Source organism: Spinacia oleracea, chromosome 6 (assembly GCF_020520425.1).
Source record: "Spinacia oleracea cultivar Varoflay chromosome 6, BTI_SOV_V1, whole genome shotgun sequence".
NCBI lineage: Eukaryota > Viridiplantae > Streptophyta > Magnoliopsida > Caryophyllales > Amaranthaceae > Spinacia > Spinacia oleracea.
This window is the reverse complement of record NC_079492.1, coordinates 56724282-56796370: the sequence shown is the minus strand read 5'-3', so window position 1 is coordinate 56796370 and position 72089 is coordinate 56724282. Positions and strand designations below refer to the sequence as shown.

Here is a 72089-nt window from a genome sequence, read left to right as displayed (position 1 = left end):
TCATGCGGAAAAACCTATATGCCAGGATTCAAATTAATCGCACATAACCAATTAATATAGTTTAGAATGCATACTCATTGTAGCGTGCCCTCCCTAGCTACGCCCGAACCGAACAAGAACAAGTCTTTAGGATTACAAGTGTTGTCCCTCCGTAGAAAGTCCACAGCACGTCCGGATCCGCCTTAAGATTGACTAACTAGAATCTCCCTCAAGGTACTAGAATTTTCGGCTATTATGGGGCAATTATTTGACTGAATTTTTGCTCTCAAAAAGTCACTTTGAATACTTGAATGTTGTTTATAATTTGTGAACCAGGGCCACATATTTACAGGGGTATGGAAAGGAAATTGGAATCCGACCAGGAAACTAATTAGCTTAATTAGAATTTTATTAAAACTCTTATTAACTAATTTATCCATTAGGATTAGGAATTTAATCTTTAAACGAATCCCATTAGATTTAGGATTTGTATCAGACACAAACACACGCAAAGCCCTTGCGGGTGCTCAGCCCACGCAAGCCTTGCTGCCCACGCGAGCCTCGCAGCCCACGCGAGCAGCTATGCTCGCAGCCCATTGCGCGCGCAACCATACTGGCAGCCTTGGCCTGCTGGGCCTGGCGTGGCCTTGGTTGTCTTGTGTGGCTTGCTGGCTTGCTGGACGCGGGCCTGGCCTCGTGTTGGGCCTTTGTCTAGCAAGTCTCGTCCGATGCTAATTCGTACGACGCGCTTCCGATTAATTTCCCGATTCCTGAATTCATTTCCGATACAAACAATATTTAACATTTCCGATTCCGGAATTAATTTCCGTTTCGAACAAATATTTAATATTTCCGTTTCCGGAATTATTTTCCGATTCCAATAATATTTCCGATTCCGACAATATTTCTGTTTCCGGCAATATTTCAGATTCCGGCAATATTTCCATTTCCGATAATATTTTCCGATACGTACCATGTTTCCGTTTCCGGTAACATCTACGACTTGGATAATATTTATATTTCCGATACGATCCATATTTCCGTTTCTGGCAATATCATCATTTCCGGAGTATTAATTGTTTGCCTTTGACGATCTCAGCTCCCACTAAAACCAAGATCCGTCCATTCCAAATATCCATAGATGGAGTATTTAATGTCATTAAATACTTGATCCGTTTACGTACTATTTGTGTAACCCTACGGGTTCTGTCAAGAGTAAGCTGTGGATTAATATCATTAATTCTACTTGAACTGAAGCGACCTCTAGCTAGGCATAAAGTTCACTTGATCTCACTGAATTATTAAATTGTTAATTAATACTGAACCGCATTTATTAGACTTAACATTAAATGCATAATTGGACCAAGGGCATGAAGGAAATAATGCCCTTGGTCCAAGTATGCATTCTATGTTAAGTCTAATAAATGCGGTTCAGTATTAATTAACAAGTTAATAATTCAATGAGATCAAGTGAGCTGAATGCCTAGCTAGAGGCCGCTTCAGTTCAAGTGGAATTAATGATATTAATCCACAGCTTACTCTTGACTGAACCCGTAGGGTCACACAAATAGTACGTAAACGGATCAAGTATTTAATGGCATTAAATACTCTATCTATGGATATTCGGAATCGACGGATCTTGGTTTCAGTGGGAGCTGAGATCGTCACAGGCAAGAAATGAATACTCCGGAAACGATGATATTACCGGAAACGGAAATATGGATCGTATCGGAAATATAAATATTATCCAAGTCGTAGATGTTGCCGGAAACGGAAACATGGTACGTATCGGAAAATATTATCGGAAATGGAAATATTACCAGAATCGGAAATATTGCCGGAAACGGAAATATTGTCAGAATCGGAAATATTACCGGAATCGGAAAATAATTCCGGAAACGGAAATATTAAATATTTGTTCGAAACGGAAATTAATTCCGGAATCGGAAATGTTAAATATTGTTCGTATCGGAAATGAATTCCGGAATCGGAAATTTAATCGGAAGCGTATCGTACGAATAAGCATCGGACGAGGCCTGCCGGACGAGGGCCCAGCACGAAGCCAGGCCATCGCCCAGCAAGCCAAGCGCGCCACACAAACAGCCACGCCAGGCCCAGTGCAAGGCCAGGCCCAGCAGGCCGTGGCAGCGCGCACAGCGCGCGTAGCGCGCGCGGGTGCTTGCGTGGGCTTGTGGCTCGCGCAGGCCTCGCTGCGTGGGCTGCTGCTCGCACGCACGCATGGGCGGCCCATCGTGGCTGCCGTGTGTGTGTGCGTAAGTGATTGTGTTCGTGCACGTTTCCTAAAACGTGCAGAGTTCGGTTAATGATTAAATTCCTAATTCTATTTGATAAATTAATTAAATTAGAGTTCTTGTAGGATTCTAGGTTTAACTAATTTGTATCTGAATAGGATTCCAATTCCCTTTCCATAACCCTATAAATATGTGGCCTGGGTTCACAATTTATAACGAGTTTTCAAAGTATTCAAAGTGAGTTTTTGAGAGAAAAATTCAGCCACATATCTTGCTCAAAAGTGCCGAAAATTCTAGTACCTTAAGGGCGATTCTAGTTGGTCAATCTTAAGGCGGATCCGGACGTGCTGTGGACTATCTACGGAGGGACGACACTTGGAGTCCTAAAGACTTGTTCTTGTTCGGTTCGGGCGCAGCTAGGGAGGGCACGCAACAAAGAGTATGCATCTAAATTATGCTATATGATTATGTGTAAATAATATGTAATCCTGGGTTAATGGTTGTTTCCGCATGATTTATGTAATATCATATGTATCATAACCTAACAGTGGTATCACGAACCCCTTATTATTTTCATAATCTAAATTGCATGAACATGGTTAAATATTACAAATTTGCAAGAATTAAAAGGGGTGATTAATTTTCGTAATTGTTAATTAATTGCAAATTGCGTTTATTTAATTATACGTACGTAGTTTTTCGGCAGTTTCTTCGTTACTCATCCAAATCGAGTGATTTTTGTGTCAATTCCGCATGTAAAAGGAATTCTAAAATTTTGACAAAAACAATATTTTTCTGCCGAACCCAGAATTCTCAAATTCGAACCCTAACTATGACTTTTCGAAGGTTTTAGTTTTTCGAATGCAAAATTTCGTAAATTTAAGATGTTAAATTAAATATTTGCGATTCTTGTTGATAAATCTTGAATTTTTGATTGACCTACTGCATATGTTTAACAAGTTTGAATGCCTAGTCTTGTTAATTATGCAATCTAATTTGTAATTATGATTAATTTGTTGAAAATTAGAATAATTTAGAATTAATTTGATTTTCATAATTAATTGTAATTTAATTAGAAACCTATGATTAAAAACCACCATAAAAATTGTAAATTTATGATAAATTTTAAATTTTTATGACCTAGACTTGAATCCATAACAATCGGAAATCAATTGGATAATAAATTTTTGATTTTTCGCCCTAAAATTATGAAATTAATAATATTTATTAATTTGTCATTAATTTTATAAATTTTAAATTTTTTATGCGATTCGTTCATATAACTTGCACGCACAAAGCAATGGACGCTTCGTGTTACCCTTAAGGGGTGTTGTATAATGCGGGCATGCGACGACAAGCAAGGGAGCTCGTCGCCCGTGCGGCACGAATGCAATGAGCAAGGGCGTAGTGCACGAGCACAAGGCAGCAGCCCTGCCTTGTGTTGTGGGCCACGAGCAATGGACGAATGGGCATGGGCGAAGGGCGAGCCAAGGCAGTCGCGTGTGGGCAGCAAGCGAGCTGCGCCACAACGCGCGCTGCCTCGCGCAAGAGCACGCAGCCTCGTGCGCAGCGAGCGCAAGCTCGCGTGCCACGAGCGCTGCGCCCAGCATTGCTCGCGCGCACAGCGAGCGATGTCGCGCGCCCAGCGAGCGATGTCGCGCGCCCAGCGAGCGATGTCGTGCGCACAGCGAGCGATGGCTCACGCGCACAGCGAGCGATGTCGCGCGCCCAGCGAGCGATGTCGCGCGCACAGCGAGCGATGGCTCGCGCGCACAGCGAGCGATGGCTCGCGCGCACAGCGAGCGGTGGAGCGCACACAGCGAGCGCTGGCGAGCGCGCATTGCGAGCGATGGCTCGCGTGCGACGAGCGCTGGCGCGCGCGCAGCAAGCACCACAGCGTGCGATGGCTTGCGATGGAGATGCAGCAGCTATGCGACGAGCGCATGGGCTGCGCGCACATGGCCAGCGATGGCTGTGTGCGAGCGGCCCATGGGCGTGCAATGCGTAGGGTGGTTGCGTTACGATTAGATCGTTTTGAATGTTTAATTTGAAAATTTCATTTCACGTAATTTTAATTAATTTTAAAATTAATAATTTAAATTATTTTCTTGGATTTTAATTTTGAATATTGTAATTATAATAAATGTTATTTATTCTAATTATTTTACTAAAATTAAAATCATGAATTAATTTAAATAACGACTGAAATTGAATTAAACCTTTTGGATTCAATTATAAATTTATATGAGCTTTAAATTTTAATTAAATTTGTATGTTTCCGGTTAGACTAGAAATACATTTTTATGTTTAAAATTAGTAAAGCATATGAATTTATTGGTTTAAGTGGGAGCGCTTTTTAGTCATAAACTCTTGATTAGGTCTACAAATCCTTAAGGTTAAAACAACTTGATTAGAATTAATAAGGACTGAATAATTGGTAGATTATTGGTGCCCTTGATTAATTGCTGCAAATGTTTACGTGATACATAATGTGTTTTACTAACCAGCTATGTGGGCCATTCATGATAATGAATGGGTGAATGGTATATATTGTATATGTACTGTTTTGCAGGTTATGAAGTGACTAGTATGGCCCAAATAGGATAGAAAATATGGTCTGCGTACCATTAATTTGAATGTAATTGGTCTAAAGTACCAAAGTTAATTTTCAATTCAAATATGGTCTGTGAACCATCAAATAGTTGTAATTAGTTATAGCTTATCCTATTTGAAGAAAATGGTGCCTCCCACGGAGATTTTCAAGACGGACTTTGAAGTTAAAGCTTCAAGATGAAGTCGGGCCATACTAGATCACATTTATCTTATGCATGTTTTAAGTTATTCATTGCTTTTAAATATGTCTTAAAATGCATAAGATCAAAAGCTTGATTATGTTGTATGATTAAGGATTTTAGTTCACTTAAAATCTAACCAACATAGTAAGAGCCTTCAGTTCCAAACTTAAAAATTGAGTTAAAAGGTGCCATGCCAAAATATACACTTGCTTGGATATCCTTTACATCAATCTAGTAATAGTTTTCGCTCAGCGAGGTGTTACTTATTGGTCCTAAAGGGGCAAGGTACACAAATAATTGTGAGTACATGTTAGTTTTGGTGAAACTCAACGATATAAGTAAGGAGTCCTTTTATGTCGTGGCAAAATCGATAGGTTTACCTAATAAGTTCTTAGACGTACCTATCAACCAAGAGTAGTTTTTAGACTATTAGCAAAAGGTTTTTGCTTACCTAAGATGTTTTAGAATTAAGTCGACAAACTGTGCTTAATTCTTCAATGATTTTAGGATCTTGGAATCATTTTATTCACACCTGCCGGAACAATAAAATCGAATAAAATGCTAATAACTTGTTTGAATTGCATGGTTGCTTTAATTTCAAGTTATTATTCATGATAAATGTTTAGACTTTGCATGCTTCAATGTATGTTTTAATTATTGTTTATAATTAAATATCTTGCACTGCAATAAATCCTTTTAGAAAGGTAACAGTAAATTTCCTCGATTGGTAGTGAATCCAAGAACGATTCACGGAAATGAGAGAAAATGAGCAATTTAAAATGTACGTTTCTTATATCGACTTTTATGGTTGTTTTCGAATATCAAAATCGAATGGCAAACCAATTGGTGCTTGTGAATTCAAAATACACTGTAGTTTTGAGATCATAAAGCATTGAGCTTAAACGCTCAGCTTTACCAATGGTTAACAACCTAATATCTTTGTCCATTTAATTCTCGAATGAGTCTAATCCCTAGACATTCGAATAGATCGATACTTAGAGAACTTTAGAAGCTTCTGGTAAGATCATCTAGTTGAAACTTAATATTCAACATAAATTAAATGTTAAGAACCTTGTTGGGGTGACATTGGACATGTCTAACAAAGTATAAAAGTCAACACTAAAGAATTCAATTCTTAAGACTATAAGAAAGGGTACAAGAAATAGGAAAACGAGGAACAAATGAAAGGAATTTACGATTCCGTTTCTACCTATAAGTTTATGTTTAAAGAGAAGTGACCTAGCAATCAAACTTCCTTGGTATCATATACCGCTTGAGGTTCTTACTTCGGTAATAACTCAAACAATGGAAGCTAGGATACACTAATGGCCTACAAGTGGGAAATGAAGCATGGCAATGCTACATTAATTGTAGGGTCATCTAAGTTTGTTTTAAGTCCTTTCAAAGGCTGGAACTTAATGGCTATTTTGTTCCATAATCAACATACCTAAATTTCTGTTTTCAAACACAGAAAGACTCACATTCAAGAAAAACAAAAACAATGTTTGTTTGTTTATTTGAATGAAATGGTCAATTACAGATTGAGTCAATATCCTTGATTAAAACAAACAACTCTTTAAAGAACTTTACTAGGTTCAAATCAACTTCTTGATTTGAGTTCCACTAATCTTTGGCATTGTTGCTTAGACCATATCAACAAGTTAACATTCAAAAGCTCTATTTTAATGGACTTTTGAAAGTTGGTTGATTTCTAGATCAACTTAAGAAAAGGTAGTCTTACTTGTTGAAAGTAACAAAGAATATGAACTATTGTTAGAACGCCTAGACGATAGAGTTCAAAGCTAAAGAAAGGTTTTATTACTTTATTATTTCACATGGATTTGAGTGAATATAGGTTTATGTGATATAAGTTAAATCTGTTTGGCTAGTTCAAAGATTCAGAAGTATAAAATCCACTTGGCAAGAAATCATAAAGATCTAGGTTAGATCATGTTGATGATTACTTGAGACCAAATATGATCATCAATGATTGTGTGTTGTAATTTCACAATCTAGGTCCATAAGATATGGAATATCTTAGTTGGAATAATCGAAGTCAATTAGTACTTGATTCGATCAATGATGAATCATAAAGACTTTTCCTATAATTTCTAAAACAAAATGCTCAACTACCACCAAACTAAACCAAATTCGTCAAAGCTATTGAAAAGTAATTTTAGAATAACTTTTCATAAAATATATCTAGAGTTGCAAAACTCAGTGGGAGCTTAGTGTTTGTCATTCGACAAACTAAGGCCCAAGTATAGATATATGTGTCATTATGATTTATTCAAATGAGACACAAGGGTATTGTTTCTACCACGAATTTTTGAGAACATAATGTTTGTTTGCTCGAAATAATGTCCTTTTGGAGATTCGTTTCCAAAATGACAAGTGGGAGAAAATAGACCTCGAAAGTCTTCGAGGCGAACAACAAACATAAACGGACATTCCGGAGGCTTTTCGAAGTGCTTCAGAAAATCCGAACTTATTCTTTAAGGACTTTAGAAGTGGCTTTAAAGAATAGACATCTCTTAGAAGACTTTACAAGTGCTTCAAGGAGAACAGAATATTCAAAGGACTTTCAAGTGGCTATTGATATTCTATTGTTTGATGTTCTATACCCTAGTAAGCATAGAGTTCAAGTCACTGGAACTATGAGATTCTTCTATTAGATAATGAAGAAACATGAAGTTCAGGTCATTGAAGCTATGCGATTCTTCCATTAGATAGTGAAGAATCCTACAAACTTGCAGTCAAACTATTATCATGTAGATTAATGAGTTTGTAACTTGTAAGAAAGCTATGACGAAACCTAGATTCCCTAAAATGGTTAGAGGCCATATATAGACTCAAATGTTTTAAATGGTTAGAAGCCATAAAACATACTCAATGTTTTGATGAAATGATTTGCAAGAATAGTTTCACACCTATTGGTTGCAAAGTTTGTTTTAAGGATAAAAACCATTAAACATGAAATTATGTTCACACACAAAGCTAGATTAGTTGCTAAAGGTTACAAGCAAATTCACGATGTGGATTGTGTTGAAACATCATGCAAAATCGTAATGCTTAAGTCTATAAATCAAGCAATGATTGCATATTGGTACATATGGCAATTGGATGACAAAACATATTCCTCAATCAAATGTTGGAATAAACTATGTACATGGCATGTCATAGGATTTGTGGATCCAAATAAATGCTTGAAAAGGAATGCTAACTTATGAAATCTAAGTACAGATTTAAGCAAGCAATTGGGAATTGGAACTGTATTTTAAGTGAAGCTAATAAGCATTTTAGTTTCATAAAATGTACATGATTCTTATAGATATATAAGAAGTTTAGTGGGAGTACATAAAACTTAATTGGTCCTATGTGTATCACACACATATCTCTCTATTGTGAAATAACATTCAAATGCTAAATACTTAGATTTGAGATTATTCATCAATGACGGACCAAGGCGAAACTTAGTTCATACTGGGTACTAAGATCTATTTACAAAGATCTTATAATATTGTTTTGGATTAAGTAATGGCATTTACTAAATCAAACACGAAAGTCTCCATTGGAGATATTCGACCCATGTGAATAAATCTAAGTAAAGGATGTTTGAACTATGTATAAGCATTTACTAAGTTAAACATCAAAGGATCTAAATAAGATTCTTAACCTATATTATATGTCAAAGAATTTAGCTGGATTCAGTATCTACTGAAATTGAATGAGCTAAAGTTACATGAATAGAATTCAATTGGGAATTATTCTGCAAAAGAATTTATCATGTATGATATAATATGAGGATCGCCAAAAATGTATCGTATGACTTTAGGCATGACGAACATATACCAATCTCTATTGATCTAAGTGAAGATCAACTAGATTGAGATCAAGAATACTTATGGTACTTGAAAAGGTACATAGGAATAGTTCTTGATTCAAGGAAATAAAGATATGCTAAATATTGATGCTACACGCATAAACACTGGCAAAGGATCAAGCAAGACCCTTTGGAGTTAACCATTGATAAGGACGAGCTATAGAGCATCGTGTTTTGAAATGGCAACATGGATTGGAGACCATGAGTTGTTGCGTGGGAAATTAAATATTAATTTCTATGTTCTAAAGATACAACTGGAAAGTCTTCCACATATCTATGAACTTCTTGGATAAGTAAATCCAAACAAAGCATCACTAGCAACCTAAACAGTTGAAGTAAAAGTAATTATTGCCTAAGAAGCAATAAAACAGGGTTGTTTAAAGTTCTTCACTGAACTTGGGTAGATCACCTATCTGCTGGCTTGATGGTTCTTCATTGAAAAATGCGTAGAACCACTCTTGAAGCAAGAAAAACGTCTGCTAACTTGATGGTTCTTCATTGAAAAATGAGTAAAACCACCATCGAAGTAAGAAAGACTAGATCACATAATAAACAAACTCGAAAAGATCTTATCATCATATCTCGAAGAACATTCGATGAAAAGGATATTAAGATTGGCAAATCATGATAACTAAACCTATGCAACAAGTGAGAAACAACACTTACATTGTAGCACTGGAAATCAAGCATAGCTTTGAAATTCCATGAACTGTTTTAGAAGATGGGTTTGAGGCCCATGGTTGTAAAACACTGGGGTTGAAACATTTATCATATATGAAAAGTATTTTCATATTCCATTTAATCTTGGTTTAGTATTAAATGATGAGTCCCTTCAAATTTGACGATATATTCAAGATAGACTGTCAGGACCAGTCCTGTGACTAAGAAATGTCTATCAAGTGAACTTGAATGTCAAAAGGTTGAAAATGGTCCCTAGTCGGAGTTTTCTATAAAATTAGACGCATAGAAAACGTTAGACGATTAGAATGCAAGATGACTAGTAGTTCTGTTTCTTGAACTATGTGGACATGGCAATGTCATAATCATTTGCATAGATACTTACTTTGGGAAGACTAGTATCGGACAAGACCTATGAAACTTTACTATAAGAGATGAAAATCTGTCATAAGTAAATTTCATTAAATTATTAGACACTAAATCCTCAATACCTGAGTGATTTGAGATTACTTGTTTGAGAACTGGTTGCTTTGACGTTGACCAACCGTCGCACCGTAAAAGGAGGCTATAAAGGCAACGCTCAGGTAATCACCTATCAAACGAAGTCTAATCTCAAGATTGCAAGATTGGGATTGTCCTCCCATAAATCGGGATGAGATGCTTAAAAGTTGTACAAGGCCACTCGGAGAGCTAGAAACTGTGAAATGCATGGCCGTGCTCGGATGAATCATAGGCTATGATTATCTGTTTATTTGATCAGTTGAACTCTAAAACCGAGAAACACCTCTGGACATAATAAGGATGACAACTCTTACCTTATGTTCAAGAGCAAGCATCGAGCGACAAAGGAATTAGGAAATGCACACTTGTCCCTAAGGACAAGTGGGAGACTGAAGGAAATAATGCCCTTGGTCCAAGTATGCATTCTATGTTAAGTCTAATAAATGCGGTTCAGTATTAATTAACAAGTGAATAATTCAGTGAGATCAAGTGAGCTGAATGCCTAGCTAGAGGCCGCTTCAGTTCAAGTGGAATTAATGATATTAATCCACAGCTTACTCTTGACTGAACCCGTAGGGTCACACAAATAGTACGTAAACGGATCAAGTATTTAATGGCATTAAATACTCTATCTATGGATATTCGGAATCGACGGATCTTGGTTTCAGTGGGAGCTGAGATCGTCACAGGCAAGAAATGAATACTCCGGAAACAATGATATTACCGGAAACGGAAATATGGATCGTATCGGAAATATAAATATTATCCAAGTCGTAGATGTTGCCGGAAACGGAAACATGGTACGTATCGGAAAATATTATCGGAAATGGAAATATTACCAGAATCGGAAATATTGCCGGAAACGGAAATATTGTCAGAATCGGAAATATTACCGGAATCGGAAAATAATTCCGGAAACGGAAATATTAAATATTTGTTCGAAACGGAAATTAATTCCGGAATCGGAAATGTTAAATATTGTTCGTATCGGAAATGAATTCCGGAATCTGAAATTTAATCGGAAGCGTATCGTACGAATAAGCATCGGACGAGGCCTGCCGGACGAGGGCCCAGCACGAAGCCAGGCCATCGCCCAGCAAGCCAAGCGCGCCACACAAACAGCCACGCCAGGCCCAGCGCAAGGCCAGGCCCAGCAGGCCGTGGCAGCGCGCACAGCGCGCGCAGCGCGCGCGGGTGCTTGCGTGGGCTTGTGGCTCGCGCAGGCCTCGCTTCGTGGGCTGCTGCTCGCACGCACGCATGGGCGGCCCATCGTGGCTGCCGTGTGTGTGTGCGTAAGTGTTTGTGTTCGTGCACGTTTCCTAAAACGTGCAGAGTTCGGTTAATGATTAAATTCCTAATTCTATTTGATAAATTAATTAAATTAGAGTTCTTGTAGGATTCTAGGTTTAACTAATTTGTATCTGAATAGGATTCCAATTCCCTTTCCATAACCCTATAAATATGTGGCCTGGGTTCACAATTTATAACGAGTTTTCAAAGTATTCAAAGTTAGTTTTTGAGAGAAAAATTCAGCCACATATCTTGCTCAAAAGTGCCGAAAATTCTAGTACCTTAAGGGCGATTCTAGTTGGTCAATCTTAAGGAGGATCCGGACGTGCTGTGGACTATCTACGGAGGGACGACACTTGGAGTCCTAAAGACTTGTTCTTGTTCAGTTCGGGCGCAGCTAGGGAGGGCACGCAACAAAGAGTATGCATCTAAATTATGCTATATGATTATGTGTAAATAATATGTAATCCTGGGTTAATGGTTGTTTCCGCATGATTTATGTAATATCATATGTATCATAACCTAACAGGGCATTATTTCCTTCAGTCTCCATTTCCTAATTCCTTTGTCACTCGATGCTTGCTCTTGAACATAATGTAAGAGTTGTCATCCTTATTATGTCCAGAGGTGTTTCTCGGTTTCAGAGTTCAACTGATCAAATAAACAGATAATCATAGCCTATGATTAATCTGAGCACGGCCATGCATTTTACAGTTTCTAGCTCTCCGAGTGGCCTTGTACAACTTTTCAGCATCTCATCCCGATTTATGGCAGGACAATCCCAATCTTGTGATCTTGAGATTAGACTTCGTTTAATAGGTGATTACCTGAGCGTTGCCTTTATAGCCTCCTTTTACGGTGCGACGGTTAACAATGTCAAAGTAAGAAGTTCTCAAACAAGTAATCTCAAATCACTCAGGTATTGAGGATTAGGTCTAATAATTTTAATGAAATTTACTTATGACAGATTTTTATCTCCTACAGTAAAGTTTCATAGGTCTGTCCGATACTAGTCTTCCCAAAGTAAGTATCTATGCAAATGATTACGACATTTCCATGCCAACATAGTTCAAGAAACAACATAGTTCAAGAAACAGAACTACTAGTGATCTTGCATTCTAGTCGTCTAACGTTTTCTATGCGTCCATCTTTATAGAAAACTCGGACCAGGGACCATTTTCAACTTTTGACATTCAAGTTCACTTGATAGACATTTCTTAGTCACAGGACTTGTCCTAACAGTCTATCTTGAATATATCGTCAAATTGAAGGGACTCACCAAGATTAAAATGGAATATGAAAATACATTTCATATATGATAAATGTTCAATCTCAATGTTTTACAACCATGGGCCTCAAACCCATCTTTAAAACAGTTCATGGAATTCAAAACCATGCTTGATTTCCAGTGCTACAACGTGAGTGTTGCTTCTCACTTGTTGCATAGGTTTAGTTATCATGCTTTGCCAATCTTAATATCCTTTTCATCGAATGTTCTTCGAGATATGATGATAAGATCTTTTGAGTATGTTTATTTTGTGATCTAGTCTTTCTTGCTACATTAATGGTTCTACGCATTTTGCAATAAAGAACCATTAAGTCAACATACATGTGATCTACCCAAGTTCAGTGAAGAACTCTTTAACATAAACAACCCTATTTTATTGCTTCTTGGGCAATAAGTACTTTTACTTCAACTGTATAGGTTGCTAGTGATGCTTTGGTTGGATTTACTAATCCAAGCAGTTCACAGATATGTGGAAGACTTTCCAGCTGTATCTTAGAACATAGAAATTAATATTTAATTTCCCACGCAATAACTCATGGTCTCCAATCTATGTTGCCATTTCGAAACACGATGCTCTATAGCTCGTCCTTGCCAATGGTTAACTCCAAAGGGATCTTGCTTGATCCTTTTCCAGTGTTTATGCGTGTAGCATCAATATTTAGCATATCATTATTTCATTGAATCAAGAACTATTCCTATTTATCTTTTCAAGTACCATAAGTATTCTTGATCTCAATCTAGTTGATCTTCACTTAGATCAATAGAGATTGGTATATGTTCGTCATTCCTAAAGTCATACGATACGTTTTTGGCGATCCTCATATTATATCATACATGATAAATTCTTTTGCAGAATAATTCCCAATTGAATTCTATTCATGTAACTTTACCTCATTCTAGTTTCAGTAGATACCAAATCCAGCTAAATTCTTTGGCATATAATATAGGTTAAGAATCTCACTTAGATCCTTTGATGTTTAACTTAGTAAATTCTTATACATAGTTATTCACATGGGTCGAATATCTCCAATGGAGTATTTCGTGTTTGATTTAGTAAATGTCATTACTTGATCCAAAACAATAATATAAGATCTTTGTATATAGATCTTAAAACCCAGTATGTACTAAGTTTCTCCTTGGTCCATCATTGATGAATAATTTCAAATCTAAGTCATTAGCATTTGAATGTTATTTCACAATAGAGAGATATGTGTGTGATACACATAGGACCAATTAAGTTTTACATACTCCCACTAAACTTCTTATATATCTATAAGAATCATGTACATTTTATGAAACTAAAACACTTATTAGTTTCACTAAAATACATTTCCAATTCCATATTGCTTGCTTAAATCTGTCCTTAGATTTCATAAGCTAGCTTTCCTTTTCAAGCATTTATTTGGATCCACAAATCCTATGACATACCATGTACATAGTTTATTCCAACATTTGATTGAGGAATATGTTTTGTCATCCAATTGACATGTGTACCAATATGCAATCATTGCCTGGTTTATAGACTTGAGCATTACGATTTTGCATGAGGTTTCAACACAATCCACGCCGTGAATTTGCTTGTAACCTTTAGCAACTAATCTAGCTTTGTGTGTGAACATAATTCCATGTTTGATGGTTTTTATCCTTAAAACCAATTTGCAACCAATAGGTGTTTAATCTATTCTTGCAAATCAACAAAATTTCAATTTTGTCATCAAAACATTAAGTATGTTTTTATGGCCTTTAACCATTTAAAACATTGAGTCTATATATAGCCTCTAACCATTTTAGGGAATCTGGGTTTCGTCATAGCTTTCTTACAAGTCACAAACTCATTAATCTACGTGATAATAGTTTGACTGCAAGTTGTAGGTTTCTTCACTATCTAATAGAAGAATTGCATAGCTTCAGTGACCTGAACTACATGTTTCTACACTATCTAATAGAAGAATCTCATAGTTTCAGTGACTTGAACTCTATGCCTACTTGGGTATAGAACATCAAACAATAGAATATCAATAGCCACTTGAAAGTCCTTTGAATATTCCGTTCTCCTTGAAGCACTTGTAAAGTCTTCTAAGAGATGTCTATTCTTTAAAGCCACTTCTAAAGTCCTTAAAAAATACGTGTTCGGATTTTCTAAAGAACTTCGAAAAGCCTCCGGAATGTCCGTTTATGTTTGTTGTTCGCCTCGAAGACTTTCGAGGTCTATTTTCTCCCACTTGTCATTTTGGAAACGAATCTCCAAAAGGACATCATTTCGAGCAAACAAACATTATGTTCTCAAAAATTCGTGGTAGAAATAGTACCCTTCTGTCTCATTTGAATAAATCACAATGAAACATATATCTATACTTGGGCTTTAGTTTGTCGAATAACGAACACTAAGCTCCCACTGAGTTTAGGAACTCTTTAGATATATTATGAAAAGATATTCTGAATTTACTTTTCAATAGTTTGACGAATTTGGTATAGTTTGGTGGTAGTTGAGCATTTTGTTTAGAAATTATAGGAAAATTCTTTATGATTCATCATTGATCGAATCAAGTACTAATTGACTTCGATCATTCCAACTTAGATATGCCATATCTTATGGAGCTAGATCGTGAATTTGCAACACACAATCATTGATGACCATTCTTGGTGTAAGTAATCAACAACATGATCTAACCTAGATCTTTATGATTTCTCGCCAAGTGGATTTTATACTTCTGAATCTTTGAACTAGCCAAACGGATTCAAACTTATATCACATTTGAGTAAATAAACCTATATTCACTCATCTCCATGTGAAATAATAAAGTCATAAAATCTTTCTTTAGCTTTGAACTCTATCGTCTAGGCGTTTTAAAAATAGTTCATATCTTTTGTTACTTTCAACAAGTAAGACTAACTCGTCTTGAATGATCTAGAAATCAATCAACTTTCAAAAGTCCATCAAAATAGAGCTTTAGAACGTTAACTTGTTGATATGGTCTAAGAAACAATGCCAAAGATGAGTGGAACTCAAATCAAGAGATTGATTTGAACCTAGTAAAGTTCTTATTGTTAAAGAGTTGTTTGTTTTAATCAAGCATATTGACTCAACCCGTAAATGACCATTTCATTCAAATAACAAACGAACATTGTTTTTGTCTTTCTCGAATGTGAGTTTTTCTGTGTTTGAAAACATAAATTTAGGTATGCTGATTATGGAACAAAATAACCATTACGTTCCAGCCTTTGAAAGGACTTAAAACAAACTAGATGACCCTACAACTAATGCAGCACTACCATGCTTCATTTCCCACTTGTAGGTCATTAGTGTATCCTAGCTTCCATTGTTTGAGTTATTACCGAAGTAAGAACCTCAAGCGGTATATGATACTAAGTAACTTTGATTTCTAGGTCACTTCTCTTTAAACATAAGCTTATAGGTAGAAACGAAATCGTAAAATTTCTTTCATTTGTTCCTTGTTTTCCTATTTCTTGTACCCTTTCTTATAGCCTTAAGAATTAACTTCTCTAGTGTTGACTTTTATGCTTTGTTAAACATGTCCAGTGTCACTCCAACAAGGTCCTAACCATTTTATTTATGTTGAATAAATTGTTCAACTAGATGATCTTACCAGAAGCTTCTAAAGTTCTCTAAGCATCGATCTATACGAATGTCTAGGGACTAGACTCATTCGAGAATTAAATGGATGAAAGATATTAGGTTGTTAACCATTGGTAAAGATGAGTGTTTAAACTCAATGATTTATGATCTCAAAACTACATTGTATTTTGAATGCACAAGCACCAATCGGTTTTCCATTCGACTTTGATACTCGAAAACAACCATAGAAGTCGATATAAGAAACGCACATTTAAATTGCTCATTTTCTCTCATTTCCGTGAATCGTTCTTGGATTCACTACCAGTCGAGGAAATTTACTGTTACCTTTCTAAAACGATTTACTGCAGTGCAAGATATTTAATTATAAACAATAATTAAAACATAATTTGAAGCATGCAGAGTCTAAACATTTATCATGAGTAATAACTTGAAAATTAAAGCAATCATGCAATTCAAGCAAGTCATTGGCATTTTATTCAAATTTATTGTTCCGGCAGGTGTGAATAAAATGATTCCAAGATCCTTAAATCATTGAAGAATTAAGCACATTATGTATTTAGATTCAATTCTAAAATATTTTAGGTAAGCAAAGCCTTTGCTAATAGTCTAGAAACTACTCTTGGTTGATAGGTACGTCTAAGAACTTATTAGGTAAACCTATCGCATTTGCCACGACATAAAAGGACTCCTTACGTATATCGTTGAGTTTCACCAAAACTAACATGTACTCACAATTATTTGTGTACCTTACCCCTTTAGAATCAATAAGTAACACCTCGCTATGGCGGAAAACTATTACTAAGATTGATGCAAAGGTTATCCAAGTAAGTGTTATTTTGGCATGGCACCTTTTAACTCAATTTTAAAGTTTGGAACTTAAGGATCTTACTATGTTGGTTAGATTTTAAGTGAACTAAATCCTTAATCATGCAACATAATCAAGCCACAATCTCATGCATAATTAAGACATATTTAAAGCAATAAATAACTTAAAACATGCATAAGATATAAATGTGATCTAGTATGGCCCGACTTCATCTTGAAGCTTCAACTTCAAAGTCCGTCTTGAAAATGGATTGGAAACTCCGTCTTGAATTTCACCATGGGAGGCGCCATTTTTCTTCAAATAGGATAAGCTATAATTAAACTAATTAAAACTATTTGATGCTACGCATACCATATTTTCTATCCTATTTGGGTCATACTAGTCACTTTCAATAACCTGCAAAACAGTACATATACAATATATACCATTCACCCATTCATTATCATGAATGGCACACATAGCTGGTTAGTAAAAACACATGTTATGCATCACATAAATATTTGCAGCAATTAATCAAGGGCACCAATAATCTATCAATTATTCAGTCCTTATTAATGCTAATCAGTTGTTTTAACCTGAAAGGATTGTAGACCTAATCAAGAGTTTATGACTAAAGGCTCCCACTTAAACCAATAACTTTATATGCTTTACTAATTTTAAACATAAAAATGTATTTCTAGTCTAACCGGAAACATACAAGTTTAATTAAAATTTAAAGCTCATATAAAATTATTATTGAATCCCCCCTTTTTTTTAATTTAATTTCAGTTGAATTAAAATGAATTTAAATTAATTCAAGGTTTTAATTTTAGTAAAATAAATAATATAAATTAAAATTTATAATAATTAGATTTGCAAAATTAAAATCCGAGAAAACAATTTAAATTACGAATTTTAAAATTAATTAAAATCGTTTCCGAACTGAAAATTCAAAATTAAAATTAAAACGCGTCAATCGTAACAAGACGAGGCACTTGGGCTTGCGCCCAAGCCCCATCGAGCCACGAGACTGCCTTGCCCCGCACGACTGATCGCTGCACAAGGCACGAGCAGCAACGCCACACGCACACGCAGCCATCGCAGGCCACGCTGCGCGCAGCCCCATTGCTCGTCGCGTCTGCTTGTTGCGCAAGGCAGCGCGCGCTGGGCGAGGGATCGCTCCCTGCTTGCGCGTTCTGTCTTGCTCGCTAGGCAAGCCAGCGCGCGCTGTGGCGCAGCCCCATCGCTGCCCACACGCGTCTCGCTCGCTCGCTTGTGCCTTGCCCCATCGCCCTCGCCCATCGCACAGCACACACGCCCAGGCGCTGGGCTTTGCGCGCGCGCCTTGCTTGTTGCTCGGTGCATTCGTACCGCACGGGCGACGAGCTCCCTTGCTCGTCGTCGCATGCCCGCACTATACAACACCCATTAAGGGTAACACGTAGCGTCCATTGCTTTGTGCGTGCAACATTTATGAGCGTTTTCATGAAATTTAAAATTTTTAATTCAAAATTAATGACAAATTAATAAATCATATTAATTTCATAATTTTAGGGCGAAAAATCGAAACTTTATTAATCAATTAATTTCCAATTATAATGGATTCAAATCTAGGTAATAAAAATTAAAAATTTATCATAAATTAACAATTTTTTATGGTGGTTTTTAATCATGGATACCTAATTAAATCGTCAATTAATTATGAAAATCAAATCAAATTCTAAGTTATCCGAATTTCAACAAATTAATTACAATTACAAATTAGGTTGTATAATTAACAAGCTTAGGCATTCAAATTGTTAAACATATACAGTAGGTCAATCAGAGATATTTAATTTAACATCTTAAAATTACAAACTTTTGCGTCCGAAAAACTAAAACCTCCGAAAAGTCATATTTAGGCTTCGAATTTGGGAATTCTGGGTTCGGCCGAATAATAATATTTTTGTCAAAATTTTAGAATGCCTTTTACATGCGGAATTCACTCAAAAATCACTCGATTTCGTTGAGTAACGAAGAAACTGCCGAAAAATTGCGTACATATAATTAAATAAACGCAATTTGCAATTAATTAACAATTACTAAAATTAATCACCCCTTTTAATTCCTTGCAAATATATAGAATTTAACCATGTTAACTATAATTGATTATGCAATTAATTAGAGGCTCGTGATACCACTGTTAGGTTATGATACATATGAACAACATAAATCATGCGGAAAAACCTATATGCCAGGATTCAAATTAATTGCACATAACCAATTAATATAGTTTAGAATGCATACTCTTTGTAGCGTGCCCTCCCTAGCTGTGCCCGAACTGAACAAGAACAAGTCTTTAGGACTCCAAGTGTCGTCCCTCCGTAGAAAGTCCACAGCACGTCCGGATCTGCCTTAAGATTGACTAACTAGAATCTCCCTCAAGGTACTAGAATTTTCGGCTATTATGGCGCAATTATTTGACAGAATTTGTGCTCTCAAAAAGTCACTTTGAATACTTGAATGTTGTATATAAATTGTGAACCAGGCCACATATTTATAGGGGTATGGAAAGGAAATTAGAATCCTACCAGGAAACTAATTAGCTTAATTAGAATTTTATTAAAACTCTTATTAACTAATTTATCCATTAGGATTAGGAATTGAATCTTTAAACGAATCCCATTAGATTTAGGATTTGTATCGACACAAACACACACACGAGCATGGCCCGCATGCGCGCAGGCCATGCCCGCGCACAGCCCTTGCGGGGGCTCAACCCACGCAAGCCTTGCGGCCCACGCGAGCCTCGCAGCCCACGCGAGCTCGCAGCCCACGCGAGCAGCTATGCTCGTAGCCCATTGCGCGCGCAGCCATGCTGGCAGCCTTGGCCTGCTGGGCCTGACCTTGCGTTGGGCCTGGCGTGGCCTTGGTTGTCTTGTATGGTGCGCTGGCTTGCTGGACGCGGGTCTGGCTTCGTGCTGGGCCTTCGTCTAGCAAGTCTCGTCCGATGCTAATTTGTACGACGCGCTTCAGATTAATTTCCCGATTCCATAATTCATTTCTGATACGAATAATATTTAACATTTCCGATTCCGGAATTAATTTCCGTTTCGAACAAATATTTAATATTTCCGTTTTCGGAATTATTTTACGATTCCCAACAATATTTCCATTTCCGGCAATATTTCAGATTCCGGCAATATTTCCATTTCCGATTATATTTTCTGATACGTACCATGTTTCCGTTTCCGGCAACATCCATGACTTGAATAATATTTATATTTCCGACGCGATCCATATTTCCGTTTCCGGCAATATCATCGTTTCCGGAGTATTCATTGTTTTCCTTTGACGATCTCAGCTCCCACTGAAACCAAGATCCGTCGATTCCGAATATCCATAGATGGAGTATTTAATCTCATTAAAAACTTGATCGGTTTACGTACTATCTGTGTGACCCTACGGGTTCAGTCAAGAGTAAGCTGTGGATTAATATCATTAATTCCACTTGAACTGAAGCGGCCTCTAGCTAGGCATACAGTTCACTTGATCTCACTGAATTATTAACTTGTTAATTAATACCGAACCGCATTTATTAGACTTAACATTAAATGCATACTTGGACCAAGGGCATTATTTACCAAATTTAACAACTTTTATGGTGGTTTTTAATCATGGATACCTAATTAAATTGTCAATTACTTATGAAAAACAAATCAAAATCTAAATTATTCGAATTTCAACAAATTAATTACAATTACAAATTAGGTTGTATAATTAACAAGCTTAGGCATTTAAATTTGTTAAACACATACAGTAGGTCAATAAAAAATTCAAGATTTACAAACAAGAATTGCAAATATTTAATTTAACATCTTAAAAATTACAAATTTTGCGTTCGAAAACTAAAACCTCCGAAAAGTCATAGTTAGGCTTTGAATTTGTGAATTCTGTCTTCGCAATCAAATCTTTGATTTTAGTCAAAATTTTAAAACGCCGTTTACATGCAAAATACACTATAAAATTATACGATTCCAACCATTATTGACTAAACTGCCGAAAATATTAATTACAAAAAATCGAAATTAATCACCCCTTTAATTTATTGCAAATTTATAAAATTTAACCATGTTAACTAATTATTATGGAATTAATTAGAGGCTCGTGATACCACTGTAAGGTTATGATACATATAAAGCATACATATTTCATGCGGAAAAACCATAAAGCCAGGAATCCAAATTAATTGCCATATAACAATTAGCATAATTTAGGATACATACTTATGTAGCGTGCCCTCCCTAGAATTGCATCTAAGGTATTATGTTTTATTCGAATAATTTATGGCAATATTAACGTTAGTTTTAATCCTTAAAACTTTGTGAATACTTGAAATTATGTGTTCATAAATAGTGAATGCCATCACATATTTATAGGGTAGGAATAATGAAATTAGAAGTCTACTAGGTTTCAAGTAATATAATTCTATTAGAATTAGACCTTAATTAAAACTAGTAACTTTAGGAAATTAATCTTTTAATCTAATCCTAATTACTTAAGGATTTGATGCATGCACGAAGATCAACACACACACGCGCACGGCCCACAAGGGGCGCAGACAATGCGCGCGCGCGGAGAAGCCCACGACTGCTCGCAGCCCACGACTTGCTCGCAGCCCACGACTTGCTCACAGCCCACGACTTGCTCGCAGCCCACGACTTGCTCGCAGCCCATGGGCGCGCCAGCTGCCATGCGCGCTGGGCCTGGCCTTGCGTTGGGCCTTGCGTGCCTTGGCTGCTGCTGCGTTGCCTTGCGCGCTGGGCTTGCTAGGTGTCGGCCTGGCTTCGTGCTGGGCCTTGCGTCTAGCAAGCTCGTCCGATATTTATTTCGTACGACGCGCTTCTGATTAGTTTTCCGATTCCGGAATTCATTTCCGATTCGAACAATATTTAATATTTCCGATTCCGGAATTAATTTCCGTTTCGAACAAATATTTAATATTTCCAATTCCAGAATTATTTTCCGATTCCTACAATATTTCTGATTCTGACAATATTTCCGATTCCTGCAATATTTCCATTTCCGATAATATTTTCAGATACGTACCATGTTTCCGTTTCCGGCAACACCTACGACTTGGATAATATTTATATTTCCGTTTCCGGGAATATCATCGTTTCCGGAGTATTCATAATTTGCCTTTTGACGATTTCAGCTCCCACTGGAACCGAGATCCGTCGATTCCGAATATCCATAAATGGAGTATTTAATTCCTTTAAATACTTGATCCGTTCACGTACTATTTATGTGACCCTACGGGTTCAGTCAAGAGTAAGCTGTGGATTAATATTATTAATTCCACTTGAAATGAAGCGGCCTCTAGCTAGGCATACAGTTCACTTGATCTCACTGAATTATTAACTTGTATAATTAATACTGAACCGCTTTTATTAGACTTAGCATTTAATGCATACTTGGACCAAGGGCATTATTTCCTTCACCAGTCTCTCTCAAGAAACCTAATAACATCCCTAATAGAATGCCTCTCCCCCCACCACATACATAATGATAGAAGCCTCCCATTTAACAACGATTTCATCTAAAACAAATTTTTCAAGAACAGCAACAAGGGAACCATCAGATATAGTAGGAGCAATGAATAAAAGAGGAGTACCTTTAGCAGTCATATTCTTAGGCTTAAAAACGTTCTTCCAAGAAGATTTAGGAGCCCCATTGATGTTATTTTGTTCCAGCTGTGGTCGCAACCTCTCTCCTTCATCCTCCCCAGTGACTCGCACATGCTTTGTTTCCAAGTTGCCCACATCCCCCTTTTCGACGAGGGTTTCCATACCATATCTCAAACTCAGCACAAAATTCACAGTTCTCGCCATTTCTCGCACCTTATCCAACGCAGACCTGCCCAGAACTCTAACACCTTGCAGATCCTCCAAAATTTCAGGAACCTTCAGGGGAGATACCTGGGTTTCCATGGATGGAGGGGGTGACTAGTTAATCGCAGTATGGTAGGCCTCAATATCTTTTTGGGTTTTAGGGGAAGGTGGTCCATTACTTGGATGCGACGGAAATGGAGAAATAACCACCGGCTTCACTCGCACTTCATCGACATTAATGGGTGTCACATTTCTCAACTGATGCTGGTTTTTCGGTCGTGATAACACAGTATAAAGGATGGAAGAGGCCTCCTCATTAACTTCATGAACTTCATGCTTCTAGTTCTTCTTCTTCCTCTTCATTGCAATGGTGGGTGCACAATAGCGAAAAGACCTTATCGTGCGCTATGCCACGACTAGAAAGAGCGAGAGAGAGAGAAAAAGCTACTTGTCAAGAACACCTTTATACATTATTAATCATTATCAAGGAATATATTTTATTAAAAAAAAAAAATTATCACTAAAACATACTCCCACCGTCCTGGAATACTCGCACTGTTTTGACTGGACACGTTGCCAATTTACAACTTTGATCACCAATATCTTTAACTGCATATTAAAAAAACTTATAAAATATCAATCTTTTGAAAATATATATTTAGATGAAGTCAACAATATATTATATACTAACATTTCTTTTCACATACTAGAAAAAAATAGGGTCAAATTGAATTATGTGAATAATGCAAAAAGTCAAAACGATGGGAGTAGAAAACTTTTACATATATTGGGGTAACTTTTAAGCGTTTTGAGTTACAATTGTTACTCTGATGTACAATATTTATTGTACCCCACTTGTAAACATGAATTTGTGTATTCGTATAGGTTATGTTAGGCGCATTTAAGTTGCATTATTATGCATTTATATAATTTTAGTTGCATTTGGGGACACATTAATTTGCATAAGTTATGTTTTTTTTTGGAAAATAAAGATTAATTTCATTTACCAACGAAAACATTAAAACTAAGCTCCAAAACAACAAAAACAAGTAAGCAATGATCCTGATCTAACAAGGACCAACAACCACATTACAAGCCTACACAAAAATCACTTGATTCTACCGGGAACATTAAAAAAATCATGTTAAGACTACTCTAACATGATCAACATGATTAGAAAATAACTTAGAACTCCTTTGGAGCCAAATACCATATACGTTTCCAAGAATGCCATGTTATGACTACAATCTGTCTTCTTAGTACTTCTTCTCTTTCTCACAGCCCATTGTACCTCCTCTTTCCAAGGTAAATTACTTCTCACTACACCATAATGCTGCAATATCATACTCCAAAGTTCGTGTAGTTATAGTTATGGTTCTCTATTACGCTTTGTTTATGATTTTCTAAATATTCCACGTGATTTTTTGGTCATTTGAATCTTTTAGAGTGTTTGTAGTTAATCCGAATAATAACAGGATGATTTAGGTTGAAGACCAAGGGTTTAATCATAGGAGTTAATAATTTACATCGAGTTATATCGTTTACATCAATATTACCATTCGATGCGGGGATGCAACTTGGGAATCTCATGATACGATGCAAGCATTACTCTGAGTTTTAACGAAAGTCAAAAGTCTAAGGGCCTAATGTCGAGTGTAAGCATCGTAGCATCCAAGAGCCCATGGTCGTAGCACATGCAAGAAAAATCCATCGAGAAGCCAATGCCCCTGATGGATTTCGCGCTCAAGACCAAGCGGTCATAATGAGGCCGCTGGCTTTAGCGCCCAAGCAATCTTGAAACATCATAGTATCACGCACTATCCATCGGATAGCCAATGCCCCCGCTTGATTTCGCGCCCAAGCTTCATAAATTTGCTACTTCATCTGTTGGTTACCTAGCGGGGCTGCTCAAAACTCCGTCCGCCCATCCACAAGCACCAGGCCTAGCTCCATTGCTTGCTCGTCCTAGTGATCATTCTCGTCTAGTCATCGTCTATCGTCCAATCAAATCGTAACTTATCTAATTTTTATTTTCTTATTTTCTTTTCTCTAATTCAAGAATAAAAATAATAATTAAAGGAAATTATTTCATTTCTCTTATTCATTTATTTTTTACTTTATGTTTTTTCTCTCCTCCATTGTTGAACTCTAGTGTTCCCTTTTTCCATTAATAAATTTAGAGGTATTCTATATAATATCTCTTGCTTTAATTTATTGTTATTCTTTTTGTTCCTTAGTTTAATTTGTCCTTTGATCCTGAATTTAATCTTTATTATTATTTCATGTTTGTTAATTTAGTTATGAGCTAGTACTCGTTTTCTAGGGCTAAATATTGGAAGAAATGTTTATACCATGATTGTTATGGATAAAAGTCCGTTAATATATAGATTATCGTTAAGTAATACCAATTGATTTGAGCTTAAATGTTTATTCCTGTAATTGACCAATATCGTGAATTGATTATCTAGCTAATAGGAATTAGAATTAAAAGATCATGTTCTTAGAGACTTGGTACAATTGGGATTCTAATTATGTTAGCGACCGTACTGCATATGTTGGATTGAAAGTGTTAAGACCCAACCGTAATATTAACATAAACTCAATTACTTCGCCTAGTTTATTCATTGTCGGTTTGATTTGTGTTCTGGTATTGGTATAAGCATGGTTGACCTAACGTATGTCTCTGACCTTTAATTAGTTGAGAAATCCTATATTCTACATTATTTATTTAGTTCATTAGTTACCAAAATTTATACTTTCTTTATTGAAACCGTTTATAATAATTGTGCAAAAACTAATAGAACTTATCTTCCTGTGAGATTGACCCATATTTGGTAAGTATCTGCTATCAACAGACGCATGCACTTGCGGTATCACTTTTTAATTCATCACCGGACCATGTCGTTAGAGAAGATCTAGGATCAGACACTAGTAGAAAAATAAAAAAAAAACCTCTTGCAGCTCCCTTGTTGCAGTGAGCATGTATAAATTTGTTTCAACAAAAAGTCAGTCAACACGGGTCAAACCCTTTAACGAGTTGTTGCAAAGAACAATTTTAATATTTGTTGCAATAACGTTTATCACGTTTATTGCAGGGGAGTTTGTTTGTACGCTGCAATATCATATTACCTGTTGCATGGTACTCCCTCCGTTCCTTAATGTTCTTCCCATTTGGAATCTCGATACTATTCACAATGAAAGAGAATCTTATGAATTATGTTCAATATATAAGAAAAAACATATTCATATGAGCTCTTGTTTGATTAGTCTCAATAAGTACTTTAACAATATGAAAATTTTATAATTTTTGATAGCACATAATAAGATATATTAATGATGTAGAATGTGCATTGGCAAGTGTGACAAAAGAAAATGGGAAGAACATTTAGGAACGGAGGTAGTACAAATATTTGATCGATGCTACAGGTCTGGATATGAATTTTTGTTTGATGCGACAACACTTCTATCACACTCGTTTTTGTTATCCTGGCCTGGCCGGACTTTGAATAATGTCATACTCCGAAAATTTTCTAAGCGTTCTCTATTGGTTCTTCTCCCCTTCTTCTTCCCTCAGCTCTCCTCTGCGTACCGGCCTGTTTTTTTGCATCTCCACACTCGCCGTAGCTGTAGCCGCGTTCGCGACCTGTAGGGGTTTACAGTTAAATACATAACATGATAGCGAAATAACCCCAAAGCCAGGAAGCATATGTAAAGTAAAGATTAAGCATAAATTACGTTTATAACGTGTTTTCCCCTTAAGTTCAATGAACACAAAAAAGAACAAGAACTCCAAATGTCGTTCCTCTACTTGGTTCACCAACACATTCAGATCGGTCTTTAGATTGATGGCTTAGAACTCCTTCAAGATATTTTGCTTTTGGAAAGAACACTATAATGGAGGCACGGAGAGAATTAAGGTTCTCTAGGTGCTTAGGTTAGAATAGAATATTAGATTAGTTGGAAAAACATATAGGAATAGGTTATTGAAATAACCTATTAAGCAAGCCAAGCCAACCAGCCAAGCAAGGAGCTCAACCGGCCAACAAAGCCCATGAATTATGCACAACGCGCAACAAGCAGTTGGACCGCGAGCCATCACTGCTGATGCTGCTGCTCTTCCTTGCGCGCGGCCAAGGAAGCCAAGGCCATGGGCCAGCGTTGTGTGCTTGCGCGCTGCGCCCATGGGCCTTGCGCCTCGCGCGCTCCGCTCGTGGGTTTCTTCGTGTTTGCCATTAAATTTTCCTTCGACAATTTATTTATTGTTTCGTACTTAACGATCCAATGTCGTAAGATACGATTTTTCATTCGCCTAGCTTACTAATATACGCAACACGATATACAATTTCACGATCCAATTTTAAATCGTATAATTATATTTTCCAAACTAATTTCCCGAAAACCTATTAAATAAATTTTCAATTCATTTAATCCGGTGATTTGTTACATGCCAATGGTGTGACCTTATAGGTTCAGTCAAGAGTAAGCTTTGAGCCTAATTAGGATTATAACTCACTAATCGGAAGCATTGCTCTAGCCAGCTATTCCGATCACTTGATGTCACTGAATTTAATGTTCGTAATTAATCTTAGCCTTTGGTATTAGACTAATGCACCTTGGGTGAAGGACATATTTTCTTTAGTCTCCCACTTTTCCTTTAGTCTCCCACTATTCCTTTAGACAAATGTGCATTCCAATTCCTTTGTCTCTTAGTGTTACATACTGAACATAAGGTAAGATCCAAGCCATCCTTATTAGGTCCAGAAGTGTTTCTCGAATTACTAAGTACAACTGTGAAAATTTTACAGAAGGTTAAGCCTTAACCATTCTGAGCACGACCATGTACTTTCACAATATCTAACTCTTTGAGAGGCATTGTACAACAACAACATTTTATGGGCCTCTAACCCAAAACCAAGCATTTAATGTTTTACGGATATAGGCCTTTCACCCAATACTTAAAACATTCATGGAACTCAAACTTGATTCCATTTCTGCATATGAGTGTTGTATCTCATTCGAGGCAGAGGTTTGGTTTATCAAACTTTCCTACTCTTAGTATCTTTTCTATCAAAAGCCTTTCGATGTAAGATAAAAAGATCTTTGAATATGTTTATAGAATGATCTAGTTTTTCATTGCTTTTAGAATGATTCTCATCTTTAAAACAGGAAACCATCCATATAGCAGACCTGTCTTCAACCTGAGTTCATTGAAGAACTCGAAATATAAACATTTCCCCTTTATTGATTACTAGGCAAAAATGAATTCATTTCAATAATCTATAACTTGCAAATGATGATACCCTTTTGGAATACTCAAACCAGCTCACAGAAATGTAGGAGATTCATATTTTGACTGAGAATTTAAAAACTAATCATTGATTCAGTTTCACATGCATCACATAGGGTTTTGAACCTATGTTACCACCTTTTAATCACGACGCCTAATTGCTCGTGTATGTTTGTGGTTTGCCTAACAACAAGATCCAACTTTTGTGTAGGCGATGCATGTAGCATCAAAACTGTTATTCATCTTCACTTCCTCTTACCAAGTGCCCATCCTACATTTCCAAACGTATTGGATGTTCTTTTTTTTTGGCAAATAGATAGAATTTTATTAACCAAATCAGAAAGAAAAAATTGTCAACCATACACCCTAACACCAGTGTCTCAAAGACACTACAACAAACTAAGAACAACTTACTTAGCTCTACCAAAAACACAAAACAGAACTCTATTTGCTACAACTGAAACAGGATCAAGTTGATTTCTAAAAAAATTAGCTTTTCTGTGGATCCAAATTGCATAAAAAGCTTCCACAAATGCAATTCTACACTTGCTATCCTTCTGTCTGCAACTTCTTCTTTTCTTTGCAACCAATCTCACTTCATCATGCCAAGGTAGAACACCTCTACTGATTCCAAGTTTCTGCAGGACAATGGTCCAAAGCTCCAAGGAATAGCTACACTGGAAGAAAAGGTGGCTTAGAGATTCATCCTGCAACTGACAAAGCACACAAGTACTATTCATGCTAATATTCCAACTGATGAGCCTGTCTTTAGTAGGCAGCCTATTTTGGATTGCAAGCGAAACAATAAAGGTTCTTTTAGGTCTAGCCTTACTATTGCACACAATTCTCCCCCACTTCACATGATTACCACCATCATGCAAGAATCTATACATTTTCTGGATTCTGAACTTTCCTGCAGCAACAAATTGATCAAAGCCACTATGCTGAGAGAACATATCCCTACCTTGCCAAATTTTCCTCAGTGACCAAGTAAGGAAATTTGGAATAGGCATGGTCCAGAAGTTGCTAGTTTTAATATAGTAAGCATGTATACACTTTACCCACAAACTGTCCTGCTTCAAAGAAAGTGCCCAACAGTGTTTCAGAACAACAGCTTTGTTCCAAATAGTAAGATCTTTCAGGCTCCAACCACCACTACTCTTAGGCAGACACAACTGATCCCAAGCAATAAGAGCCTTCTTTGAACCAGCATCAGAACCAATCCACAAAAAACACCTACAGATTCTCTGGATCTCTTTCATGACTTTTTTTGGTAAAACAAAAATCTGGCACCAGTAGAGTTGAATACCAAAAAGCACAGATTTGATCAGCTGCAGCCTTCCAGCATAAGAGAGCATCCTTGCTGACCAGCACTTAATTCTTGCCACAGTTTTTTCAATGAGAGGTTTACATTCAGTGCAGCTAAGCTTTCTTGTAGTGAGCGGCACACCCAGCTACTTAACAGGAAAGCTTCTTTTAGAAATCCCCAACTTATCCACAATAAGTTGATCCATATGATCAGAAACACCAGCTATAACGTATTGGATGTTCTTGGTATTGTTCTAATGATCTTTGATCTAGATCAAGAGAGATTGATATAAACTCGTCATAATCCAACACTTATGAGTTATCTTGGTGATCTATATATCACACAGTACATGATTGATTGTAATGCGAAAAGCATTCGCTATTTAAGTTCTATGCATGTAACTTTAGCTTATTAAGTTTCACAAGATACCAAATTTTGTTAAACATCTTGACTGCCATGTGATATAATGTGAAGGTTATTCTTCAAGTCCTTCATGTTTAACTTTAGTAATAACAACCTATCTTTACACTTAGTTATAACATTCATTACTTATATGTACTCATATGGGTTAGGAGTCTCTTTTGAGTCTCTCAATTGCGTTTAATTTAGTAATTACTTTTACAGAATCTAAACAACGCTTTAGTTATTATCCAATAGATCTTTAACCGAGTATGTTCTATGTTTCTCCATGGTTCTAATATTGACAAATACTTTCAAATCTATATATTTAGAATTTGAATGTCATTTTCAATAGAGAGACATGTATCTCATATGTACAACCAATAAACTTCACTTGGCTCCCACTAAACCCCTCCTGTACAAGATGTTCCATATTTTCATAAAGCTATGATTGCTCAATATCCTTGTTGAAAAATAGGGTTTAATTCCCAATAGCATGCTTTAATCTACGAAAAGATTTCTTAAGCTTGCTCTTTTATCTAACATCCAAAACTTTTACATTGTGTGACGTACAATATTCCTTTCTACAAGTCCAATTGAGGAAGGTGTTTCATTTTCCAGGTGACATATTACCATATGCAATGATTGCTAGATTCATCCAAAATAGTTCAAGCATTCCGACTTGGTGAAAACAATTTCAACATTATAAACACCGTGAAGTTGTTTATAATCTTTAACCACCAATCCACCTTTTCTTTTGTATGCGTATACATTATCATATTTTTATGTTTTGAAAACATATTTGCAACCAATGGGAGTGAACCCTTTATGAGAATGAACCAAATCATAGATTTTATTCTTAGGATGAAGATATTTCGGATTTTAATGGCCTCAAATCATTTTATATGGCCTCGAACAATACTTATGTTTTTAATGGCCTCAAACCATACTTGGAAATTTTTAATTCATCGTAGCTAACCTATAAGTCGTATGTTCTTAAAGAATTTCCAAAGTCTTCTTAGTCTTCATTCCTCAAGATATCTATGTATCTATCTTGGTTAAATTCTATTCCTTATACGATTTACCTAGGTATTGAATATCAAACTTTACTGTCTATAAAGACATTACTCAAGCCCTTTTAGTGTTAGGATTATCCTGAAGAACTTCCAAATTCTTCTTGAAGCTCTTCTAGAGACTTTTAATTGTGGAGCTCTTCCAAAGGCTCTTAAGTATCCTACGTTTATTTGTTGCTTCACTAGAAGTTCTTTGAGGTCACTTCGAGGTCATTTTTCTCCCACTTGCCTTTTTTGAAATATGATGGTTTCCTAAAAGACATTATCTACAACAAAAACCATATGTTCTCATATTTGTGGTAGAATAAATACCTTGTATTTCTATGAGTCGCTCATAAAGAAACATATACCTATTCTTGAGTGCGTTTGATGAAAACACTAACTCCTATTGGGTTTGACGACCCTATATATATATATATATACTGAAAAGATGTACTGAACCGAAGCTCAATCGTTATGACATCTTATCTCTAGCTTTGACAACTTTCTTTTAGTATGATAGTCACTTGAGAATATCATTAAAAAATTATATAGGAAAGTAGTCTAGATTATCATTAATCGAATAGATTTCGATTCCTCCATTTCGACATACCATATTCTTATGGATCTTTGATTTTTATAATGCCATATAAACAATCTTTATAATCATTCTTGGCTCATGCAAACATCACCTTGACCCAGTGTAATACCTCGTATTTTTCTGTATTTATAAATATATTTTATTATATTTATAAAGTATTTTTATGATTTTTAGAATTTAAATCGCATTTAAATATTATTTAAATGTATTTTTAATTAATTAGAATATTTATTATTTTAATTAATTACTAAACGTATTTATTATTTCATTGGGAATTTAATTGGGTTTCAAAAGTAAAATAATTTTAAATTAATCTAGCCCAATCCAATTCCAAGTTCAAGTCCAAACAAACTAAGCAAGCTCATCTTATGTTTAATAAAGCCCAAAAGGGAATCCTAAATCCTAGCCCATCTTTGAGTTTCCTAAGCCTATAAATATAAGTGCTCACCCTCAAAATCCCTCACTATTATTCATTAAACCTAAAAGTAAAACCCTAACCGTAAATTCCTCTTTCTTTCGTCGAACTTATGTTTGACCGTTTTTCTCCTACTTACGTTCGTTTTCAGAAAAAGGTTTCCGCTTCAAAGTTGTAGATCTTGAAAACGTCTTGAATTTTGCCTCAAGAATTAATCGATTCCGAGTTATATACTAGAAGTTATTAGCGTTTTAAAATCCTGCTGCAGTAATTTCTCTCTTCTCCTCCGTCCGCCCTTGTCTTCGGCCGCAAGCAAGCCACGAGCTTGGCTCGCCGCTGCCTTTGACGAGTGCTGCCTTGTGCCGCTTCCGACACGCAACAAAATTGTGTTGTGTGTGTGTTTTGTTGTTGTTGATCGTTCATACTCCGTATACTTTTAACCTTTTCCAAATTCCGTTTTTAAATTATTAAATGATATTATTGTTTTGGATTATTTAAATTGATTAGAACGGTTATGAACACCGTATTGGTTTATTGTCGTATTTAAATTAAGAAGATTGGTTTTGATGATTGAAATTATTATTTTCAGATTTAATGAGTTAATAAAGTGTCGATTTTTGAAGTCAAAACATGTTTTTATGATAAACTGTTATTAGGGTTTTAATTCTAATTGATTAAGCGATTGATTCACATATTTTAATGACAATTTAAATTATGGGAATCAACTTAAATTTTCAGATTGTTTATAAGCTTTAAAAAGTTAGTTTTTAATGGTTTTAAAGCTAAAAAGTCAATGTTTTTATGTTAGGACTTGAGTTGACTATTTGAGACTATTAAATTAACGATTAATGCTTGATTTCTAATTAAACTAAGAGTTTTAGAATCTTAAATAGTTGCTGGAAATTTAGTAAACATGGATAATAATTTAGTTCTCCTTTTGTGTTTATAGGAGTTGATTTCTAGTGAGTCGTGATTCGCACAGTGGCCCCCGTACTTAGGTATTCCTGGTACGTACAAGACTAGGGTGACCACCCATCCCTTGAGGATTTTGTGAAGTGTATTGAATGCGAATCATGTGAGCTTATATGTTGGAAATTCATGTTTGATGATTGGGAATGAATATATTATTATGGATTCATGTTTGATATTGAGAACGAACATGTTATTATTATTATGGAATCAAGTTTGATGTGTGAACAAGCATGTTATTATTATTATTGAATCTATGTGAACAAGCATGTTATGAATTGGATTATGCTTTATAGATATATTCTATTGAACTATCATGTTATGAACTTGTATAATCGTTTAATTGTGTCAAGCATGTTGTTCAAGTTGGTTTGCATGTATGAGTATTGCGCATGCAATTTGTTATTATTATTATTATTATTATTATTATGCTATAGTACAGGATGTCTAGAATAAATATTTAGCCAGTCGAATATTGCCAGTGAGCAATATATATTCTACCAAGGGGTAGAATATGTTAGAGAGTCTATGTGAATTGAATTAAGGACAATTTGTGCTAAGGGAACACCCCGCTTGTTAATAGGCAATGTCGGTTTATCTCAAACAGTGTTTTTGAGAAGGAATAATGGGAGTAATTTCACTTGAGTCTATGTTTGATCACAAGTCCTAAAGAATTAAAATAATGAAGAGTCATTGTTGAATTGTTTAATTGTTCAATTGTTTGTACGTTGTGTCTTGAGTAGAGTCTTTAGTCACCTTGAGCATAAATATATTAATTAACGTAAAGTGTAACCCAAAAGAGATTCAAAACTCTTGGAACGTATATACCTTGAGTATGAACAATGGGGGGAGTCTTGCCGGAAAACTTGTACTCGTAGAATGATATAAGACGTTGTTTCATTCTTCTTTTATGCCGTTGTGCATTGGAATTCCTGTCGGTATGGCCCGACTGTCGGTAGTAGCCCGACTTATTTTGGTGTATGGTTGGCTCCCATCACCCATTTCTTTCCTTTTGAGGATACTTTACTTACCCCTTCGAAGCTACTTTTTATTAAACTGTGAGTCAAGAGTCGTGTCAATTGTCGAGTCTTGTCTCCATGTTTACTTGTTTATTATATGGCTTTTGCATGTGGATTATTTAATTTGTCGAGTGAAACATGTTAGGATAGAATGTTATTCTAGCTTGTTCGTACTCAGCTTTTGCTGACTTCGTGCTTCATGTCTTCTGGTCATGGCCTTTGCCTTAATGACCCTATGATGATCCATCAATTGCATTTGCGCCGTTGGGGAGTAGATTTTTAATAAAGCAGGTTTGTAGGGATAACTTGCGGGAGAAGTTATCACGGGATTCGTGTTGAGAGTTTAATTGTTCCGTATTTTATAAACTCTATTTATAGTCATGACTACTGCTTATAGTTAATGGATTTTGAAATACTTTTACTTTGGTTTTGGGCCTCGATGGTTCCAGTTTGTTTTAATGACCATTAACTATTTAATTGGGTTTGAAAGTTAGTTAATTCCGCTGCGTAATTCTGGTAAATAGCCTTAACTGTTATCACGGTGGCGGTAATATCTTTGTAATTCTTGCGTTTGTAGTTGGAAAATATTTTATAAAAAGCAAGAAATTATTAGGGTGTTACAAAGTGGTATACTAGAGCTTAGTTTAATTCCTTGTTTGTAGTAAGTAATACTACAAAGTGGTAATCGGAGACTAAGGCTGCTTTGTAGTAATCTATACTACAAAGTGGTATTTGCGCAACTTTAGGATTTTTGAAAATTATTTTCCTAAAGTCAAAACGTTGTTTTTGAGTACTCAAAATTTTGAAAAGCCAAATACCAATTATTTCAAGAATTTGAAAGTCAATTTTTTTTTTTTTTTGGCAAGGCAAATAAGATATTTTATTGATCATCAAAACACAGTTTTTACAACCAGACTTGCCCAAACTAAGGCAAGCAAACTAAAAGGCTTAGCAAGCCTAAGTACAACTTAGAAAAACAGACTAAAACAAAGCCTGCTATCACAAACCACTGAACCACTCAACATCAGAAGCCTTGACTTTCTTCCCAATCAGCTGTTGAATTCGACCTTTGGTGTCCATCTTGACTCTCTTTACTGTCTGCAACACAGTAGGCACCATAGCATCCCAAACTGCGTAGTTCCTTGCCCTCCACAGGTGATAGATTAAGCCTGCATATGCAGCATAGATCACCTGTCTTCTGAACCTGCTTGTGCCTTGTCTTCTTAACCAGTTCAGTGTTCTGTGGAGATCACCCCCATGACCAGAAAGGCCTAACCATTGAAACACCATAGCCTTGCAACTAGCACTATAAGCACACCCAAAGTACATATGTGTAATTGTTTCCTCTGAGCAGCAGCAAACAGTACATTGACTGTCATTACCAATGCCAACCTTAACCAACCTAGCCCTTGTCTTCAATCTGTCTTGGCTAGCTAACCACATAGTGAACCTATGCCTTGGAACACTGTGTCTGTTCCAGACCTGCTTAGCCCAGTGGGCCTTGGTCTGAACCTCACTCAGGTTCTGATACATTCCTTTAATGGCATACTTGTTGGCAGTGAGCCAATCATGGGACTGTAATTTCCCATTGAACATGTTCTTAACTTTGCAAACAATTTTCACAGCCCAACTTGCAGTGATTGGGGCTGTGTACTGAACCCAATTCCTATCTTTCACATACATGGCATGTACCCACTTAACCCATAGATTGTCCTCTTTTTTAGAGATTGCCCAAGCTTGTTTGCCTATAGGTGCTTGGTTCCATAAAACCAGGTTTCTAAAACCAAGACCCCCCTCACTTTTGGTACAGCAAAGCTTTTCCCAAGCTACAGCACCTGGTCTGTTATCAGCATAAGACCCAAACCACAGATAAGCTCTGCATATTGCATTGATTTTCTTTAGAACTGCCCCTGGGAATAAAAAGATTTGAGACCAGTAAACTGACAGGCTAAAGTCGTATCACCTAATAAAAAATAACCTAAGTCCACTAGCTAGGTAGCAAGGGAAGTCAGGATCGAATCCACAAGAAAACAGGCGTTCTTTCTACTATCAATTAATTAATCTAGACTATTGTGAACAAGAGTTGGTTGATGATTTGTATGCTAAGACTACGAACGATAATTAAACGAGTATGAATCAAATATATTAAGGAATCTAGGGCATAGGTTCACCAACAAATAACAATCCAGGACAACGAACAATCACGATAATCAACAAGGTAATTAATTAGACTAGCATGCTCTCTCGAATCGATACTAATCATACACTTAGAATTAACGGGCTCTCGCTACGTATTAATCCTAATTCCACCTATTGACACAAGCCTAAACATCAAATTGCATCTCTCGAATCTTAATTTGATATTGCATAACTACCACAATTAAACCTGCGCAAATCTAATTGTATAGTGAAATAAACCAATCAATAGGAATCAATTACAATGCCAACAATCACAATTATTCAATATCCCTTCATATTAATCATGGATCCCCAAACCCTAGAAATTAAACTACTCAAGCATATTAACAATAAACAAACCAATTAGCATGATTGAAAACATAATTAAGGCAAAACAAAAGATTGAAATAAAGAACAATACCTAATTGAAGAACAATGGCAAATGAAAGCTTGAATTTTTGATTGAAAATAAACTAAGTGTTTAGAACAAATTAGAGAGAAAAACTAAGTGCTTAATACTAGCATATGAGATAATAAGAAGTTTTTCTAAATTAACTAAGGGCTATATTTATAGTTTTGCACAAAAAGCATTAAGAAAAACCGGAAAAACTAAGTAAACCGCGCGCACAAGTAGCCCAGGGTTGTCGTCGCCCGGTCGGGTGGCCAACCGCCCGACGGGCGACCAGCTCGAAATCCGCCCGACGGGCGCAGGGCTGCCTGGCGGGCGGAGGGAGAAACTTCTGAAACATCTGCACGCGCCCGGTCGGGCGCCACTCGCCCGTCGGACGGAGGGATAACTTGCTGCTGCTGCCTTTGATGGGCGCCCGATGGGCACCGGGCGAAGATCCGCCCGTCGGGCGCCTGCTGCCTGCTGCTCCTTTATGCTTGCTAGCCCGGTGGGCGAGGGGCAATCCACCGGGCGGAGGGCTAAGTGATCCGCCCTTCGTCCGCAACACCAAGTCTAACTTCCGGGGCTCGATCATGAACATCTAGGGCTCCCGTAAGTCGACAATAGTCGTCCCGAATCCCCTCGAGATCGTGTAGTGGCCTAAATCATCATGAAACAGGTCTAAAAAGACCAATTTCTCACTAAGTAGTCCTGAAACTCAAGGCACACTCAAATACACAGATTAGTACTAAAAACGGCTCCTAAGAGCTCATTTGACGCATAAAAGTACTAAGGGACGGGGGTGAAAACACTATATAAAACGCACATATCAAACCTCCCCAAGCTAGATCCTTGCTTGTCCCTAAGCAAGGAAATCATCGATGAACACAAGACCAACTTCACCCCAAATATTTCAAAAATGAAAACATAATCCAAGGTAAAATCCAACAAGTATGCATCAATGTCAACCAATCAAATCCATTCAACCGCTAATCCACCTTAACAATCGTCACGCAAAGCGAACCACAAATGCACAATGGAATTCAAGACTAGTGCTCACACACTCGTCACTCATTATGTGGCGGATAAAAGATGTACCCGTTCGCTCTCCTCCCAACATATAAGTGAACAATGCCCTCCCAAACTCACAACACTCGTGTGTCTAGAAAAACATATACTCAACCTAATAGTCGACTCGGAATGTGCCATGTCATAACTTGCATTGATAAACAACTAAGACTCTATGAACAAAGGTCGGAAGGTCTTCAAAGCTTGTAATGTTAGGCTTAGGTAAGGGTGCGGTAAATTTGGGTATAATGTGAGCTTTAAAGCCTTGGCTTTGGGGAGCATGAATCCTAAGTAACCATGATCAACCACAAGATGATGACCATAAACCTCCCACTCAACAAATGATGAAACAACAAACACCAACACCATACTTTCTTGCCTTTTTCACAATTAAAACCAATCACTCCTAGGAATAATGAACTTACGAAACTTGAGTGAAACAATACTTTGAAATTTTTGAGAGTAACAAATTTTTTCTTCTAATTTTTTTTTTCATTTTTTTTTCTTTTCAATCTCTTTTTTTTTTTTTCTCTTTTCTTTTAGAAACCTTCACATTTATTTTGTTCTTTCATCTCTTTCATTTTCAACTCATTTTCAACAACAACCACGATGAGACGAACTCCTTTTTCCACATTCAATATGCTCAAAAATACACCACACTACAACTCCATCACCTCACTACTATAAGGTCCCCCAAGCTAGGCTTGGAACTAGTAACCAACGGGGAATTCACGGGTTTGTAATGTGGTTAGTCACCGAATAAAGGGCACAAGCACAACATGGGTAGAAAAAGAGGGAACAAATGTATCTACATTCATCTGAAGGCTACCTAAATAGAAAAAATGCCTTCGTCCTCCACAATGTGCATGTATATGAGTCATAAAACACTACTAATAGTTGCAAATCAATACTCAAAATCAATGACACACCAGGAATCTATCACACATCCTAACCAAGTCAACTAGTCAAGCACCAAGTCCACAAATAGTTAGTCAGAGTTGACTCATGTTAAGGTATCATAACAATCGAATATCAAATCATGGCTGACACATCTACATTGCCCATCATCAAATACCAAGAATCAAAACAATTTTCGTTCAAGGGGCACAGGGAAGCATGATATTGTATTCAACGGAACGTATTTTTGTATTATTTTTTCTTTCAAAGCAATAAACTACCCTAGAAAGCAATAAACACACCAAAATAAACACACAACAATAAGTAAATGCTGAAATAAAAGGAAAACATACCTAATATGTACAGGTAATGTGAACCCCCCCCCCCCCCCAAACCAAATCAGACAATGTCCTCATTGGCTCAAGGGGTACCGAACCATCATCGTCATCAACAGCATCACTGATGGCCTTGGCCATCATCACCAGTTCCTCCTTAACTCATCCTTCGGTCTTAAGCTCACGACATTTGCAGCCTGTCTCTGGTTTGGTTTTCCCTTAGGGTTTTTCCACATCCCACTTCCATTTCATTGCCTCTCTCTAACTCATCACCTTGGCCACCTTGGCCACCATAGCCGCTACTGCCCGCTCCAAACCCCCAGTAGTGGGTAGGCGTGAAGGTGCCCATGGAACCGGGGGCTCTGTACCCCTCCGCGGGGTAAGTAAACCAGGAAGGGTGCTGATGATCTGGGGCAATGTAGCCTTGCTTGGCGTATTGATCGTAGAAAGGGAACATAGTCCTCTGGTGATCCGCGGCGAACTCATGGAAACCAAGCTCAAGCCTGCCCAGCCTCTCATGAATGGCCCCCAACTCCTCCGAAGACCCTTGCTCCTCCTGTGGAGCCGGACTACCTCTCTGTCCCGACCCCCTCTCTCTACGCCCTCCCCTCCGGAAATAGGTGCGAGGCGCGGCCTCGGGCTGGGGTTGTGGCTGGGGCTGGGGCTGGGCAAAGGGTGGTGCCTGCTCACCTACATATATATAATGGGACTGACCCCTAGTAAAACTGGTGAGCCCGGTAGTGTCCGGTAGAGTAAAGAGAGCGTTCCTCTGGAACATCCATGACATCTGACCGGGAAGAAGTTCCCCGTACTCAGAGTGCACCCTGTAAAGGCTCCCAAAATACTCTAAATCTAACAGATTATTACCCCGGACCGCAGCATGGTCCCTCTCAGCAAAGTTCGCCACCGCTATGGCAATGTGGGTGACCAATCCCCCTAAAGCAATATCGGTCGAGTAGCGGTGGGTGGCAGTGGTAAGCAACTGCATGGCCAAGTGATGGGCCAAATTCATCCTGTAACCTTCATTGTTATCCAACAAATACCCCCCGAGCACCTCCAACTCTGCGCTCCTCACATTCTCCTTTTGGTCCCTCCCAAAAATCGTAAAAGCCATAAACCTGAACCTAACAAAAGGGACGGGGTGTTGCACGCTAGAGGCGTGCAAATGTTGCATGCTACCAGGATTGAAATCCACAGTCAATTTCCCCCATACCTCATTATTGTTATGCCCCTCCCCGGGGAACCTATTATACTCCACATTCAAACCAAAAATAGCACCAAAATCTTTTATAGGCATATCATAATCATTATTCAACAATCGAAAAGAAACTCTAGTGACATCCTTGTATCCATTCTTTCTGACATTAAACGAGCTAAGGAATTCAAGAGTAAGATCCCTAAATGTCAACCTAACCATGGAAAACATATGTTCCATGCCCACCCCATGAAATAATCTCCTAACATCCCTCTCAATACCCATATCATGCAAAGTTTTCTGACAAATAAATCGAGTAGGGACTACCTTCCGTAGCTTGAGGTGTGCAAGGCGAGTTTGTTGCTCCTCACTAGTAAGAATCATGGTCGGGAAAGCCGCATCCGGTGCAAACTGAGGTGGTGGTGGTGGACGGCTTGTGGAAGCCTCCTCTTGTTTCCTTGTTGCTCCCGTGCAAGTCCTCTTTGGCCTTGAACCCATTGTTGAAGAATTTCTAGGTTTTGAGGTTTTGGTGAAAATTGGGGTTTTTGTGGGGAGTGAGGACGGGTGAAATTTGTTTGGTGGAGGTTGAAGAGGATGTGATGAGGATGATTTTGTATGTGGATTGATGAATTTGAGTGAGAAATGAGGGAGATATGGAAGTTTGAAGTTTTTAGGGTTTGAAGGTTAATGGGGTTTGTGAGAGAATGAGGAAGATGAGTGAAGGATGAAGTGAAGAGAAAAACAGAAGGGCCGTGTGTTTTTAGGCCCTTTTTCTCCCGTCGCCCGCCAAGCCAGCACACGCCCGACGGGCCTGCAGCTCGTAGGGCGCTCGACGGGCACAAGTCCGCCCGTCAGGCGAAGGGCGATGCTTGAGGAAATATCAGCGCGCGCCCGGTCGGGCGCTCGTCGCCCGTCGGGCGGTTGGCTAACCAGTTTTTTTTCCATGTATCCGACCGCCCGTCGGGCGCAGGTCTGACCGGCGGGCGGAGAGCGACATTTTCTTCATTTTCTCCGCGACCCCGGTCGGGCAGCCTTCGCCCGACGGGCCATAAACGACTTTTCTCCTTCCGAATTTTTCTATCTTTTTCGCACTTAGGAGCTAAACCTGTACATCATCAACCACCTAAGAGCCGTAAAAATACTCTCTCCTCACCTCTCTAAAGCAATGGATAAGCTACAAAACACACAAAAATTAAAACTAAACTATCGAAAGCAATGAAATACGGGTTGCCTCCCGCAAAGCGCTGGTTTATTTCTAGGTCCCGCTCGACCTTGTTACCTAGAATATGCAGTCTATGAGGCGGAGGGATTGAGGTGATGGACCTCAACCACCCCTATAGTAGCCCCATCATGGTACAACTTCAGACGTTGCCCGTTGACCTTGAATCGTTCACCATTATCATTCTCTACTTCAACAGACCCAAACTTGCTTACCATTGTCATGGTGAACGGCCCAGACCACCTAGACTTAAGTTTTCCAAGAAATAACTTAAGCCTAGAGTTAAAGAGTAGAACCTTGTCGCCCACCGCAAACTCTCTAAGAAAAATGTGATTGTCGTGCCACTTCTTGGTCTTTTCCTTATAAATCCGGGCACTATCATAAGCTTGTAGTCGGAATTCATCGAGCTCACCCAATTGAAGTAACCGCTTCTCACCGGCTAGCTTTGCATCCATGTTGAGCTGTTTGATTGCCCAATAAGCCTTATACTCCATTTCTACTGGTAAGTGACACGCCTTGCCATACACCAACCGATACGGGAAGGTACCAATAGGTGTCTTAAAGGCGATTCTGTATGCCCATAGAGTATCATCTAGCTTATCGCTCCAATCCTTCCTAGACTTCGCCACCACCTTCTCAAGGATAGATTTGATCTCCCGGTTGGAGACCTCAACTTGACCACTCGTCTGAGGGTGGTAGGCTAGCCCGGTGCGGTGATAAACCCCATACTTGCGCAGGAGCGCATCCAGATGCTTCTCATGGAAGTGTGACCCTCCATCACTAATCAAAGCGCGCAGAACCCCAAATCTAGGAAAAATGATCTTCTTCAACAGGGAAATGACTGTCTTAGCATCGTTAGTAGGTGAGGCAACGGCTTCCACCCACTTGGACACATAATCTATAGCAACAAGGATATACAAGTTACCCTTGGACGATGGGAATGGTCCCATGTAGTCGATTCCCCACACATCGAAAACCTCAACCTAAGGGATCCCGTTCTTTGGCATCTCATACCTCCTCGAAATAGTGCCGGCCCTCTGACACGCATCACAAGCCATAATAAAAGCCTGTGCATCCTTGAACATAGTAGGCCATTAAAAACCACATTGTGACAACTTAGCGTTAGTCTTTGTCGGTCCATGGTGACCACCATAAGGTGAAGAATGACACCTACTGATAATACCTTGGACTTCCCATTCCGGAACACAACGCTTGTACAACCCTTCAGCAGTCTCACGAAACAAATAAGGGTCATCCCAAAAATAGAACCGAACATCATGTAGGAATTTCTTCTTCTGTTGATATGTAAGATCGGCCGGAAGTATACCCCCTACAATGTAGTTAGCAAAATCTGCGAACCATGGTGACTGACTAGCAAGTGCAAGTAAGTGATCATCCGGAAATGAGTCATCGATCGGTGTAGGAACTTTACCATCATCATATCTCAATCTAGATAGGTGATCTGCAGCAACATTCTCAACCCCTTTTTTATCGCGAATCTCCAGATCAAACTCTTGTAGCAGTAGTATCCATCGAATAAGCCCAGGCTTGGCTTCCTTCTTTGAGAGCAGATACTTAAGAGTCGCATGGTCAGTATAGACTATCACCTTGGACCCAATCAGATAGGTGCGAAACTTGTCCAAGGCATAGACTATGGCTAGAAGCTCCTTCTTAGTAGTAGCATAATTAACTTGAGCTTCATCTAAGGTCTTACTTGTATAGTAGATGGCATGCAAAACCTTTTCCTTTCTCTGACCAAAAAATGCCCCAACTGCATAATCACTTGCATCACACATTATCTCGAACGAATGATGGGAGCCGAAATCAGTGCCTGTTTAATCCTTTCAAAGGCCTCGAGACAAGCATCAGTAAACACAAACGGGGCATCCTTGAGGAGGAGCTGGGTAAGTGGTTTAACAATTTTCGAAAAATCCTTGATAAAGCGGCGATAAAACCCCGCATGACCAAGAAAACTTCTAACACCCTTCGCATTAACTGGAGGGGGAAATTGTTCAATCACTTGGACCTTAGCTCGATCCACCTGAATGCCCTTATCAGATATCAAATGCCCTAAGACCACCCCTTCAGTAACCATAAAATGACACTTTTCCCAGTTTAAGACTAAATTACACTCTTCACATCTTTTCAGAACTTTAGTCAGATTTAGCAAGCAAGAATCAAAAGAAGTACCATAGAAACTAAAATCATCCATAAACACTTCCATGACAGACTCAATAAAATCAGAAAAGATACTCATCATGCAAAGTTGGAAAGTAGCGGGTGCATTACACAGACCAAAAGGCATCCTACGATATGCAAAGGTACCATAGGGACAGGTGAAGGTGGTCTTTTCCTGGTCGTCTGGATGTATGGGAATTTGAAAGAAACCAGAATAACCATCCAGATAACAGAAAAACTTGTGACAGGCTAGCCTTTCTAACATTTGATCAATGAAGGGAAGGGGAAAGTGGTCCTTTTTAGTGGCAACATTAAGACGCCTATAATCAATGCACATACGCCAACCTGTGACTACCCTCGTTGGTATCAACTCATTTTTTTTATTTCTCACCACAGTTGTCCCCCCTTTCTTAGGCACTACCTGAACAGGAAACACCCACTTAGAATCAGACACAGCATATACAATACCCGCATCAAGCAATTTCATGACTTCAGCTTTTACAACATCTTGCATGACAGGGTTTAGACGACGTTGGGGTTGAATGCATGGTTTATGATTTTCATCTAGATGTATCCTATGCATGCAAAAGTCAGGGTTGATACCCTTTAAATCATAAATACTGTATCCAATGGCCTTTTTGTGCTTTTTCAACACAATAAGAAGTTGGGATAACTGGTCTGCATCAAGTGCAGTACTGACGATCATAGGGCAAAGTTCTTCATCATCTAAAAACGCATATTTAAGGTTAGCAGGAAGAGGCTTAAGTTCGGGTTTCTTTACATCTTTAACAGGACAAACCGACCGAACTAACCTCTTCAATTTGGTGCTCTTCGGCTCAGATTCTCCACCATTAAGAGCCAACTCTAGAGCATCCACTTCAGCACTCCAAGAACTGCTATCACCTGCAGAAGATTCACAACAAAGCACTGCCTCCAAAGGATCTCTTTCGAGAACTTGGGAGACGTTATCACGAGTAATAAAATCAACTACATCAATACGATAGCATTGTTCTTCCTCTAGCATGGGACTTTTTAAGGCACTATTCAGATTAAAAGTCACCTTATCATCCCCAACAGACAAAGTCAATTTCCCACTTTTAACATCAATGACCGCCCCCGCCGTGTGAAGGAAGGGTCTACCTAAGATTATGGGAATTTGAGAATCCTCCTACATGTCTAGTACTACAAAGTCTACAAGTATATAGAATTTACCTACTCTAACAGGGACGTCCTCTAAAACACCTAAGGGGTATTTGACAGAACGGTCGGCCATTTGTAGAGTGATATTAGTAACCTTAAGCTCACCCATATTCAGTTTAGTACAGACTGACAAAGGCATGACAGACACACTAGCACCTAAAGCACATAAGGCTTGATCGATAAATACAGTGCCAATGTTACAAGGGATGGAAAAATTCCCGGGGTCTTTAAGTTTAGGTGGAGACTTGTTTTGCAAATAAGCACTAGATTCCTCAGTGAAAGCTACAGTCTCTACCTCACAAAAAGCATGTTTTCTGGTCAAAATATCTTTCATGAATTTAGCATAAGCAGGAACCTGTAAAATTAATTCAGTGAAAGGAACCGTTACCTGCAAATTTTTGACCACTTCCAAGAATCTGCCAAACTGCTTGTCTAGCTTATTCTTAAGTTGCCGGTTTGGGAAGGGGAGTGCAATAGGTGGTACTTGAATATCTGTACCCTTCTTAACCTCAGTTGGAGCCTCATTCTCATTGACTACCTTTTCAACTTCCTTACCATCCTCAACTATCTTTGGGATTTCCTCACTGACCAGACCACTAGCAGACACCCTATAATCAACCTTAACCGGCATAGAAGGACCATCATAATCCCTACCACTCCTCAACGTAATTGCATTAGCAGTCTCCCTATTTTCGGGCTGTGAAGGAAATTGGCCTAGTGGCCTCCCTGCAATAGTATTAGCTATCTGTGCCAACTGTATATCAATGATCTTGTTGTGAGCAGTAAGAGCATCGATCTTTGCATCCTTTTCACTTGGAGATTTTTGCATTTGTAGCATCATGTTTCTCATCTCTACTAGCATGGGGTCAGGCTGTGTGGCTTGAGGTTCTGGTGGTGGAGGTGATGTGTGTTGTCTAGGGAAACCAGGTGGTCCACTAGACTGTTGGTTGTAGTTGTTCCGTGGTTGGTAGGATTGTTGATGTGGGGGTTGGTATGGCTGTTGTGGTGGATGTTGGACTTGGTGAGGGTTCTGGATATTGTTGCTCCTATAGGATAGTAGAGGGTTGTTTTTGTAGCCCTCATTGTAAGAGTTGGAGAATGGGTTATTTTGTTTGTATGATTGAAATGCGTTACACTGTTCAACAAAGCTCCTACATTCCGGTGCATAATGACCAGACATTCCACAACTTTCACAAACAGTAGCAGGTTGGGTACTCATAGCAGCTACACTAGCAGGTTGGGCAGATTGAGCATTGGCTGCTTGCATATTATCAAACTTATAGTGTAAAGCAGTCAATTGGGCAGTTAATTGTTCAATAGAATTTAAATCATGCTTACCACCCCTATTAGATAAACCTCTAGGATTCCCAAACTGGGCATTGTGAATGGCTATCTCCTCAATCACCTCCACAGCTCTAGGCACCTCAAGTTGCATGAATCTCTCACTGGCAGCTGAATCCAACAAACATCTAGACTAATTGCCCAGACCATTATAAAACTGCTGAATCAAGAACCAATCTTCCAAACCATGGTGCGGGCACTCTCTTTGCAAATCCTTGAATCTCTCCCAGACCTCGAACAAACTCTCATCTGCTTGTTGTGAGATACCCAATATCTGACCCCTTAGACGAGCTGTTTTCTCAGGTGGAAAACATTTAACATAAAAACCAAGAGCCAAGGACTCCCAATTAGTGATTTTCAAAGCCGCCCGATTCAACCCATTAATCCACAATTTAGCTTTCCCACTCAAAAAGAACGGGAAAAGTATCTCCATAGTCTGTTCCGGAGTCAATCCCTTTTGCTTGATGGTGTAACAATATTGGATGAAGGACTGTATGTGAAGATTCGGAACTTCACCTGGTTCCCCATGTAGACACCTACTTTTGTCCCCATTCCCGCAAGGGAAAGGTTCGATGATGAAAGCATAAAAACTCCACTTGACAACGCATCTCCTATAAAATAAACGAATCTCGATTCCCCATTTCATTTCACCCGAAACCAGCTATTTATGGAAACCTGCTAAAAATAGTAACTGCCATAAAAAAAGTAGCTTCTAAAAGTGGTAAATCATAAAAGATAGAAACCTGTCAGAATTAGGTGTTGCATTCCAACATAAATCCTAAATGAGATAGAAAACCGCGAGAATCCTATTCCTAATAGGATTCGGAAATAAGAGTTACGTATTAATTAAAATCCTAACGAGCCTAGAGTTCGTAACGGGCCCAGACGCATTCCGTCACAAATTGATACGCGCTAAAAGACTCAAATGAATCTCAAACTCTACGGATTTTAGAATCCGAATCTGAATAAACAAAAACTGCCCAGACCCTATTTTCAACGCCTGGCTCTGGGCGCCCAAATCTTCGGCGCCCAGGCCTGGGCGCTGAAAATACCTGGGTACGTTTCTTTTCCTAATTTTTTGTGGATTAGAACTCTGCAATTCTATCTTTCCACGAACTCTTCCCTGTAAATAGACCCCTAGTTTCGACGTGAAACAACACACACAACAACACATAATATATTCTGAGTATTGACTCTAAACCCCTTAGCCTAAGCCTCTCGCTGCGAAACTGTTCACGCGTTCTGTCGCAATCGATCCATAAATCGAACAGAACATATCATGTCCCATAATCGAGATTCGTTAAATAAAAAGGAGAAATAGCAAAGTCAAAGTGGTTAGTTTTCTGAGAACCCTGACGCACCTCTCAAGGGTGCGTCGTAATGTGTCCCTTTTCGATGATTTAACCGCTTTCCTCGCCCTTTTTATGAACTGTTAAACTAACCTAATATGATTGTTCTATCACGCCTAATAAATATAATATTTTTGGGAAATCGGATTATCATGTTAGGTCCCTTAATGATATTTAAATCAGATAATCACGATCGAATTAGTATTATATGCTGCATATTGCTAAAATCAATTCAGATTAGTTTAATAGTTAACGCATGTCCCTTCAATTATTTATGCTGAGCTAGTAAGGATATCCTGCCTCTGGAGTTATCGACGAGCGAATTACTCCTCTCGGTAGTTACAGTCCCCCGAACCCTCAATCTCTACCTTGCGGGTGTATATTGAGAGATCCCCACACCAGGGATCACAAGGGAACCTACGGTCGTCGTGGTCAAACATAATTGCACTCCCTTTATGTCACGATAACCGGGTTTTGTCAGTTTTTCTCATTGTCGTTAAAAACTGAATGGCGACTCCTATATTACTAGTCAATTGGGTGTATACTCACAGGAAATCCAATTACACTTGATTGAATAAAAAGAATCGTCACACCCACGAGGGACAGGTCACGCATTAGCCTCGCGCTTTTTCGACCCCCTCACAGTGGCGACTCCACTGGGGATAGTGAAGGAATTACTCGTGCTTGTAGGTAATCAAAATAGCCGAAGGGTGAAACGATCCTACCCCGCGTTTATTTCCCCATCAAGTTGGGACGATCTGAAAATCAGCATATTAATGTGAACGGGCAGAACATCATAACGAATCTCGGCTCCCTCGGGAGTTGGGACTAAGGATACCTTTTTTCGCCAATAGGGGGGTGCATACGCCGCGCATGTTTCCCACTCGGTACTTGTGCAGGTAGTACACCTATCCCGAACCCAATCGCTCGCCCATTAGGTCCCTCTCGCCTGCATGCCCCCTTGGCTTGCACTTGCGGGTTGGCCTCTTGAGCGAAATTCGTCTGTTGAAGACACTACCTCGACCGGGGCATGTGTTGGATCTACGATAGAAGCGGTACCAAGCCAGGCGCAAATAAACTACCCATAGAAGTCTATCATAAACTACGTGGCATATTTAATTTTTAAATACATGTTTGTAATGTAGTTATGTGTAGCGAAATATGTGATTGTGTGACAAACTATCCTAGAAAACCAATGACCTTAAAAATTGCCCAAACATTCATAGACTAATTTGCCAAAGAGTTATACCGAAGCACGTGTTCCGGAAACCCGAATGATCGCCACAAAACAAGCGACGCTCGGGATGGCCTGTAACGAATCCCACAAACGCTGTCACGCGTAAAGGACGTTATTAGGCAAGCACGCAAATCGAAGTCGCATAAACAGAAAACAGAAAACGAGAACCAGCTAGGGACGCATTTTCAACGCCCCTGGCTGGGCGCCAATATTTCACACGCCCACTGCTGGGCGCTGAAGTTGCTGCTTGGCTTTCTGGTCAGGCGCAGCAGCCTCAGTGCCCAAGCAAAAAAAGAAAATACGTAGCAAAAAATATCCATAAAAAAAGGAATTGCTACGAGGGCGTAAGAAAAGCACTCGATTTCAAAAGAGACTCGCGAAAAATTAATAACTCCTTGCGTCGTTGATAGGCCTCCTACGACGGCAGTGCTCGATACTAAAAATCGAACATGCAAATAATCACGAATGTCACACGGGCAGAGATTTTCAAAAACATAAAGAGTTCAAAGTGCACTCATAACAGTCCAAATATGCTAGTCCGACTTAAGGGTAGTCATAGAATGCCTAAAAAACCGACTCACGAAAACAAACTAATGTGTCTCCTACTCCACAACAATAATGCAGGGCCCCTGAGTACTTGCCCGTGATAGCCATCAAGAAACACGATGGAAGAAGCATATCCCGAACATCTGTACCTAGAGATCGCACAAACCCAAGAGATGCATGCTGTGGGACACGACCCTTTACGTTCTCAAAGGCCACTCGCCTCAAAGAACCATGCTATGCCAAAACCGCTCTCCAATTCACATGCTTTCAGGCTATTGTTTGGGTTAGAAAAGAAAAGAGCGAAGAAAGAAACAGAAATTATGGCACTAGCTCTCCAAGATGAAGTGTTTGATCCTACTAAGTTGATCGCTCCATCACCCTCAAAAGATGACCAAATCCAACGAGGGTGGCGCAAGACTTTCAAATGGACTAATGCTCGTGGGATAAAGTTCAAGATATCTGCGGGAGAGGGTCCTATGTACGAAGAATTAGAGTCTGAATCCGAGTCTGACTCCGAGGCCGACCTAGCAAAATTGTAACCCCTCCCAAAAATAGTTTAGACCCGGAAATCTCTACTCCGGGAGATCTTTTTGATGTAATGCTTCATGACTTTAATAAGGTAAACAAAACTCTTGAGTATATGCCGCTTAAAAATCAGAGTAATAATGCAGAATGTCTCGCCACTAATGAGCACCAAAAAGAGCCGGAAGAAGAATATACCGAACTAATAAAAGCTGTAAATAAACAAGAACTCAAAACTCCTATAATTGAGGACACAAAATCGGTAAATATTGGAACAGAAGAAAATCCTAAAATTATTAAAATTGGCCTCACCTTAACTCCCACTGAAAAGGCCGATCTAATCTCCACTTTGCGGGAATTCGAGGGTGTCTTTGCTTGGTCCTACAAAGACATGCCGGGAATAGATCGAGAAATCGCTGAGCATAAAATTCCGCTGGATCCCAAAATGACGCCAGTAAAACAAAAGCTACGGCGGCTCAAACCAGAGATAGCCTTGAAAATAAAAGAAGAAGTCACTAAACAATTAGACGCCGACTTTATAAAAGTCTCCAACTACCCAGAATGGGTGGCCAATATTGTCCCCGTAGCTAAAAAAGATGGACGAGTGCGAATGTGCGTAGACTTTCGAGACCTCAATAAAGCCAGTCCTAAAGACGACTTCCCTCTACCTCACATTGACATACTAGTAGAAAACACCGCAGAACACGCGCTCCTCTCCTTTATGGACGGGTACGCCGGATATAGCCAAATACTAATGGCAAAAGAAGACATGGAAAAAACAACTTTCATTACCCCTTGGGGAACATATTGTTACACTGTAATGCCTTTTGGTTTGAAAAACGCGGGAGCCACCTATCAAAGAACAGCCACCACGTTACTCCATGACATGATACATAAAGAAATCGAGGTCTACGTGGACGACATGATCGTCAAATCTAAAGACCGGCGCGGTCACCTCCCGGCACTTAAAAAATTCTTCACTCGAATCTTGAAATATAACATGAGACTAAATCCACAAAAATGTGTGTTCGGGGTAACCTCGGGAAAATTGCTAGGATATGTTGTTAGTACGCGAGGATTCGAGATTGACCCATCTAAGATCAAAGCCATTACCGAAATGCCCCCACCAAAAACTCAAAAACATATAAGGGGCTTCCTAGGAAAGCTGCAATACATTAGTAGGTTCATTTCTAAGCTTACTATGACTTGTGAGCCAATATTCAAAAAATTAAGAAAAGAGGAAAAGGCCGAATGGGATGAACAATGCCAAACTGCCTTCGATAAAATCAAAGAATACCTAAGCAAGCCACCCGTCCTCTCCCCACCTTTGCCTGGAATCCCTTTGCGCCTATACCTAACCGTCACGGATACTGCAGCAGGAGCTATGCTCTCACAATGTGTACATGGATCCGAGCGAGCCATTTACTACTTGAGCAAGAAGTTCATACAGTATGAGACGAGATACACAGAACTTGAGAAAACCTGTCTCGCCCTCGTCTGGGCATCCAAAAAACTCAGGCATTACCTATTGGCCCACACTGTTCATATAGTGTCACAACTAGATCCCTTAAAATACGTGTTCGAAAAACCCGCCCTGAGTGGTCGCCTGTCTAGGTGGCTAGTCATGCTCTCAAAATTCGACCTAAAATTCATGCCGGAAAAAACAATCAAAGGAAGAGCGGTAGCCGAATTCCTGGCCGAACATGCCACGAATGAGGAAACCCCGAAAGCTTACCTCCTCCCCGACGAGGAACTTCTGATGATACAAGATGACTATTGGACACTATACTTCGATGGCGCGTCCAACCAAAAAGGATGCGGCGTCGGAGTTCTCCTAGTCAGTCCCGAAGGAGCCCATATACCAATTTCCGTCAAACTTGACTTCGAGGCCACAAACAATGCCGCCGAATACGAGGCCTGCATAGTTGGGCTAGAGGCCGCAGTTAGCCTCGGAGTCAAATACCTACAAGTCTTCGGGGATTCTTCCCTAATAATCAGCCATATATCCAAAAGATGGAAGGTCCGAAGCACTAGTCTCTCAAAATATCAAGCTCACTTGGACCAAATAGTTGAGCAATTTGAAAAATCGAGTATACGTACTTGCCAAGAGACGACAACCAATTCGCGGATGCACTAGCGAAGCTAGCTTCAATGCTCAACATCCCGAATGAATGGGACGGAATGACCCTTCGGGTCGAGCGAAGGAAAGAGACGGCTTATTGTTGTGCCATTGACTCCGAACCTGAAAACACCGAGGAAGAACCATGGTACACGGACATCCTTCGTTACAAAACAAGTGGGGAATTCCCCCCAAACACTTCCCCGCGAGTACAAAAGGCCCTGCGCCTCCTCGCTTCACAATATAGCATAATTCTGGGAGAACTGTACAAATACACGCCGAATAAATCAAGTTACTTTGTGTCCATCAAAACCAAGCCCAAAGACTAATGGAAGAATACCATAACGGCGTGTGCGGACCCCATATGAACGGAAAAATGCTATCCCGAAAAATATCCCGCTCAGGGTACTATTGGACCACTATGGAAACCGATTGCCATCACTTTGTAAAAACTTGCCCAAAATGCCAAATCTTCAGTAACCTTAACCATTTACCTCCGTCAGAACTATACACCTTCACTTCTCCATGGCCCTTTTCCACCTGGGGTATAGATATAATCGGCAAGGTAACACCAACAGGCGTAGGGGGACACGAGTACGTTTTAGTTGCAATTGATTACTTCACTAAATGGGTAGAGGCAGTCTCCTATGCAAAGTTAACAGCCAAACATGTCGCCCGATTCCTAGAAAAGAACATATTCTGTCGATACGGGGTTCCACATGAAATCATAAGTGGCCAAGGTTCCCACTTCAGGGCCGAAGTCCAAGACCTGCTCAAAAAATATCATGTCAAACACCATAAATCCTCTCCCTATAGGCCGCAAATGAACGGCGCGGTAGAGGAGGCCAACAAAAATATTAAAGTCATAATCGAAAAAATGGCCGAAAATTATAGGGATTGGCCCAACAAATTACACTTCGCATTATGGGGCTATCAAACCTCAATCCGCACCTCCATTGGAGTAACACCCTACTCCTTGGTATACGGAATGGAAGCAGTCCAACCGGTCGAGTTGGAGATTCCCTCCCTCCGGATCGTCCTAGAAAGCAAGCTCCCCGAAGCCGATTGGGTTCAAGCTAGGTACGACGAACTCGTCCATTTATACGAACGGAGGTTGAGAGCTCTACATCACGTGCAAGTGTATCAAAAGCGCATCGCAAGGCAATTCAACAAAAGAGTCAAACCTCGAAACATCAAAGAAGGCGATTTTGTATTAAAAGAAGTCCGCGCACCTACTACGGACCCTCGAGAAAAGTTCCGGCCTAACTAGACAGGACCATATTTTGTAAAGACCATCCTACCGGGCGGAGCAGTACAACTAGCCGACATAGATGGAGCGGAATTCGCTAACCTCACGAACTTAGACCAATTGAAAAAGTACTATATTTAATAAAATCCGGAGTTAAGGCATCTAATAAAACACATTAAAACTCATAAGCAAACATTCTGCGCATTACTCTAAACAAACGGCATAAAACTCGATAAAGTAGAAAAAGCGAAGGACAAAACTTCAACGCCCAGAACTGGGCGCTGTTATTTCTAACGCCCAGGCCTGGGCGCCGATATTTCCTTCGCCCTAAATCGGGCGTTGTTCTCTCTTGCAACCTACCCTCCCGCTTCTACAAAGTGTTCGTACTCCTTTTTCTAACCCTCAAAAGAACCACGAACACTTGGGGGGGAAGCAGACGAGTAATGAACACCCTTTCAAAAAAGTTTTTTCAAAAAGCTAGAACTACGCGCGACCTGATTCTGACAAGATACGTAGGCAATCCTTCTCAAGGATTCGGTCCAATTAAAAATTATAAAATAATAAAGTCATGCAACGCATCAAGAAGAAAAGATATCGCAAAGGGCACTCCACCCTAACCCATGCACGGGCAAGACCAAATAAAATGAAAAAGCCACAAGAGTTTCCAGGAACAAGCCCAACAAAAGAGTATGACACGAGTCGGCAAAAAAACAAAAATAGTGAACATGCATATGTAACACCCCAAGTAGTCGGTTAGTCTAAAAATATATGTGCACTCTTATATGAACTCATTGTTTTTACGAAAGTCTTTTCCTTTTAAAAATTCGTCGTAGGTTTAGGAAGCTAATATTGCTATAATATGTTAAAACAAAGCCCACGGAAGGCTCAAAACATTCTTGCACCAAAAATCGCAAAAAATATATATATACATGCGGAACACAAGAATGAATATGCATAAAACAGGAGGTAAGCCTAAGACTCGTCATCGGCTCCATGTCTCCAAGCCTCGCCGGTCCATCCACTCCACTCCCCGTGGTATGAGGGACCCCAGCCAGAGTCACCCCAAAAATGAGGTTGCGACTGCAACTCGAGGCTAGGCTCTCGGGCCACCAACACGGAACGCCGCCTACGCTCCGGCTCGGACCTCTCCCCGGAAGAACTCGCCCCCGCGTCAGAACGGCGATGCCGTAGGGGCGAGTGCTGTGCTCTCTCTCTCTCGCGACGACCATGTCCCCCGCCCGAGGGACCCGCGTCGTCGGCCCCAGCACGCCCAGTAGCCGTCTGCAAAAAGGGACAAAAAAGAGAGTGAATAACCGAAAGCCAAACCAAAGGTACAGATCAAAAGAAAAAAAAGAGAGGGCACATTACCCGAGTAGAGTGGGGGCTCCTGCAAGAAAGTGCAGACCTAGCTCGAACCAACGCGAACTTCAACCGGTTGATCACCCCCACCATCGCATTTGCCGTACGGGCCGGAACCTAAAACAAGACAGTCAGTAAAAAAAAAATTAATAAATAAATAAATAAATATAAAGAAGAGTACACAAATGAAAGGTGCATACCGCCTCTACCCCCTCAGGGAGCGGAGCATGGAAAACCCGATCTTCCGGGAAAGTCTCCACAATCTCGGATCCACTCTCTCCGGTATACGAGATCCGAGCATCGGGAAGCACCCATCCCCCCAACAAAGGGTCAGGACCCTCCTGCACAAAACACAGTAGGCATAAGCACATGGGCACGCACATGAAAACACTAAAATCAATACAAAAAAAGGAGGCAACTTACAGCGCCAGGCTCCGGGAGACGAAGAGAATCCTGGATAAACTGGTAATAGCTAGCTCCCTCTATCACCAACTCTGTCGCCGGTACACCGGTCCTCGAGTGGACCCTCCACGACTCGCCTATCGAGCGAGTAGACAGCATGGTCGCAGGTGGAGGCCTGGGCACCAAAAAAAACCCCGACCGTCTGCATACGTACCCGCTCTCCCCGGTACCAGACAGGGTCCCGGCGGCCAACGAACAAGACCCGCATCTGGCTCAGGGCATAACTCTCCCTGACCGAAGCATGGGTACCCCTAAAAGAGAGCCATGGGGTCCAAACTACCTGTTTTCGTACAAAACGCAGTCAGATCTCGCACATAAAAAGAATGACGAAATACGAGATAGAGGATAAGATTCTGTACATGCTCAGGGTTCCCGTCCCGGTTAAGATCCCACACGGTATCGGGCGGCGGACGCACTGTCAGCTTCTTCTTCCAACCCCAGCGGCGACCGGCAGGGAACTCCAAAGGCCTCTGCCCCTTTCGGGGAGCCAGTCAGGGTAAGTGCTCAAAGGCCCACAGCTGCAAAAGAAAAGGATAATAAAGCGTTAAAAAAAAGAGGCCGGATAAAAGCAAGAAAAACAAAAGAAAGTCTAGGCACATACCTCGATCAAACGCGGCACTCCCGCTAATGTAATCACAAAGTGACGTATGCTCGGGTCCGAGATGCGCACCGACAAACTCATCTGGCCGACAAGCGTCGCATACCCCAAATCGCCCCAGCGATAGTCACCCAGTGTAGACACGTCCTCCACCATGCCTATCCACCTCGGGTCAAAGGTGTCAGTCGGACCCGATAGAAAAGTGGAAGTGATAAAATGAAGGTAGACCAGCCGAGCCTGTCTCGAAGGCGACTCCTCTACCCCGTGCTCCAAAGCCCACATCAGGTCAGCGAAAGGTATCCCACGGGGCTGGTACGAAGGTAACCTACTACCCATCCACGAGCCCAGGAGCCTGGTACCCTCAGCAACAGTCGGCGATGGGCCGTCCGACCTCAGACGAACGGGGTTCCCTGTAAAGGTCAAACCCGTCAAAGCTGTGTAGTCCTCAGGAGTGATCGTCATCTCGCCCCAAGGAAAATGGAAGGTGTTGGTGGTATCCCACCACCACCTCATGAACGACCGCAGAAAGGACAGGGAGATGTTGAGCCGCAGTATCTCCCAGAAGGTCTCAACCACCGGAAACAGTGAGCTCGCCCTCACCAAGGCCTGGGCGTCCAAGCTCAGATAGCTGAAAATGGTCTCACTCGTCGCGGCGCCATAGCCGCGAACCGTAGTCTGTCTCCTCGCGTGAAGGCGGGAAGTCACATGGTGCTCTAGGTCGTAGTGTAGATCACGACCATCGTAAAGCTCAGGGCCCACCCATAGGCCAGGGACCCGGGCCAGTCGACTGACGCGTCATGCCACGCACCTCGTGGCCGCCAGGAGGGGGTAACGACTCGTCAGACATGCTGATCAACAATACAACAAGGCATTATACCTTTGACAAAATCGGCACTCATACCGATCCCTAAAAAAGAGTGCATTTCACTCATGAAATGGAGTCATACAATTTTTCTGTTCCCTAAAAAAAACATGATACTAAGTTCATACTTAGCAAAATTTCCTAAGTAAAAAAGTAACTCCAGCAAAATCAAAATTCTCCCATAATTTGTCATTCATGAATTATGAGGAACGCAAGCAATATACCAAGAACACCTACATTATAAGAAAATACTAGATTCGTAGGTATACTTGGGGGCTAGCACCAAAATGCCCAAATTCAACAAAAATCAACATACTTGCAAAAATTAACATGCACAAACTAATTAACATGTTATGTGGAACATTTCCAACTATCTAATTGAAGAAAAGGGGCACAAAATCAAAAACCCCCAAATCAATTTCATGCACAAAAATACTTGACAAAATACTGAAATTGACAAAAAAAGCTCGAAATTATTGAAAATCACTTACATTGGGAAGGTTAGGAAGTGATTTGGAGTAGAACTCGTGAAGAAAAGTGAAAGAAACGAGCAAAGATCAGTAGAGAGAAGTGGAGAGCTTGAGCAAAAATGGCGGAAATGGGAAAGGAAAGAGACGGTCCGCGAATTTAAAGACCAGTCCCCCTTTCGCATTTTCAACGCCCAGCTCTGGGCGTTAGAAATTCTCGCGCCCAGGCCTGGGCGCTGAAAATGCTTCCCAGACAGCGAATATTCGCTGTCGGGCACGCGTGCTCCCCTACTTTGTGTAAAGATATCCGTTATCTTATTTCTATCCCAAAAAAGAAAAAAAAACGGTATTTTGAAAAAATAATAAATAAATAAAAATAATAAAATAAAATATTGTTAAACAAAAAAATACACAATGTGGACCCACTTATAGGACACATCTAATCAGGAAAAATTACGACCCACCAACAGGTTGTAATCACAAAAGCCCTTCTACATAGGCAAAATAAGAAAATCAAAATTGGCTCGCCCACCCTCAGCGGGCGGGGTCTGCGTCACTAGCCGCGCAGGTCCTCAGTTTTCGAAAGAAATAAAAACTTCAAATTTAAAATAGGCTCGCCACCTTCAGTGGGCGGGGTCTACGGCGCAAACCACGTAGGTCCTTATTTTCAAAAAAACAAAACAAAATAAAATTTCAAAACAGATTCGTCCACTTCAGCGGACGGGGTGTCCACCCTCAGCGGACAAGGTTCGCCACCTTCAGCGGGCGTGGTCTACGTCACAAACCGCGTAGGTCCTTATTTTCAAAAAAAATTTAAACAGATTCGTCCACTTCAGCGGACGGGGTGTCCACCCTCAGCGGACAAGGTTCGCCACCTTCAGTGGGCGGGGTCTACGTCACAAACCGCGTAGGTCCTTATTTCAAAAAACATCAAACAGATTCGTCCACTTCTATCGGACGGGGGGTCCCCCTCAGAGGACAGGCTCGCCCACCTTCAGCGGGCGGGGTCTGCGTCACTAACAGCGCAGGTCCTTAGTCGCTGCAGCGATAACTTTTACTGGATTTTCCTTCGTTTTACTTCCTATAAAAACAAGGGTACTGGATTTTCCTTCGTTTCACTTCCTATAAAAACAAGGGTACTGGATTTTCCTTCGTTTTACTTCCTGTAAAAACAAGGGGGTTTTCTCGTTTAGCCAGCCCTGAAAATGAGAATCTTTAAAAACGTTTTACCTCGTGATTGGGCTTGGCCAGGCCCAATTACACTTTACAGCTTTAATTTCGAAAACATCTGTAGTTACTCCCAATGACAAAGTGAGGGAGTTTCTACGCATCTTTAGATCCTTCCAATGACAAAGTGAGGAAGTTTTTATACTATCAGTTGACAACTCCCAATGACACGTGAGAGATATGTCGACACTTCAAGTGATGACCCTTAAGTCAAATGTTATCACTCGGGGGCTCGTGAGACCCTCGCAAAACAGGTCACATACACCATGGCTTGTGCGACGCACTCCGTCTAATACTTTGACCATCGGCTTACTCCAAGACTCAGTCAAAGTGGGGGCTAACTGTATACACCTACTTTTGTCCCCATTCCCGCAAGGGAAAGGTTCGATGATGAAAGCATAAAAACTCCACTTGACAACGCATCTCCTATAAAATAAACGAATCTCGATTACCCATTTCATTTCACCCGAAACCTGCTATTTATGGAAACCTGCTAAAAATAGTAATTGCCGTAAAAAAAGTAGCTTCTAAAAGTGGCAAATCATAAAATATAGAAACCTGTCAGAATTAGGTGTTGCATTCCAAATTAGGTGTTGCATTCCAACATAAATCCTAAATGAGATAGAAAATCGCGAGAATCCTATTCCTAATAGGATTCGGAAATAAGAGTTACGTATTAATTAAAATCCTAACGAGCCTAGAGTTCGTAACGGGCCTAGACGCATTCCGTCACAAATTGATACGCGCTAAAAGACTCAAATTAATCTCAAACTCTACGGATTTTAGAATCCGAATCTGACTAAACAAAAACTGCCCAGACCCTATTTTCAACGCCTGGCTCTGGGCGCCGAAATCTTCGGCGCCCAGGCCTGGGCGCTGAAAATACCTGGGTACGTTTCTTTTCCTAATTCTTTGTGGATTAGAACTCTGCAATTCTATCTTTCCACGAACTCTTCCCTATAAATAGACCCCTAGTTTCGACGTGAAATAACACACACAACAACACATAATATATTCTGAGTATTGACTCTAAACCCCTTAGCCTAAGCCTCTCGCTGCGAAACTGTTCACGCGTTCTGTCGCAATCGATTCATAAATCGAACAGAACGTATCCTGTCCCATAATCGAGATTCGTTAAATAAAAAGGAGAAATAGCAAAGTCAAAGTGGTTAGTTTTCTGAGAACCCTGGCGCACCTCTCAAGGGTGCGTCATAATGTGTCCTTTTTCGATGATTTAACCGCTTTCCTCGCCCTTTTTATGAACTGTTAAACTAACCTAATATGATTGTTCTATCACGCCTAATAAATATAATATTTTTGGGAAATCGGATTATCATGTTAGGTCCCTTAATGATATTTAAATCAGATAATCACGATCGAATTAATATTATATGCTGCATATTGCTAAAATCAATTCAGATTAGTTTAATAGTTAACGCATGTCCCTTCAATTATTTATGCTGAGCTAGTAAGGATATCCTGCCTCTGGAGTTATCGACGAGAGAATTACTCCTCTCGGTAGTTACAGTCCCCCGAACCCTCAATCTCTACCTTGCGGGTGTATATTGAGAGATCCCCACACCAGGGATCACAAGGGAACCTACGGCCGTCGTGGTCAAACATAATTGCACTCCCTTTATGTCACGATAATCGGGTTTTGTCAGTTTTTCTCATTGTCGTTAAAAACTGAATGGCGACTCCTATATTACTAGTCAATTGGGTGTATACTCACATGAAATCCAATTACACTTGATTGAATAAAAAGAATCGTCACACCCACGAGGGACAGGTCACGCATTAGCCTCGCGCTTTTTCGACCCCCTCACACCCCACCGTACTGGCGTCTCTCAATCACGTTAACCAATGCAGGCTCAATCTTGAAGGTCTCAGCTGCAATAGAAGGCATGATTGCCTTTGGTAGCACGGACAGACTTGGCTTAGAATAGTGTGTAAGTCGTGGGGTAGGTGGCGGTAGTAGAGTTTCGTCACCCATCTCTATCTCTGAAACTGAATCTGTATCTGAAGGAAAAAGATCGCCAATATTATGATCAGAATCAGAGTAATTCCCACACTGTGCAATGAAAGTTCTTCGTCTAAGAAAGGCTCTTTCAGGCTCAGGATCGAATGGAGTAAGATTACTATTACCTACGGTCCTGGGCATAGACAAAGACTACAAAACAATGTGAGATCCGGTCTCAAGGAATGTGAGTTCCTTGAGTAGTAACAAACAATAATCTAGGATAAGCAATTAACAACAGAAAATAAAACCGTTTCCCCGGCAACGGCGCCAAATTTTGACAGGCTAAAGTCGTATCACCTAATCAAAAATAACCTAAGTCCACTAGCTAGGTAGCCAGGGAAGTCAGGATCGAATCCACAGGGAAACAGGCGTTCTTTCTACTATCAATTAATTAATCTAGACTATTGTGAACAAGAGTTGGTTGATGATTTATATGCTAAGACTACGAACGATAATTACACGAGTATGAATCAAATATATTAAGGAATCTAAGGCATAGGTTCACCAACAAATAACAATCCAGGACAACGAACAATCACGATAATCAACAAGGTAATTAATTAGACTAGCATGCTCTCTCGAATCGATACTAATCATAGACTTAGAATTAACGGGCTCTCGCTACGTATTAATCCTAATTCCACCTATTGACACAAGCCTAAACATCAAATTGCATCTCTCGGATCTTAATTTGATATTGCATAACTACCACAATTAAACCTGCGCAAATCTAATTGTATAGTGAAATAAACCAATCAATAGGAATCAATTACAATGCCAACAATCACAATTATTCAATATCCCTTCATATTAATCATGGATCCCCAAACCCTAGAAATTAAACTACTCAAGCATATTAACAATAAACAAAGCAATTAGCATGATTGAAAACATAATTAAGGCAAAACAAAAGATTGAAATAAAGAACAATACCTAATTGAAGAACAATGGCAAATGAAAGCTTGAATTTTTGATTGAAAATAAACTAAGTGTTTAGAACAAATTAGAGAGAAAAACTAAGTGTTTAATACTAGCATATGAGATAATAAGATGTTTTTCTAAATTAACTAAGGGTTATATTTATAGTTTTTCCCAAAAAGCATTAAGAAAAACCGGAAAAACTAAGTAAACCGCGCGCACAAGTAGCCCCAGGGTTGTCGTCGCCCGGTCGGGCGGCCAACCGCCCGACGGGCCACCAGCTCGAAATCCGCCCGACGGGCGCAGGGCTTCCCAGCGGGCAGAGGGAGAAACTTCTGAAACATCTGCACGCGCTCGGTCGGGCGCCACTCGCCCGTCGAGAGGAGGGATAACTTGCTGCTGCTGCCTTTGATGGGCGCCCGATGGGCACCGGGCGAAGATCTGCCCGTCGGGCGCCTGCTGCCTGTTGCTCCTTTATGCTTGCTCGCCCGCTGGGCGAGGGGCAATCCACCGGGCGGAGGGCTAAGTGATCCGCCCTTCGTCCGCAACACCGAGTCTAACTTTTGGGGCTCGATCATGAAGATCTAGGGCTCCCGTAAGTCGACAATAGTCGTCCCGAATCCCCTCGGGATCGTGTAGTGGCCTAAATAATCATGAAACGGGTCTAAAAAGACCAATTTCTCACTAAATAGTCCTGAAACTCAAGGCACACTCAAATACACAGATTAGTACTAAAAACGGCTCCTAAGAGCTCATTTGACGCATAAAAGTACTAAGGGACGGGGGTGAAAACACTATATAAAATGCACATATCATAAACACTGATACTAATAAGAACAGAATTGACATGCTGCATCCTTCCAGCAAAAGAGATATGCTTGGAGCTCCAAATCTTAATTCTTGCCACCATTTTGTCAATGAGTAAATCACACTCAGCACCCCTCAATTTCTTAGCACTGATGGGAACACCTAGATAGGTGAAAGGAATAGAACCCACATTGAAACCTGATAGCTTCACAATGTGATCTTGGAGTTGAGAGTTCATCCCACAGTAGAAAATAGAGGCTTTTTTTGGATTGACTTGCAAGCCTGTGGTATTAGATAAATAGTGAAAACCATCCAACATGAGCTGAACTACTTCAGGGGTGCCCTTGCAGAACATAAGAAGATCATCTGCAAAACACAGATGGTTGAGTCTCATGCTTCTGCATCTTGGGTGGTACTGAAAATCAGGGTGACTCCCTACAGCCTTCATAGCTCTGGAGAAATACTCCATACACAAGGTAAATAACAGGGGAGAGAGGGGGTCCCCTTGTCTAAGGCCTCTCTGAGGTTGAATTAACTTACTAGGGGCACCATTGATCATTAAGGAATATTGAGTTGTTGAAAAACAAGTCATGATCAGATCAATAAAGTGAACAGAAACCCAAGATCAGTCATCATCTCTTTGATAAAATCCCAAGCTACTGTATCATAAGATTTCCTTAGGTCTAGTTTCATAAGCATCCCATTTGTTTCTGGCTTTTCCTGTAGATTTTCACAATGTCTTGACAAACAAGAACATTGTAAAGAATTGACCTTCCAGCAACAAAAGCCCCCTGGTTGTGTGAAATAATGTCAGGTAGCACAACATTAAGCTTCTCACACATAAGCTTTGAGATACACTTATAAATCACAGAGCAACAAGCAATGGGTATGAAATCCCCCACAATGTTAGGCACAGAAACTTTTGGAACCATAGTGATGCTTGTTACATTGATCTCCTTGAGCATTTTCCCTGTAGAGAAGAAGTCATTAATGGCTCTGGTTATGTCATCTTTCACCACAGGCCAAGCATCCATTCCAGGTGCCTTGTCATTTGGAATGGTATCAAGAACCCTTTTAATATCACTATGAGTGAAGCTGCATTTTAGACTTTCCTTGTGAGCATCAGTTAGTCTTGGACCAGTATCTATGATAGCAGAGTTGACAGGAGTTCTGTGTTCAGAACTTTAACTAAACAGATCACCATAGTACTGAGTGAAAGCACAGTTTATGCCTTCTTCATCTCTAATCCAATCACCATTTTCAGTTTGGATAGAGTTAATCTTGTTTCTTTTCCTCCTGTGTTTGATACTTTGATGGAAAGCCCTAGTGTTTTCATCCCCCACTTTCAACCAGTGAATTTTGGCTGTATGTTGTAAATAGGAAAGATAGTTCTTGTGAGCACTAGCATAGAGATTAGCAACTTGTTTTTCTGCAGTAGCTAGATTGACATTGTAGGGGTCCAAATGGAGAGCCTGATGTGCTTGTAACAGTTCATGGTGAAGCCTAATCTTTTAGTTTCAAGGTTGCTAAAACCTTGACCATTAAGAGCTTTCAGTGCTGGTTTCAACCACTTAAGTTTCTGAACAATTCTGAACATATGGCAACCATAGACATATTTTCCCCAAGTTGATTCAACTAACTCCATGAAATTATTGGCATTGAGCCACATATTGAAGAATCTGAAAGGTCTTTTCACACAGCCAGCCTTATAGCACCTAAGAATCATTGGGCAATGATCAAAAGTGGCTTCATCTAAGTAGGCAGCCTCAGCAGTTTCAAAAAGATCATTCCATTTGGCATTTCTTAGTACCCTATCAATCCTAGAGAAAACCCTATTAGCTCCCTCTTGTTTATTATTCCAAGTAAAATGCCTCCCCACAGTTATGATTACAGATAAATTACACAGGCTCATGCAGTTACTCATGTGTTGAATTTCAGTGAGTCTAACTGTTGATCCAATCCTATCTTCCAGTTCCATGGCAGGAAAAACATTTTAATTATTCGAGTTTTATTAAAATTCGAATTATTTGTTTTATTTCCGAAATATTCTCCGAACTTTTCAAAAAAAAATATATATATTTTATTTTGGGATTTTCCGAATTTAAAAAAATTAAATAATATTTTTCCGAAATAAATATTTTTTTATTTATTTAATTAATTATTTATTTACTTATTTATTTCTTTTTAATTATTTTCGAAAATAATCAGATTAACTTAAATTATTCGATTAATTATTTTAAATTTTCTATTTTAATTTTAATAATGTCGTATATATTTGAAGTTATTTATTTAAATTAGTTTTGAAATTTTTTATTTACTCTAAGTGAGGAAAGGGTAGATTAAGAAGGGCATTTAATTTAGGTTTGCATTAATTCAGTGCTATGTGTGAAGTATTTATTGTGCATGTATGTACTCAAGTTTGATCATATTTTGTTTTGCTTTATGTGATTAATTGCATCACGATTCATGATTAAGCATTTACTTGTGCATTGAAATTGTATGGCTCCATGAACTTAAACTATCTTCTCTCCTTGGGGGTTGAATTTTGTTGGGAATACGCTAGTGAGACTCTTAAGCGTGTGTTTTTAGGACTTAAAATTGTCGCCTTCAAAGTTTTCCAATCTAAGACAGCTAGAGGAGCTTGGTAGTGAGTCTCCACATGTGTACGTGATAAAGATTGAGTTTGCATGCAACTATGTTGCTACGTTTAAGAATATGCCACATTTGAGGAATTTTTTTTTCTGATGTTATGCCTGAGATGATTGTATATTGTTTACCCCATAGGACACCTTATATAGAGCTTAAGTATAAGTTTAGTGATATGCATTTTGAGGATGATACACCTAATTGGAGGAAGTATGATACTGCAAATGGTAGATGAAGGTATGATACTGAGGTTATGAGTACTATCATTGAATTAGCAGAAAGGTGCTATGAAGATGGTATGCTTGCTATGGGATAAGGTGTAGGTGACATAGATGATGATGAGTATGAGATAGTGATGATGATGATGATGAGTATAAAATGGAAGAAAAATGAGAAATTGAATGATGATGGTGAAGTTGTTGAGGTTGAAAATCCGTATCCAGTGGTTCATGAACCTACTATTGACTTGTCAAGTGGCTTTGAAGTAGAACTGAAAGCTATTAATGAGGTTAATTGAGTGTCACAACAGAATGATAACGTTGTGGATAAATATTCTGATCGGGAAGACAACATGGATGATCCAAAGGATCTAGATTTTACTCCCGAGTATTACAAAGAAAGAGATGATAGGTGTGATGCCGCTAACGTTTGAGTGTTGTTTGACTTAGTAAATTCTCCCAGTTAATGTTGAACAATGAATGAGCAAAGCTATTATTTATGGTTTTAGTTGAACAAGTCGTTCATTGAGTCACCACTGTGAGGGGGTCGAAAAAGCACGAGGCTAATGCGTGACCTTGTCCCTCGTGGGTGTGACGTTTCTTTTTGTCAAATCAAGTGTAATTGGATTTCCTGTGAGTTTACACCCAATTGACTAGTAATATAGGAGTCTCCATTCAGTTTTTAACGACAATGAGAAAAACTGACAAAACCCGATTATCGTGACATAAAGGGAGTGCAATTATGTTTGACCACGACGGCCGTAGGTTCCCTTGTGATCCCTGGTGTGGGGATCTCTCAACATACACCCGCAAGGTAGAGATTGAGGGTTCGGGGGAATGTAACTACCGAGAGGAGTACTCGCTCTTCGATAACTCCAGAGGCAGGATATCCTTACTAGCTCAGCATAAATAATTGAAGGGATATGCGTTAATTATTAAACTAATCTGAGTTAATTTTAACAATATGCAACATATAATACTAGATCGAGCGCGATTATCTGATTTTGATTGTATTAAGGGACCTCGCATGATAATCAAATTTCCCAACATATTATCTTTATTAGGCGTGATAGAACAATCAGATTTAATTAGTTTAACAGTTCATAAAAGGGCGAGGAAAGCAATTAAATCATGCGAAGAGGCACATTACGACGCACCCTTGAGAGGTGCGTCACGGTTCTCAGAAAACTAACCACTTTGACTTTGCTATTTCTCCTTTTATTTAACGAATCTCAAATTATAGGACAGGATACGTTCTTTTCGATGTTTGGATCGACTGCGACAGAACGCGTGATCAGTTTTGCAGCGTGAGGCTTAGGCTTGGGGGTTTAGAGTCAATACTCAGAATAATAATTGTGTGTTGTGTCCTCTTCACGTTGAACTTAGGGCCCTATTTATAGAAAAGAGTTCGTGGAAAGATAGAATTGTAGAACTCTAATCCACGAGGAATTAGGAAAGAACACGTCCCAGGTAATTTCAGGGCCCACGTTGAAAATAAGGTATGGGCCGTTTCTTTGTCAGATTAGGATTCTTAGAATCCGGAGTGTATGAGACTTTAATCGAGTCTTTTAGTGCGTATTAATTTTATGATGGAATGCATCTGGGCCCGTTACGAACTCTAGGCTCGTTATGATTTTAATTAATACGTAACTCTTATTTTCGAATCGTATTAGGAATAGGATTCTCTCGCAATTTCTATCTCATTTAGGATTTATGTTGGAGTGCAACACCTAATTCTGACAGGTTTCTATCTTTTACAACTTTCCACTTTTAACAGCTACCCATTACGGCAGTTACTATTTTTAGCAGGTTTCCATAAATAGCAGGTTTCTATAAATAGCAGGTTTTGGGTGAAATGAAAAGGGGAATTTGAGATTCGTTATTTTATAGGAGATGCGTTGTCAATTGGAGATTTATGTTCTCATCATCGAACCTTCCCTTTCGGGAATGGGGACAAAAGTAGTTGTCTACAGTTAGCCCCCACTTTGACTGAGTCTTGGAGTAAGACGATGGTCAAAGTATTAGACGGAGTGCGCCACACAAGTCATGGTGACCTGCTTTTGCGAGGGTCTCACGAGCCCCCGAGTGATAACATTTGACTTAAGGGTCATCACTTGAAGTGTCGACATATCCCTCACGTGTCATTGGGATTTGTCAACGGATAGTATAGAAACTCCCTCACTTTGTCATTGAAAGTATCTAAAGAGACGTAGAAACTCCCTCACTTTGTCATTGGGAGTAGCTACAGATGTTTTCGAAATTAAAGCTATAAAGTGTAATTGGGCCTGGCCAAGCCCAATCACGAGGTAAAAATGTTTTTAAAGATTCTCATTTTCAGGGCTAGCTAAACGAGAAAACCCCCTTGTTTTTATGGGACGTAAAACGAAGGAAAATCCAGCACATCGTTCTTTTTTGGAAAAACGGAAAACCAATCCTTTAATTTTTGGAAAAAGGGAAAACCGATCTTTTAATTTTTGGAAAAAGGAGAAACCAGAAAATGTTATAGCTGCAGCGACTAAGGACCTGCGCGGTTAGTGACGCAGACCCCGCCGGCTGAAGATGGCGAGCCTGTCCGCTAAGGGTGGACCCCCCGTCCGATAGAAGTGGACGAATCTGTTTTGAAATTTGTTTGTGCTTTTTGAAAATAAGGACCTACGTGGTTTGTGACGTAGACCCCGCCGGCTGAAGATGGCGAGCCTGTCCGCTAAGGGCGGACACCCCGTCCGATAGAAGTGGACGAATTTGTTTTGAAGTTTGTTTGTTTTTTGTTTTGAAAATAAGGACCTACGCGGTTTGTGACGTGACCCCGCCGGCTGAAGATAGCGAGCCTGTTTTTTGTGTTTGAAGAATTTTTCGAAAACTGAGGACCTGCGCGGCTAGTGACGCAGGCCCCGCCCGCTGAAGGTGGGCGAGCCCTGTCCGCTGAGGGTGGACGTCCCTGAATTCGTTTTTCAATTTGGAACTCGCATGGTTCGTGACGCGATCTTGCCCGCTGAAGGTAAGTTTCTATTTCTTTTGTTCATCGTGATTTCTTTGAGAATTTCTTTTCTTATTCATTCTCACAGGAGCGAATTCTTTCGAGGGATGCTCGGATTTAGTTGCAACCTGAATGTGGGTTGACAACGTGCTTAGACGGACCATAGTCTCGTGGTCATCATCTTTCATGGTTTCGAGCTAGTCTTTACCGCTCAATTTTGCCACTACCTGGTTCCTTGATTAGGGGAGCATGTATAAGTATCAACGGCGACCTTTGTCTTGAGGTCGTAAACCGGTTTTATCTTTTGAGACATCCAGACATGGGACTTCGTACTGCGTAGTCTGGGAATATTGTTTTAACTTTGCATACTCTCTTTTGAAATATATATTTTCTTTTGAGCCCCCAAGCATTCGTGCTTGATGGTCATTTCTTGTCAAAGAGATTCCTTGGGGATACGTATTTTGTGATGTCCTTGATCATGTTTGGGATTGTGCTCGTAAGTGCGAGCGATCTTTGTAGTGGTGTGCTATTCTTGACAAAGTCGTGAGGTGCAACTTTCAGTAAGGAAATCGACAATTTTCGAGTCGAATGGATGCGGCAGGGCCCAATAAAAGTTAGGGCCTTTTATGAGCCTGGGTTCATTTTCGGCGCCCAGGTCTGGGCGTTGAAATAATTCACGCCCAGGTGGGGCGTTGAAAATGTTGTTTGGGCTGGTCTTTTGATGACATAGTTGGCCTCTTGTTCATTCGTTTATTTCACTTGGAAGTTCTATGTATTCTCTTCTCTTTTGTTTTTTCTTTATTTTTAGAACGTGATGATTTTCTTGAGAAATCGTAGCCGATTGGTGGACTACGGTGCTTGTCGCTTTGGGGCGATTATTTTAAGGAACTGTTGCTCTTAAGGCGTACGGTTATTGCAATAGTTGGGCGAGTCTATTTGGCCCGAGGAACATACCTTGAGGCGTAAGACATTGACCGCTCTTGTTGTTGTATATTTTTCCTTTTGAACGCGTTCGTGAATGTTCGATACTTAGAATGATGATATGTATGCGCGAACGAGCGTTCATAGAATGGCCGTTGCGTGCGGTTCATTAATCAGTTCGCTTGAATCAAATTTTTTTTTTTGAGCAATGACTGATGTTGAATAGTTTGCTTAGAAGCTTGATAGGGTTCAGGCCCATTCATGAAGTGGGCTCAAACATCGTGCCCTTTCGATTGTTCAAACATTTGCTTCGATATTTTTTTATTTTGCTATGGTTGTTTCGTAGCTTGGATCCCCCAAGTATGCATGTTGGGATGCTTCCTTTTGGCGTACGATTTTTTGTAGGTTCTTTCGAGAAGGATGCCTTGGGGTTCCACTCGTGTAGGTGCGAGCTATCCCTTCCGTGGTAGGTAATATTTTGCTACCTTTAATCCTTAATGTAGGTGCGAGCTATCCCTTCCGTGGTAGGTAATATTTTGCTACCTTTCGTGTGGTCTTTGCCTCTTACTCTTGGTCGTGCCCGCATTAGTGCAATGTGCCTTACCTTTTTTAGACTTGTACTGTGGGATGGTTGAACTTATGGTGCAACGTAGGCTTGTGTGGCCTAACAGCGTGTCTTAGAACATTCCTCTAGGTGTTGGGATATCATTATTATTTTTTGCATTTGAGTACTTTCTCACGCCTCGTTTAGGTGCTCGAACAAGTGTAGCACCTGCTACGTGGGTGTGCATGGCTTATTACTTCGTTTGATGCGAGGATTCATAGATATTCCCTTTTTGTTTATCCTCAACAGCCTTTGCCTGGAGTTGATTTTCAGCGCCCAGAGCTGGGCGTCGGAATCTCTGGCGCCTGGTCCTGGTCCTGGGCGTTGAAAGTGCGCCCCAGGCAGGATTTTCGTTTTTGCTTTGGAACGACATAGACTGTGTAACGGGCGCTTATAGGGAGAGCGTTATGTGCAGTAGTTTGACCGGAGTTTTTGTGACTCGCGATTTTCAGTTACCCTTGATAGTGGGGTGACTTTATATATTCTAAGTAGTGCTTTATAATTTGGGAGGGTTTGTAGCCATTCTAAGGTTCGTTTTACACAATTAACGCTTAGGATTGTGCCCCTATGACGTGTGTATAGCATTAGCGTCGAGAATTTGCGATAAAATTGTCATTTCGAGCAGTTTTAGAGTGTTTTTCTCAAGCCCCCAATTGTAGCTACGGGATTGGCTTGGCGCTATAATGCTTGGCATACGTTTTTATGCATTTATGGCGACATGGATCATGAATAGTTTGAACCAGACTCGTTTGGTGCGAGGTACGTTCGAGTAGTGATTTGCTGCTTTTCTTGTAAATGTCGTATTGTGCGACATTCCATGGTCAAGGTAGTCACACGTTGAAGTGTGCCTTGTCCAAAAGCTAGGTGCCTTTCTTTACCCATAATCATATTTAGAAATCTTTTTGACTCACTTGCAACATTGAGATAAACGCATACTTAGCTCAAACCAACGACACTTTATTATGTTCGAAGAAGTCTTTGAAAATTATTTGAAATCCGAGTCCTACTGTGTACAATCCAAGGTGTCCTAAGTAAGTTGACTAATAGAAGGGTTCGTAAAGGATTATATGAGTGAATCAAAATACTGTTACGATTTTTGGAATGCTGTCTAAGGATTTGCTGGAAGCCAGGGTGCAGGCGTCAAGATATACTTGTGCCCGTTTGGCTTATGCTTTAGGCTTTTAGGGCCATCTTTTCCAGAATTGCGGGAATATAAACCGTTTTCAATTTGACTTAGATTTACTTGGTGTATGTCTATACAAAAAGGTCAAGGTATACTTAGTTCTTTCCCTAGCTCTTTCATTTCAATTTTTTAGCCCCCAGTTACTATTATGTCTTCCCATTAATGATGCTTTTAGATTTCGATTTTAGATGCCCGTGTCATATGTCTGAGTAGGGTGAGCCTTGGTTAAGTCCCAAGTCCTATTGACAATGTCTGAATTTTTCAAAGGGGATTCGCAAGCATTTGAATCACCATGAACGGGTGCCCTGAGTTCGAAGGAACGATGGGGCGATGCCATAGAACAATCCTCTTTATTGCAAGCTTACTGCCTTTACCACTTGTTGGCGATTATGACTGTGTCTAGTGGTGAAAGAAGGTCTTTAAGTGAGTTAGTTCGCCTTAGGCAGGGTCAAGTCGAGTACTTTAGAGGTCATGGACGCTTGCGCTAGCCCCCATTCAATTGAGGCAAAACGATCTTTTGAGTCTTGGCTAAGTGCCTAGGAGTGTGAGTGCTCCTTCTGGCAAGGGTACGTGCCCTTATTATTTTTCGATGTGTGCTCGGTTTGGCATCTTGATGACTTGGATTCTTCCTTTGACTTACATTTTTTCGACTTGGGTTGCAAGTAATTAAATTTCAATAAGGGACTCTATTTCTTATTCTTGTTATTCTATAGGCTCTAACATTTTTGCAAATTGGTTGGACCGAATCATGGATTGCCTACGTATCCGCCTTAAATAGATTTAATTTGGAATCAGGTCTTGCGTAGTTCTTAGCCAGAAAATGGTTTCATAGAACGCCGATTTTAAACAAGTACGTTCGAGTGGAATCGTAATGTTTGAAATAGGGTGAAATAAGTGAAGTTTATTATTATTTTAATCTGCCGCTTTGTCGTAAGCCAAAATTTTGTTTTATTTTTTATGTACATGTATTTGCACAAAAAACTTTTCACGTTTTTTTTTTTTTGGTACGTATATCTTTTCATGTGTTTTTTTTGGTACGTATATCTGAATACGTGTTGTACCCCTCCAAGTGTTCGTTATTTTTCTGTGTATGTGCGGATAAAATGACGAGCACTTCTGGACAAAATTTGGCGAGCAGGGAGATTCAGCGCCCAGGCTAGGGCTGTAATGATTTCGGCGCCCAGCTCTGGGCGCTGAAAATGATTTCTGGGCGGATCTTTTTTGGTGCGCTAAATGCTTCTTTTTCTTTTTAGACTAACTTTAGAGGTGCTTTGCAAAGTTTCTTTTTTATTATTCACATTTTTTATTTTTTACGTTAAGCGTGGAATGTACTTTTCATTTGTCTTCCTTTTTTTTATTCGTGACTCAAGACGGCTTGAAAGACGGGTCGAATGAGATAGGATAATTTGTATAGGTATTAGTCAAGCATGAGGATTACATCTGCTAGGACTTACAATTTGCAGCCTCAAACTAGTGTCATGAGTTTACATCAACTTAGGCCAATGAGTAGTACGGGGACGGCTCAAGGATGTATCCAAATAAGTTATATGGTCATTATACTAATGGTGGTGTAAGAGCGGGTTTGGGCTTTGGAAATAATGGGTATGACGCACGTGTCAATGGCCGTACGTGGTTTGCAGTTCACGACAAGTTCGGGAACAAGAGTCGAGGTAATGGTTTCTTGGGTTATGGCAATGAGAACATGGATGGGTTAAATGAGCTGAACAGGGGCCCCAGAGCGAAGGTGTCTAAGAACATAAGGATTGGAAAGGGTAGACATCGTAGAACTTTATGTAGTTTTTGTGG

General features: G+C 39.7%; 2 protein-coding genes and 1 non-coding gene across 3 annotated transcripts; 1 reads left to right on the top strand and 2 right to left on the bottom strand.

Annotated features, from left to right (window-relative positions):
* Positions 1 to 34992: 34992 nt before the first annotated feature.
* Positions 34993 to 39000, bottom strand: LOC110781351 (uncharacterized). The gene is made up of 2 exons (XM_056832226.1): positions 38961 to 39000; positions 34993 to 35903 (listed from the first exon to the last, which is right to left on the bottom strand). Exons 1-2 carry the CDS (start codon positions 38998 to 39000, stop codon positions 34993 to 34995), a joined length of 951 nt encoding a protein of 316 aa, XP_056688204.1.
* Positions 39001 to 46174: 7174 nt separating this feature from the next.
* On the top strand, positions 46175 to 46281 carry LOC130464519 (small nucleolar RNA R71). Its single transcript, XR_008924923.1, has one exon. It is a non-coding gene; the product is annotated as a small nucleolar RNA R71 (small nucleolar RNA).
* A 16142-nt stretch (positions 46282 to 62423) lies between these two features.
* Positions 62424 to 63712, bottom strand: LOC130463174 (uncharacterized). Its single transcript, XM_056832225.1, has 3 exons — positions 63268 to 63712; positions 62936 to 63172; positions 62424 to 62878 (listed from the first exon to the last, which is right to left on the bottom strand). The coding sequence occupies exons 1-3, from the start codon at positions 63710 to 63712 to the stop codon at positions 62424 to 62426; spliced, it is 1137 nt and encodes a 378-aa protein (XP_056688203.1).
* Positions 63713 to 72089: the final 8377 nt, after the last annotated feature.

Bases quoted from the DNA above. Each gene is read 5' to 3' on its own strand.
- LOC130463174 (XM_056832225.1), bottom strand. From the start codon at position 63,712: ATGGAACTGGAAGATAGGATTGGATCAACAGTTAGACTCACTGAAATT. The intron at 63,173-63,267 runs GTTTTAGCAACC...ATGTCAATCTAG, and splicing joins GAAAGCTCTTAATGGTCAAG to CTACTGCAGAAAAACAAGTT. The intron at 62,879-62,935 runs GTGATCTGTTTA...CTGCTATCATAG, and splicing joins TGCTTTCACTCAGTACTATG to ATACTGGTCCAAGACTAACT.
- LOC110781351 (XM_056832226.1), bottom strand. From the start codon at position 39,000: ATGGCCAAGGCCATCAGTGATGCTGTTGATGACGATGATG. The intron at 35,904-38,960 runs GTTCGGTACCCC...TTTTATTCCCAG, and splicing joins TGCTGTTGATGACGATGATG to GGGCAGTTCTAAAGAAAATC.